This window comes from Camellia sinensis, chromosome 5 (assembly GCF_055761805.1).
Source record: "Camellia sinensis isolate YWXY chromosome 5, ASM5576180v1, whole genome shotgun sequence".
Lineage (NCBI taxonomy): Eukaryota > Viridiplantae > Streptophyta > Magnoliopsida > Ericales > Theaceae > Camellia > Camellia sinensis.
The window spans coordinates 53,901,000-53,963,604 of NC_138965.1; the positions used below are offsets into that span (position 1 = coordinate 53,901,000).

Consider the following 62,605-nt stretch of genomic DNA (forward strand, 5'->3'; position numbering starts at 1 on the left):
AAAACATTATGCATTCTTATTCTGGTTATTAGCCTAGATTTACTATGTGATGCGCATAGAATACAAGTATAGACTGGATCGCTTGAATTGGAACAAAACGTTTCATGTTTGTTTTTTAAAGCGGTTTGCTACTCGCAAGTAGGCTAAAAAATGCATTTTTTGCCACTCTCGGGTGGGCTTAGAAAACATGGTTTTGCCACTATCTAGTGGGCTTAAAACTCACAGTCAATGCATTATTCCAACTCAGATAATCCAACCTTCACCCACAGGCATTCAGGCAGATATATCACATAAGCACATAGCCTCATGGTAAGCATGCTATCATGGCAGTCACTCACACACATGCAAGGATGATAAAACATAAACACTTACCGAGTACTCCAAGCCAAAACAAAAGCTATGTTAGAAATCCATGCATGATCCTAACTATCTAGAAATGTCTAATGCAACACATGCAAAAATGCAACTACGGTAGGCTCGGCTATTCTAAACATGGCATATGATGATGCTACAGCTAACACGTATTCAATTTGGAATTGAAATACAAATGCAGTTAGTATGATGCGCCGAGCCCGATGCATGCAAGACAGATGAATGAATACAAACATGCTATCATACTGTATGCTAATTGAAACATGCCCTAATCTAACCATCATAAGCTGGTAAATAAAAGGGAGAAAGACGTGGGGTTGGAAAACATACATCACACACACGCACACTTATTACAATTGTACCATCGCTCGGACGGTTCGAATAAATAATACAGTTCGAAATGAATAACGAATTACAACTAATTATTACACATCCACTAACTAACAAACAAATTAGCTAAGTAAGCTATAAACTGGCATTCAAATGGACTGCCCCGGCTCTGTTTTGGATGACAATGAATGCATGCATGCTCGATGCACTTTGTCGGTAAATTCCATCGCGATGCCTTGTCCCGCCATTGTTTGCAGCTGATTTCAGAAACTTACACAAAGCTCCAGGAGGCTGAAACTCCACCTGGGGAAGGCTGCCGACTAGCTCTTGGCTTGGGAAACACCTACCGATCACCCCTCATGGTGAAAACCAAAAAAGGTGGTCGGCCTACCAGAAAACCTGGTCGGCCGACCACTTTCTGCCCCTGGACTCTGGTTTTTCTGCAACAAAGGCAAGAAAGAGAGAAAGCAATTTATTTTCAACATATGTGTGCGCGACCACTCCTCCCCGTCCTTGCACAAGCTCTAGGGAGTGTGGCCCTCGGTTCTCGAGCCACCAATCACGCATCTCGATGCATGATGGCCGAGAGACCGAATTGCACGTTTTAATATGACATGAATGCAGGTATGAACATATGAAGCCAACAATTCTATCATAGATAATCAATAACGTCGGGGACCGGGAATCGAGGCACGTTTCGTCACTTGGAGTACGAAACGCCCCTCGTTTCCCGTGCTTGGACTAAACCCTATTCCAAGCACCATGCAAATGGAATGGCATGCACAATGCGACTAACATGCAACCTAGCATACGCAATGCTCTATACTAAAATGGCATACACAATGCGCGTGATGTAACATGGCATACACAATGCTCTAAGATGCAACCTATCATACGCAATGCTATGGATTGAAATGGCATACACAATGCACGATGGACTTACACCAACATGAGTGGACCTCAGCCACACTCACATCAGTGGCCATATGATGGAAAAGAGACAACCGAAATGCGTGCACACGTGCACGTATACCAAGGACCGAACCTAAGGCATCAAATGCCACTCTACCAAAACATGGCAAGGGATGAAAGATGGCCTATGAACATGTAATTTTCAGCACTAAAACATGATGCTAAATGGTCCCGAAACATGGAAATATGGCACCCGATGCATGGAATAAGCCCCGAAACTCAAAACTAGGCACATGTATTGAACCACAAGTATACAAAGCAAGCATTATTTGATCATGAAGTCAAAATACAAAGCCAAGGCAGTCCCAAAACATGCACATTTCTTGTTTAGAGCATGGCCAAAAGATGCTAACATGATGGACTAAAATAGCATGCAACATTGGCTAGCAAGCATGGTTTACATGGCATGTATATGAAGCAAAAGAGAACTCATCAAACCAGTCAAAAACAGTGAATAAAGCATGCCAAAATATGCCTAAATAATCACTGAAATGCAGCCAATGCATGCAAAAATGAGGGGCTTCTTTGGAGGGCCTTGCAAGGGATTGTTAAGCACATACAAGATAGACACTTAGCATGGAAAAACCAACTCCGGAAATCAAATATAAAAGCCCTAAAACTCACCAAATTGGCTCTGAAATGGGTCTAGGAAACATGCAAAGAAAGGCTCCTTTGAAAGGCCTTGGATGGGATTGCTCTACACATGCATTGTAGACATAAAATATGGCCAAAAGGGCCTTGGACAGAGCCAAGGAAGACCTTAAAACTCACAGAATGAGGCCTGAAACAAGACTTCAATGCATGCAAAATAGGGTCCCTTTGGAAGACCCAAAAGACCACCAAACAAGACAAGGAGAGAGGGGGTCACCCCCCCTCTAATTTTGGCCCTAAAAATACATCTAAGCCACTGAAAATCCACTGGATTTCAATGGTTAAGAGGCCAAACCATGGCCAATGCAAGTGCTCTAATGCATAGCCTTAATCATGAAGAGATGAAGCATGCATAGGGGAAAGATGACCCCAAACAGAAATGGGACCTTAACCAAACTTGAAGAGGATGTCAAAACAACACTTTTTCCAGAATAGAAATTAAGTAAATAATTAAATAATAATATTACAATCTCAAATATTTTGGTGGTGAATTCTAAGGTGCAAATTAAATATTATTGGAGGATCTTTTAATTAATTTTTAAACCTAAAATAAATTTATGGTGAAAGTCTTTAATTTAGAGACAAGGTTTATTATAAATAAAAAATAAAAAAATAAAAATAGAGAGAGAGGAATGTGTGACTTGAACTCTAGACCACAAGGTTAATATATAAGACTCCTACCGTTTGAGTTGCATATAACTTATACATATGTTTTGTATATTTATCTATTTATTTGACCTATGTGTGCCCACCACTAGTATAAAAAAAAAAAAATAAACACAAACCCTACTCTATTATTTGTTCACCACATAGGGCAACAACAGCAGCCATGGGAGAGGGTTAGAGAGAAGGAAAAAAAGAAGAAGAAGATGTTGCAATCAAAGAACTTTTGGGTGTGTTGTGTTGTGTGTGATCATCAAAGGTTAGCCCTCCTAGGTTTTCTTCTCTTCTTTCTTTGTTCTTCATCCTTATTCTATAATTATTTTATTCATTCATGGAGAGGTTGTAGGTTTATGTATTGTGTATATAGATATCCTATTAAGAAACTTGAGGAGCTCAATTTATGTGTAAAGATTGGGTGTAATTTTCAGTCTAAAAATTCTGTACAAAGTCACAAATTTTAAAAATCAAGAAACCATATCAAACGGATGAATTTTAATCTGACATTTTTACAGTAGATCAATTACATATTGAATTGAATATCTGAATTTTTCATAATTTTTGAGAGTCAAAATCCATATAAATTGAGGTATTCAAATCTGTACAGGAAACCAGTCCGAAACAGTAAATTCGGGAGTGTTGTTCTCTTTGGGTATAAATCCAAAAATTATCAAATTAGTGTCATTAGAACCGGTTACGAGTCTAGTTTCGTACGTTTTTGGCCTTGCATTGATTGCTCATGTATATTAAGAGAACCGTAAATTTCTTTAAAGTGCTGCAGAAAACAACCTGTTTGGATATAATAAATTGTAGATAATTATTTTGATAAGCAAATCAAGTGAAACCAATTGGGTTTGAAACTTAGGATATATTAAATCATATCTGGAGGTTATTGGAATTTTTCGAATAGCGTGGAGTGGGTTTTGTAATTTTCAAAGTTGGCGAATAGGTTGGGAAGGCTTGTTTGAAATTCTGTTTTATCTTAAAGTCACAATTAATTAAGTTTTGACCGGAACCCAGGTCTTGGGTGATTTTAAACCCTGAAGAACAAAACTTAGGTAATATTTAAGAGTAACGGTGAGTTGGGTTGAGCCGTGTTAGTGCGCTTTAGTTGAGGTTACTTAGTTCCTATTTTGTTAGTATTTTTAAATTAGTTGTGACGTGTAGTTTTTATACTTCGTTCAGGGCATTAGTTGGACTTTTACACTCTATTTGAGGATTATATTATTTTGTTTCCAGGTGAGTAGTTTCATGCTACGTATTTTTATAAATGTTCCCCTACCCTAAACTGTTGGAAAATTAAATTGTTGTTTCAAGACTAAACTGTTTTGATAAATTATTATATTATCAATTGAATCAAATTATTTCTGAAACATGTGTGAACTTGGCATACTGTAAACTATTTGTTTTGGTCTCATGTTTATAATGATGAACCACCATGTTTTGCGAAAACTGATGTGTATTGATTATTGGGACCATGTGTGTATTTAGTCCAGGGAAATTATTCCACTGTGTGTGGTGACTCTGGCCACTAGGGAACAGATCCGGGTTGGGCCGTGATGACTCTAGTGCTCAACGATTGTAAGGAAAAGACCTTTAAAAACAACTAGGTGACCTTCAATCGGATCGTCTTTGAGAAAAGGCCCAGGTGCCACCCTGAGGATGACTCTTAGTTCGATATTGGATCCAACGGGGCTTATAGCCTTGAGAACTGTGTGGCACATTATTTGTTTTTCTTGGTACCCAGAAAATTATTGGTGTTCATGTTATAATCTGTTTTAAGTGGAAAATGTCGTTTATCATGTTCTTGCGAGACATGAGTATTTTAAGTGTTGAACTGTGGAACCTTCTTTTTGAAACAGATTGTATTTACCAAACTGTATGCCAATCTAGTTTCTGTGATATATAGCTTATTTTGGAATTGAGCCATGTTTTCAAAACTGTATTTACTATCCATGTTGCTACTCACTGAGCTATCAGCTGACTTAGTTGTTTACCATTTCCAGGTGTTAGAAGGACTTAGAGTGGACTCATGGCGTAGCGGGGACTCAATTGCATGGACCTCTAGGGCATTCCTTTAGTTTAGAGTGTTCTTTCAAGTTTGTGCATATTTAAATTTATTCTTATCGAAGTTCATTTAGGATTATTTTTGATATGTGGGTTGTTTATATCCCATAAGTTTGGATGGTTTTTGATTACGGTTGATTTTGCCGTTTATAATTGTGACATGTCTGGATTGAGTTTTGGTTATTTATTATTGGACTATTGTTCAGTTGTTCAATGTGATTGGATTCGTGTTAGGCTTACGTGTGCCTTGGGCTAAGTCCCTGTGGGCCACGGCCGGTCATGCCCGGATTTGGGGTGTGACATATCCAAACAACGGATTAATAGGATGGGTACCAAATTGTGACACCCTGCACCATCTCATTCGGAGTAAAGAGATGTTAGAAAGGTCCGCTAAGGTTCATTTGATGCTCTGTGTGTGTGTGTGTGTGTGTGTGTGCGCGCGCACGCGCATGTCGTCTAATTTTTTGTGCATGTTTCTGGTATATAGATCACCTTAAATCTAGAGCACAAACATATGCTTAATTTTGCTAAAGATTATGACCATTTGCCACTTATAGCTAAAGTGGAGGTGTTTGAGTATGCTCTGCAAAATAGTGAAGGAAATGACCTGGCAAGGGTATGTTTTCTTCAAGAAATATGCTGCATCTTTGGCTCTCTCCTAGGAATTCTTTTCTCAAGTTAGTTACATTGCCTCTTGATAGGTGTTTTAGTTAAAAAGTTGCACTTTTGAGAATTGGCTGGACAGGAGGACAAATTATGCTAGAAGCTTGGCTGTCATGAGCATGGTATCATTTTTCTTCTCGTATTATTTAGATCTTTTTCTTAAGACCAGCAAGATCCGGCTATATATGTTTCCACAAAATCAACACAATATGGCTCCCGTGTATGATCTTATTTGTCAACCTTTTATGCTTTAGAAATGTTTAGATAAGAGAATGTTTCGAAGTAAATGTATGTTATTTGATTATACTTTTCTTTCTTTCGTTAGAATGATATACTAAGAAGGAACCCTGCAAATCACTAACTTAATTTGTGAATATATACCCAATACAATTGTGTTATTAGGTGTCTAAAGTATTTGAATGCTTGTGTACATATCTTTCATTTTGTAGATATATGATTTTTTGGGTACTGATATTCTTTCCGTTGTATACAGGGATTCTTTGTTATTCTTTCATGGATGCCTATATATTTTAAAACAGTGAGGCCATAGCTAGCCTAAAAGTTGTAGTTTATCAGCAATTTATCACATACTCAACAAGTGTACTGATTTTATGAGAAAGATGAAATACATGTCTCTTTGTGATAGATATATCATGTCCACCTCAGACAAGCATCTTGGTCTTTCAAAAAAGTAAAAACATAACCAAAGACAACTTCTATTAATTTTGTTTCCAAAATGTATTTACTAGTAGTCATGGTCCACACAATGGACTCATGAACATCATGTATGGTTGTCCAATTTTTTATTTTTTAAAATTTCTTTCTAATTTTGATTCAAACAGGCAATAAACAATCATTGATGCTGGTTTCACAAAATTGCATGTAACCTGGAAAACTAGAAGTTTGAATTGAAATATTTTTGTCTACATTTGTTTCTCTTGTTTTACTTTTGGATTTTCCTACTAATCATGTGATACAGTAAGCATCAGGTATATCCTTACTTGCAGTCAATTGGTTTTGTTGGTCCTGGGATTGCGCTCAATGGTCTAACCATGGCAAAGCACACATCAATAGCATCTGCTTGGCTTACTTTAGCTGTTGGGCTAAAATCATTTAGTCATTGTGGGTTCCTTGTAATCTTCAGGTTAGTGTACTCAGAAAAATATCACTTGAAATTAAGTACAGCATAAATTTTGTTTTCACCCACGTCTGACCTTATTTTCATTCTTTTCTACGAAGCAAGGTTTCTTAAGAAGCAAGGTTTCAAAGGACAATTTAAAGGAGCAGGTATCCCATGAACTCGTAGATCGCCGTTTTGGTAAGTTCCACTTGTTTTATGTTTTTATTTTTCTAATGTTGGTTAGTTTATACTAGTTAAAGCACAACAATTTCACTAATTATTAACTAAGATTTAACAAGTTTGAAGATGTATTTAATGAAAATAGATTCATTAGTTACTTCTTACTTAGCATGACCCTTATTAAAATACACATTAACCAAAATAGAGACAAAACTACGTGTATATTTTTTTGTGTATTTTTGCTAGGTAGTGCTGGAGTTGCTCTAATTTAGTGATGTGGTTAATAGGAGCTTGTCATGTATAAAGGAACTTTTGGTTGTTAAGTTAGACTCATTGTGTACACAATTTGTATTGACATGGATAAAGAGGTCTATACAATGTAATTGATAATATTTTAATATTTTTTTTTGTTTATTTGCTTTGCAGATTGGTTTTTGATGACGTTTGGAAGCATACTTGCAAATCAAGATCAAGTGTTAAATTTTTTTTTCTTGAGCTGATACTTGGTTCTAGTTGCAAATCAAGATTGAATGCTAATTTTTTTCGTGAACTCCATGTTAGTTCATTTTTTGATTTGCTTTGATGGTTTTTTTGTTATACTTAATGGATTATTATTAAATTTGTTTGATGGATATATTTTGATTTATAATATTAATTTTTTGGTGAATTTTTTTATGGAGTGGTATATAATAGCTAGTGGATTTCTTAGTACATTTAAAAGGTTATTGGGATATGAATAGGGATATTTGTAAAATAATAATTTAAATTGAAATACAAAATATGGGACAAGTTTAGTGACAAATTGTTTTCGTCATTTGTATTTGTTATTATGACAAAGTGACTATTTGTCGCTAATAAATATTTTTTGTGACAAAATTTACTATAGTTTATATATGAAGGTTTTCATTAATTTTGTTGTTTGGTGATTAAAAATTTCGTCATGTATATATATTTTTGTTACGAAATTTATTTCGTCACCCATGTATGATATTTGGAGACGAAAAATTTTGTCAACTTTACATCTTACTGTGATGAAATTATTTCCTCATCAATGATCAATATGCGTGACAAATTTATTCGTCAACTAAAGTTATAAATGTGGTACTGAATAACTATTTGGTGACGAAAATGAGGATTTTTGGTGACAAAATGTTGTTTTATTGGTGACAAAAAGTTTCGTCACTAAAGTAATTTCATTGGTGACGAAATTATTTTTCGTCACGATACTTTTTAGTGACAAACATTCAATGACGAATCAGGTGACGAAAATATTTTTTCACAAATATCTATAGTAACGAAATTAGCTCTTTGGAGACGAAAAAAATTCGTTATCCAAGACCCAACTTGTTGTATGTAGGTCGTTGTGTTTTTTTTGGGTATGTTGCACACAAAAGGATATCGTTGTTACAATCGTATCACCAAGCGCACCTACGTTACTATGGACGTTACTTTCTTAGAATTTGAGATTTTTTTTTCCTTCCATCGTTATCCACTTATTCTCTTGAGGGGGAGACACGTGATGAAGAGTAAAATTGGTGGGATTGTATTGGATTTGAAGACAATCTAGGAGAAGTGAGTGAAAGTGAAGAATATGAGGTGATAGTTAGTGGGGAAAAGAGAACTAATGCTAAGCAGACAGAATGGAATGGTACTGATATTATTCAGGGGGTTGAGCATGATTCATCCGGTACTAAACAAGAATCATCCGACCTTGAAAACGAATCTCTCCACTCCTTACTACTTAAAGACCCATCTCTTGAGAAAATTCCTGAGATAAGCCCTCCTACTACACCATATCCTACTAATGACTTGAATACTTCTGCTGGTTATAATTTATCTTTCAGACACAATTGTGGCAAGCCACCAAATCGGTACTTCCCAGATGTTGAGGAAAAAAGATCAAGATACCCAATTGCCAATTATATATGTGTCCACTCAAAGATTATCAGAACCCCTCAAAGCATTTGTGCATAAGTTGTCCTCATGCCAAGTTCCCAGCAGAATAGAAGAAGCCTTAACAAATCCAAAGTGGGTTCAAGCTATAAAAGAAGAAATTGAGTCTCTGGAGAAGAATAAAACATGGCTTCTTGTTTCAATATTGAAGGGAAATAAGACAGTAAGTTGCAAATGGGTTTTCTCCATTAAACAAAGGCAAATAGATCCATCGAAAAATACAAAGCGAGGCTTGTGGCAAAGGGATATACTCAGATGTATGGTATAGATTATCAAGATCACTAGTGGCAAAACTGAACACGGTCATAGTCTAGTTGTCACTTGTAGCAAACTTAGAATGGTTGTTGTATCAGTTTGATGTGAAAAATGCCTTTATTCATAATGACCTCGATGAGAAGGATTAAATGGATACTTCACCAAGGTACACTACATCTTCAAATATTGAGGTTGTGTGTAAGTTGCAACGAGCAATGTATGGGCTAAAACAATCACCCCGTGCATGGTTTGGTCGATTTAGCTTGGCTATGAGAAAATATGGCTTCCAACAAAGCAACTTGGATCATACTCTATTCTTGAAACATTATCTGGAAAAGATAACTACTCTAATAATCTATGTATATGAGATGATTATTATAGGGGATGACATGGAAATGACCTCCAGACTACAGGAGCAATTGGCAATCAAATTTGAAATGAAAAATCTCAGAGGACTCAAATATTTTTTTGGAATTGAGGTAGCTATATCAAAACAAAGTATATTTCTTTTTCAAAGGATATATATAGTAGATTTGTGATAGAAGTGAGATTACTGGACTACAAGCCAGCTGATACTACAATTGTTTAGAATCATAAACTTGGAGAGTATGTAGATCAAGTACCAACTAATAAAGAGAGCTATCAAAGATTGGTTTGTAAGCTAATTTATTTATCCCATACGCGCCCAGATATTGCTTATGCTAAGATCATATAGATATAGTAATTCAAATTCTTCGCTATTTGAAGTCATCTCCTAAAAAAGGGCTTTTGTTCTCTAAGAATAACCATCAAAAGATGGTTATACAAATACAAATTGGGAAGGGAATATTTCTGACAGGAAGTCCACATCAGGCTATTTTACCTTCCTAGAAGGCAATCTCATCACATGGAGGAGCAAGTTGCAAAAGGTAGTGGCATTATCTATTGCTGAAGCTGAGTTTAGAGGAATGGCCAAAGGTCTTTGTGAACTTTGGCTAAAAGGTTACTAATCGAGAATGGCTTTGCTCCTAACTTTGAAATGAACTTGTTCTGTGACAAAAAGGCAGCCATTGATATTTCTCATAACCCAGTCTAGCATTTTTTTTTTTATCAGCAAAATAAAATAAACTTTATTGATGAAAACAAAATGCAATACACATAAATACATCAATAAAGCAAGGCAAGAGCAATAAGCATCATAGTGAACCTCTTAATCCCAACTAGGTTGGCACTAAGAGGACCACCCAATCATGTGCAAGTTCAAGCCACAAAAGTTGGAGAGATACCAACACATATTACTACCTCAACAAATTTCAAAAAAACAACTAGGCAAATAAACCACCCAAACACATTGCCATAATAACCACCCAAATCCTAGTAGATCACACAGCAATATCAACAGCAACAGAATTATCAATGATAAACTCCACAAAGATTCAACTTCATTAGCCCATCCAGCCATTGAAGATCACACTGCATAGGCCCCCACTGAACATGATGGATTATACCAACAACAGGACACCCCAAAACCAAGCATCCTTAAAGCACTTCCCTCGTACCACCACCCAAACAAAATCTAATATGCTTCAACTTGAAAATAAAATCATGCACTGTGAATTTATGATCTTTAAACACTTCCTTGAACCACACATCCATTCTAAACTTTATCAGATCACACACACCTTCCACATTTGGGACAACATCCCTAAACAAGCATTCATTACGATGTTTCCACAAGGATCATAGTACTGTTATAGGAATAACTTCCTATATCATCCTCTTCTTTTTGCTGAGCATAACCCCTGCCCACCAGTTAAGAATAGCCTCCACTATATCTGGCAATGCACATTGTACATCCCACCAATTTAGTATTTCTGACCACACTCTCCAAGCCACATGATTAAGTGACTCATCCACAAATTTGCACAGAATGCAGAGGGTTGATGCATTTGCATTAAGAACACTACTCCGGAGAAGAAAGTCTGATGTTTTAAGTCTATCTTTCCAAGCAAGCCACCAAAAAAATTGAACTCTAGGAGAAATGTACTTCACCCACACCCTTTTGCTAGTTACACTATAGCTGCCAAAACCACATGCCATAAATTTATACACTGATTCAACTGTAAACCTTCCTATTTTTGAAGCCTCCCAAACCATTGTATATTCGGAGAATGACCTGATAGCAGGATCTGCCTCTAGATATCCTATCAATCTGGTAACCTCCGTACTTTCCCAATCATATAGCTCCCTTCTGAATTGGAGTGACCACTCACATGTATCCTTCTTCCTTTCCAACATTGCAGATAAAGACGCTCCCTTATTTACTACCAATCTATATAAAAGTGGGAACTCATCTTTAAAACTTAAATTTACACACCATTTATCAATCCAAAACTTCACTCTATGGCCATTATCCACTTTTAACCTACAATTTTCCAGAAAAAAACTTCATAAGGCTATTATTCTGTTCAATGCCTTTCACTGTATCCTTCCAAATTTTTGAACACCTGTTGTTAGAGCTGAATGGAGGCCGCCAATTCCTCTTATCTACCATGTATTTGCTGCATATGACTCTTTTCCATAGTGCTTTGCTCTCAACTCCAAACCTCTAATACCATTTCAATAAAAGGCAAACATTGACATCATTAACTCTCCTAACCCCCTATCCTCATTGCTCAACAAGTTTGGAGACTTCCTTCCATTTTATACTAGGTGAACTTTTTTTCTTAATTCAGACCCACCCCAGAGGAATGAGGCCTGAAGCTTGTCCAGCTCTTTTACAACCCCTTGTGGCATTTTATACAATGACAGATAATACATGGGCATAGAAGAGAGTACAAATTTTATCAAAGTCAACCTCCTTACAAATAAGAGTAATCTCATTTTTCCAACCTACCAGTTTACTTCTGACTTTGTCTAAAACAGGTCTCCAAGTTGCTTTTCTACTTGGGTTAACACCCAATGGTAATCCAAGGCACTTAATTGGCAAACTTTTCACTTTGCAATTTAGCACTAATACAAACTCATTCATAGATTCAACTGGAACTCCCGCTCCACTCACTACACTTTTGTGATAGTTTATCTTCAGACCTGACAGTATTTCAAAGCACCTCAATATTCTCTTCAAATTTATAACTTCTAAAACATTAGCTTCACACAATAATATGGAGTCATCTGCAAAATGTAAGTGAGTCAGAACTACCCCACTTGAGCCAATCTTTATCCCTTTTATCAACTCTATATCCAAAGCTCTTGACAGTAATATGCTTAATCCCTCTGCTACTATATTGAACAGAAAAGGGGATAGCGAACCCCTTGTTTGAGCCCTCTTTGTGGACTAAATTCTCCAGTTGGTGCTCCATTAACAAGTACATATAATCTAGAAGAGGTAATACACTCCTTAATCCATTCCACCCACTTTCCTCCAAACCCAAAATTTGTCATCATTGGCAACAAAAAAATCCCAATTCAATAAGTCATAGGCTTTCTCAAAACCTAGCTCTATGATCAAACCTCTTTTCCTAAATTTCTTCCAACCTTCCACAACCTCATTTGCCACCAAAACACCATCTAATGTGTTCCTACCTCCTAGGAATGCTGATTGATTTTCACTTATAATTTGAGGTAGCACTGCCTTCAACCTAGAAGATAGTACCTTAGAGAGAATTTTATACAATGAGCCAACCAAACTAATTGGTCTATAATCAACTAAACCCACCGGATTCTCCTTCTTAAGGACCAAAGTGATAAAAGAACTATTGATCCCTTTAACCAACTTACTATTTTTATGAAATTCACTCAAAAAATTGACCACATCACTCTTCATTACCTTCTACATCTTTTGGATACATGCCAAGTTAAACCCATCTAGGCCTGGAGCCTTATTGCCATCACAATCCTTGACAGCACACCTTATCTCTGCCTCAACAAAATGGGTTGTTCCTTACTGACTTGAATGATCCCTCCAAAACAGGTCTCGATCTCCACTCTTCTGTGAATTGTCTTTGAAAATATACTTGAACCTCTTGCTTTATTTTATTTGGATCTTCAAAAACCTCATCTCCTATAGATAATGAGTTTATCTCATTTCTCCCCTATCTACAATTGACTACCACATGGAAATGTCTTGAATTTTTGTTTTCCTTTAAGCCCCAATTCAGTCTTGATTTTTGAAGCCACATCCACCCCACCATTCTATACAGTCTGCAAATTTCATCACTAACCTCTCTTCTTCTAGCTTTTTCTGCCTCTTCAAGCTCTCTTTCCTCTACTACCAGATCAATCTTATGCAACTCATCCTTTGCTTGCTTCAGTTTAGTATTTACATTTCCAAATACTTCACTATTCCACTATTTCAGAAATAGCTTGAACTTTGTCATCTTCTTAAATAATCTGAATCCAGCCCATCCCTCAACATCATGCTCCTTCCACAACTTTTCCACAAAAGGTAAGAAATTTGGATGTAGTGTCCATGCATTTAAAAACCTAAAGGGCCTGGGGCCCCAATCTCTCTCATCCTCTATCAATAATAAAGGGCTATGATCAGACAATGCTCTAAGTAACCCCTACAACTTTCGATTAAATGATTCCAACCATTTTGGTTCCACTAATACCCTGTCAATTCTGCTCCATTTTTCCCCATTCCCTTGAGTTGCACCATGTATATCTTCTACCTAACTGGGGTAGATCATTCACCTCACTTTTATCAATGAATTCATTCAGCTCCTTTATACCCTTATCCCTTCTAGAACACCCTTTTTCTCTCACCAATGTTTCTGATTTCATTGAAGTCAATCCCCAAGCACCAAGGATTAGGGAACTCCTCCTTTAACTTCAACAGACTCTCCCATAATTTCCCTCTTTGTCCCACTGCATTGGGTGCATATAAATTTACTATAACACAATCAAAAGAAAAGAATAAAGTACCTGATAAAAGAATGAATCTTCTACTGCAGCAACATCTTGAGACCAGGAGCACTCCTAGATCCCATATACATAATAAACCACCTGCAGTTCCTTCAACATCCATTGTCATGAAATCCATCCTCTCCCTATCCCATAATTCCCTCACCTCCTTTTCTGACATAGATGCTTTCTTTGTCTCCTGAAACAATGCAATGTCAGCTCCTCTAGCTTTCATCATGCTTTTAATTTTATTCATTTTTTCCTTCCTACCCAATTCTGTCACATTCCATGATAGTATCTTTATCATTGAACATTGACACTTAACCCAGCCCCCCAATATCTACATTTTAACTTGCAGCATCAGTGTCCCTCCCATTCTTTCTTTATCCTTTGCCTCTAGATCCAATTTTTTTATAACACCCCATCTTCATTACCTTTGCATTTTACTCCCAATAATTTCCCAATTTGTAAAGTTGCATAAGCCTCTTTAAGTACATTTTTGGTGCAACTGTTGTTCTCCATAGTGCCCCTTTTGGACCTATTTAACTTGATGTGGCTCCTTTGTAGCCATATCTTTTTGCCAGGTAAACCGTCTTCGTCTCATTTATCTTTTTTCCATTTGATTTCCCTATTTTTTTTTTTTCCTATTTCTCCAGTCTTCAACATACTCCACCTTCATGGGTCTGTGACATATCCGAACTAAATATCATAGGCCCTAATACACTTTGAGGACCACATTGTACATCAAACTTCAAACCCAAGTCTTGCACCACCACCCATTTTATCATGTTGTCCAACCCACCTGTAAGGCCCACCTCATTACTACGGCCCAACTCCACTTTTAATTCCACCCCAGGTTTTAGTAAACTTGAACCACATAGGCTTCTTACAAAACCTGGCGTGACAACCTGATCATCACACTTCTGGCATTCCATCACAGAGCTATTGTTTATGTTCCCAACTACCTTCATAATACCTTCTGTCCTCCCTCGAGCTCATTACCAATAGACTCTACCACCACCATTTCAGTTCTCCCAGGTAACTCCTTATCCACCTCATCACTATTCCTTTTTCCACATGTCACATCCCCTATTGACACCTCCTCAATCTGGTCCATCTTACGTGTTGACTCTTCATCCTAGTCATTATTATCTTGATCCTCATCTCTGACATTTTTCCCATCTGCAATCTTCTCACCTATGTTTGAACTGCAATTCTCTTCCCCACCATACTTCTTATTACACTTGCAACTCCCTACCATGATTTTTATTACCCCTGAATGTTGTTCCCACACTCTCACAGAATGAAAAGTACCGTTACATTCTAAATTAATGGCTTTATTGATTGGCTCCATATAGCTAGTTACTATTTAAATTTTTGTATACTCGAATTATACTGGGTTGCAAAAATCTCCTTCAATACAGATCACTTCCCCCCAAAGATTACCAATTCTATTCAATATGGTTTTATTCCATAGATTCCAAGGTAATCCATAGCAACATAACCATACCTTACGTTCTTTCACTATAACCAGCTCAGGTTCTCACTCCACTATTTCCTCACACCAGTCCTCTACCCACACCTTTATGTTCTCCAATTTTGCTTTCCTTTCCTCTTTGGATTTAAAAGTTTTCAATACATCCCTACCCCCACCATCCCTCACCAATACATTCTTCATGTCCCTCTCCTAAATTTCTTCTTTATGTTTAATGTTGGCAAATGTTGGTTTAAGGTGCACCACAACACTGTCATATAACCACCTATTCCATATTTCCTCTGCCTTGATTGTAACAATTCCTCCTCCCATGTTGCTAGTGCTCTTAGTAACCTCTGCATAAGATCTAAACCCTGTTACTAGTTTCCAAACACTACTTCCACTCATTCCATTAATGAAAGAATCTTTTGGTTTGGGTTGATGGTATCCATTCTCCTCAGGTTTCCCCTTAGCATAATCTATATGCTTTACTTTGAGTCTCTTGTCGACCACCCGTATCCCATTGGCCTTTTGCACTGCTACTTCGACTACCACTGCACAGTCAGATGTGACGAAAGCAAATCTAGCATTCCTCACTTTCCTTCTCTTCTACGGAATGTAAACATCTTTCACTACTCCAAACTTCCTGAATATGTCAAACAACCTCTTCAGATTCATTGAGCTTGGTAGTTCATCCACAAATATTGTGAAAACTCTTGTATTTGCTTCCTTTCTCCACCCTCTCTGTCTTCCTCTCTGTTTCAACACATGGATCAATCAACCTTGCCTTTCTTCATCTGTTTCCTGTCTGCAATCCTAAGGTACATAACAAAAAGTATATCGGTTTGATATCCTTTATACATATATAACTCCCCAATCTAGCATGATCATACTAAACACGTTAAAGTCGGTTGACATTTCATCAAACAGAATCTTGAAGCCAAGATAATTCAATTACCATTTGTTAAATCTAAAGACCAACTGGCACATATACTTACAAAGGCTCTATCTAGCAAAACTTTTTACAACTCACTTGACAAGTTGGGCATTGGAGATATTTATGCACCAACTTGAGGGGAATGTTGGCATGAGTTGTCAATGAAGAGATAATTGGAGAAATTATAGGATTAGTTTATTTTGGAATCCCTTATTTCAAGGGTCAACCAAGATATTAGCCTTAGAAAGTGCACAGTCTAGAATAGCTTCCATAACTCTCTCTTTGTACTACTATATATGCACGTATTTGTTCCTATAAAGATATAGAAAATAATTCTCTTCTTTTTATTAGGGGGTCCTAAGAAGAAAGGTATGGACATTTAGCAATTCCCATTATATATACAATTTTACACACAATTCTACATATACAAATCATGTAGAAGGAAAAATCTAAATCAAACCAAGAAAGAAAGCTCCATTAGATTCAAGTCTCTAAAGCTCTGAAGGTCTTTTCGCCAAAGCCTGTCAATCTCCATAAAGCATAAAGCTCGGAGGATCAAATCAAAGTTTATCGTGAAACTAACAAATTTAGTGTCTTCTATTAAATTGACAAAGATTTTGGAAATCTGGTTTGAGAATAAAGTGATCAAGCCCTCAAGTCAAAAATCTACAAATTTGTCATCTTCTTCACAATACTTGGAGAAGATATCACCATTTGATTCGGGAACAAGATGTCAAGCACTCGAATCAATTTTTTTAAGAGAAGAATCAGATGATTATTTTCTTTTATTAGAAAAATCATCAGAGATTGTACTCGCATTATTTAAATTAATAAATTTATATTTGTTACTTTATTTTTTGTCTTTATTTTGCGGATAATAAATTTGAGTGTACATCATCTATCCTATGTAATCTTTAATTGGCCTTTGAATTTTGGCATTTAGTATACATTATTGTTCCAATTTCTTTCATAAGTTGTTTGTGTCCCACATAACATATTTTTTAAGTTGGTTAGGATTAGTTTTTCCAATTTTACATTTTGGAATGTCACTAGATTGAGCGTTGGTTTATTTGTCACATTAGACTGTAAACCATTGTGTCGGTCGTCCTTGTTATTTTATTAAATAGGTTATCCGTTCACTTGTATATATACCAAGTTATTTGGTTTAGGTGTATCTTGAGCTAAAGGTTGTAGCCCAATCATACCTGGTTTGGGTTGTGATCATTAATTTTACAAGTAGATTGAACATAGTATATTAAATATGTATGAGTATGTAACAGAGAAGAGAGGAGGGGGAAGGGGGGTGTATTTGACTTGGAAAATGTTAAAATACAACTTTTTATACAATTCATAGAGAACAATATTGTAGTGATATTTTTACCAATATGAAACACAATGATGCACTTACTATTTCTTCAACAAATTGATCTAAATAAATTTACACCATTCTTATTCAAGATTTTTGTACATAAATTTTGTTTGGATGTCACCCATTTGGCTCATTGTCTCCTTTCCATTTGGTTGTGTTGTTACCAAGTCTATTAGACAAAGAACACAAGCAGTGAACTTTTGTAATATAAATGAAATAAAATGGCTTGAACTACGCAACAAATAATATTAGTAATGTGCTAAAACATACAGAATTCTTAGAAAAAGGAAAGAAAAGAAAAACGCTTATAGAATGATGTGGCAGTGATTGATTTTGCAATTATTAACTACAGTGGTGGGTATTTTTATTTTCTATGAGTGGATATGAATGGGCTATATCATTTGGTATAATATTTTTATATATAAATTTTGTTGAATGATGATTGTGAACTAGTTTTATGTGATTAGAGCCATCAGGCATGGATATGCTATGGAAACTACTACTCTAGTCCATTATATTCTAGAAAGCACGGTCAATACTACTTTCCATAACCCCAAAAATCCATCTCTCCACGCAATGGTAGTTGTTGATTCATTTGGTGGTGCATTGATGATGATGATGATGCATTTGCATCCTCAAACCTCACACCTTTGGATGAGCCTTCGTCATGACCAAGATGAGGAGTAGTAGTTACAAGTCTATCGAGCATTAATCCCCATTCATTCAAATTATCATCTCTTCCAGGCCCAGCAACAGCAATCATATTTTGAGATGAACCTTCACATGTCCCAACCTCTAACCCTGGCTCGCTAGCTTGGTACTGAAGGTTCTCACTCCCACCACTTTCACAATCTCTAGGGTTTGACATTAGTTGTTTTAGCATTATTGGTGAATCTGAAGGAAGAGTTGAGTAATCAACGTAGCCCATCGACTTATGGGTTGGAGGGGGGATAAAATTCTGGGCTTGAAGATGGTGATGGGAAGGATAAGGTACCGAAATAGGGATGTGGATGGGGTTGTGAGAATAGTTAAGGGCAAGCTCAGACTTGTATAGATCAAAGGTTTGTTGGCTTCCATGTACATGTGTGTGCTGCTGTTGCTGCTGCTGTTGGTGTAGTAGATACAAATCGTCTCTGCTGTGCCTATGTGTAAAGAAGGTACGGGGCTGAATCTGATTCGGCGCATTTGAGTCATTGTTGAGCTGATCTGGGGCTATACTAATACTATTAGCTCCTCCTCCTCCTTCATTTCCAATCTTGAATAAGTTCTTCTTCTTGAACACTCTACAAACCACCCACCCATCCTCCTGCAAATAAAATGCATGCATGATCATGAGAAGCGTACTCCATTTAAAACCATCTTGTGATGCTTATTGTTAATTGGAGAGAGAGGGTGCGAGTTTATATAAATTGGTATAGTAATTGCCTAGTATGTTAATTAGCCTCGTCATCATCCTATATTTGGCCCATTTATGTACTCAAATAATTTCTCACTTTTCACATTATGAGATGTCAATGCTTACCTTTATTTTGTGGCAGCATTTCATGCTTTCCTTTTGTTGGTTCCTCACCAACTAGCGCTGAGAGCTTTGTCTTAACTCCAAACTCCTCTTTATTAATATATCTTATCATACCTTGTATGTTTTCATCAATAAAGATTTTTTTACCGATAAAAAAAAAATGCTTACCTTTATTTTTTGATTAGCAAAAAAAGTTTTATTGATGAAAAAACAAACGACTTGCAAAGATACATTAACAAAATTGGGAAGTGCATTAAGCATCATAGCTCCATAATCCCAACTAGGTTGGGTGCGTATTATTTGATGTCAATGCTTACCCTTTATTTGATGATCATATTATTCATATATAGATATATATATATATATATATATATATATGGCTCTGAACCATTTACGTTTTTACAAGGTTGGGTGCGTAAACCGGTAGTCTTTATTGCCCAAGTCTAACTCTTCGCTCCATGCTTATTTATATATAAAGATTGAATGGGTATGCTTTGCATCTGGGTTCATGCATTGAAAGCTTTTGCAGGTCAACATTATAAGAGCAATCACATTTTAATTATCATTTGATATGTATTCAATATGACTGGACATTAAGAAAATTTATGAAAGACATTGTATCAATGATGGTGGATGTTCTGCCACATAAATAAAATTTAATTAGAAAAACATGATCATTCTAAAATTATTGCATGCATACTTGGTGTTTGTTGTTCTAAAGTTGAAAAAAAAATTACACACATGTAGTCAAATAAAAAGAAGAGAAAAATTGGAGGCACCAACTTTTAAAATTTTCCCTTAGTCGTTAGTCAGAAAATCATACCTCTATTCATAACGAGCGCTCTCATTGCAGTCAAAATCATGATATCCCACGATACTACTCTAATATTTTGAGGTCGCCCAAAGGGATTGGGCAATAAGATTGTTAGTCCCAAACTTAGAATATCAAAATGCACTAAAATATTTATCTTTTTAACCCGTTAAAGTTCAAGGGGTTGTAGATCAATTGCCTCTTAAAGAGCATAGATCCAGTTATTTAGTTTGTCGATTTTGGGTTGACTTTCAAACTAGCTTGTATGTTGAGATAATCTTACTATATCAATGCTATCCATTAGGAAAGTTTATCTAATAGGAAAATCTAAACCAATCAAAAAAGAGAACCGCAAGACAAATCTTGTCTTGAGATGGGGTCTTATTCTTACTAGAAGAGAACACTTTTTTTTTATCAACAACAAAGAACCTTTATTGATGATGGAAAACCTTACATAAAGGAATAGAACATCAACAAAAAAAGAGGGACGATGCAAGCCATCACATGGCAGCACCAAACCAGCAAGACCCTGTTGGTGAGAAACCAACAGAGACAGCAACCTAGTCAAGACAGCAACCTAGAAGAGAACACTTATCACTATATATAAGCCATAATGGCAATCAATTCATAAGAGAGAGAGAGAGAGAATTGGATTTCTTACACTAGGGCTGTCTTGGCTGTCATCACCATCTTCAAGCCGGTACTCATGCATGATCCAATCAGTCTTCTGGCCATGGGGAGCTCTTCCTCGATAGAAAACGAGGGTTTTCCTCATACCAATCTTCTTGAAGCTATTCCTTATGCATTTATCCCTCCCAGTTGCCTTCCAAAACCCGACATTTGTTGCCCTATTTGTCCTTGAACCTGTCGGGTACTTTCTATCCTTGTGGCTAAAGAAGTACCACTCATTCTGTGGTGTCGAACCTATTTTACATCTCTCTGTATATACATGTATAAAGAGCATAAAATAATAATTAAGACCAATATTTAAACTTACGTAAGTAGCATATTAAATGTTTTCAAAAAGATTGAGAAGAAATGAAGGATATTAAATGTTTTCAAAAAGATTGAGAAGAAATGAAGGATCCAGTAGAGTGCATTATAATCAGAAGTTGCAAAATGCAAACTTGCAAGGGAGAAGATTGTATTGTTTCAAAACCTTTCCGATTGGATAGAAGTGTATGATATATATATATATATATATTGCTTTTTTGGGTTAAGATATGTTACTTTGTGTCTACTTCTCTTTTGTTGAGAGATGGTACTCTCTTCCCTTTTTTTTTTTTTTTTGGTATTATTTTAAGTTCTTTAATGAAATTGTAATTTTGTAGTAAATCTTCATCAAAAGTATTTTAAAATGAATCTAAGGTTATTTTAAGTAATCTATACTATATATTAAGCAAAAGAGATTTTTAACCCCAAGGTCTGTGAGAGTTTCAATATCTCAATTTGAATTTTCTAAATTTTTTATTTTTTAAAAAAAAAAACTCAGCATTTATTGATTTAGTCAAAATCTCCTGATCAGCATTTATTAACTTTTTTCAATCCACATGTCTTTCCACATGCCTGCATTTATTGATTTGGTCAAAATTTTCTGATCAGCATTTAAAATCCCCTCATACAAATAATTATAGATACAATCCGTGTATAGTTACTGCAGTACCCTTTTCAACTTGTCTCATACACTATGGTTAGTGATGAGATTGTTAAATTATTTTTATAAAAAATCTTAAAAAACATAATTTATATATTAAAAAAAAAATCTAAAACAAATATAAATATCTATAATTATCCCGTACATAGTACGGGTGATAGGCTGTGATAGGCTAGTAATATTATTATATGAAAGGCATCCATAGAGTGTAAAAATAAATCAATTAAGCATAACTTCTGGCCCACAAAAACAAAATCAAAAAAGTGGGGTTTTCAAGTAACGACATGCGTTATTTTCCAATGGTGTACTTTATGAATTACAAATTTTGAATTCTATAGCATGCATGTATCCTCTAAATTGGAGGCTCCAATAAAAATGGAGCCATTAAAAAATAAAGGACTGAAAGTTAAATACGTATAATTCAATTCTAATTATGATGTTACATATAATTAAAATGAATAGGCTTATCCAATAATAATTAAACACAGTAAGATACTACGGGTTGTCACATCTGTGGGACATCAACTTTATAATGTGTTTGTGTTTCAATAATATATATGAGACTGAGACATGTTTTACATGATGCATAGTGCAACTTGTGTATAACTACACCATGAATGATGTGCATGATGAAATAGAAAGATTTCCTTTGCATATGCAAATTTTAATTCATGATAAATTTGTTCTTGAAGTAAAAGGGCAAAAAGGGATAGTTGTTTAAGCCCCAAAACGCAGTCAATTAGGTGGTTTAAGGGTTTCTTAAACCATTATTAAAAAATTATTACAAACAATCTTAATTCATAGATATTTGCCTCTTTTTCTCTCTCTCTCTCTCTCTCTCTCTCTCTCTCTCTCTCTCTTTTTTTTTTTTTTTTTTTTGATATTTGCCTAATTACTAAGTGATATTTACAACAAAAAATAAAATAAAATAAAATAAAAATTAGCACCTTACCAACTTATTTAAAAATTTAAGCATCCTCACGTGTAGTCAGAATTTTCTTTATAGCAAGCCAAGCACATACAAACATATTTATTTATCGAATAAGCAGTGAGATTTGAACACAAGATCTATTGCATGGTCTAACACTATATTGAATTTTTGACACCGATTTATCTAAAAACTTAAACTGTTAAAAGAAGAGTTACTTTATTATTTATCTTATGTTCTCTACATGTGTTTGGATGCTAGAAAAGAAAATTATGATAATTTATGGATATAGAAATATATATAAACATATCAATACCACTTTTTTTAACTGAAAAATCAAACATTATTGTAGTAATACTATATGTTTAGAATTTTTTTTTTTTTTAAATGTGTAAAGTAAATTGATTCCTGTATGGTCCACTGTACTATATATTTTATTTTCAAATCACTTTTATACCAGATGTATATATTTCTTTTTTTGATCGACAGATATATATATATTTCAAAGTAGAGAGTTTTTCTCATATTATTGTGTTAATAATAAAGAAAGAGATAGTGCAAAAAAAAACTGAAAGTAATAAAGTTGTGACTACTACAAGTTTATCTACGTTTGTTTATACTTTTCAGATAAGAACTATGTTATGTAAATTTATTCAAAAACGAAATCCTTTTTAAATCAGAATAAAATTTGAATTTTTTTTCTATTTTATTTGATCATTACTTTTTTAATTGAATCAAATTCTATTTGAAAATAAAGAGAAAAGTTAGGAATCATGAAAATTTTGTCATGAAAATGATCATGAAAAATTTATGATCCTTAGATTACCTTGATTAGTGTGTGGTGCTTTATTCTAAGTGTAATCCAAAAGTTACAAAGCTTTCATGATTATTTTCATGACAAAATTTTCATGATACCTAGCATTGCTGGAAAATAAATAGTAACTTTATAAGAATTGAACCAAAGAATTCGCCAATTATAACAACTATCTATAATTTTTTTTCTAGTGTAATTAGGGTTTAAATTAGCAGGTGAGGTGAGTAAATTAGTAGTAGTAAGTAAGTAAGTTTACCTTGGAGGTCCCATGGCTCAATCTTATTCAAATCAACCTCTCTGATGACCTCCATGTCAAACTTTTGAAATGTAACCTTCTTCTTCAAGTAGTAGTGAAGAAGCTCTTCGTCGGTCGGGTGGAACCTGAAACCCGGGGGAACACCACCACTTGATGAAGCCATCGCCTTCGCCTTCACCTTCACCTTCACCTTGGATCAAGTTATAGTAGTCTCGTCTCTATCTCTTTCTCTTTCTCTTTCTCTCTGGAGATGTTGTTGAAAATAGGTAAGGTATATTGATAATATGGAAGGAACAAAGGGTTGGGAAATCATTAGATGCTGTGAAAAGGCTTATATATCTCATCTCATGAGTCATGATGGCCTATGATAGGCCTATGCAGTGGAAGTCAAGGGCCGAGAGAGGAGGAGGAGGGTGTTGAAATGTGAGAAAGTTGACGGCCGGTGACTACGCCGCCGGAGAAGCTTAAAGCTATCGTAAAAAGCACGTCCAAGGAATGAACATGAATGAATGATATATATATATATATATATTTATATATTAAACAAGGAGGATGGAGAAGAATTTTTAGTGCTTTACTTTTTCAGCTCCATGTATGTAACGCCGACATCTCTACGCGCACTTCTGACAGCGTGACCTTCACTGCAACTGCCTCTATCATTTCAGGGAAACACTTTTCGTTACGTATTTTTGTATTAAATGTTATAATTTTTTTATTTTTTATTTTTTATTTTTTTATAAAAGTTATAATAATTTGTAATTTAAAAATTAAGCTACGCACATATTTTTGTAATAATGTACATATTTTTTTTTGGATGAAGTATCAATATCTCCCAAAATGTGATATTGTAAACAGTTTAGTCCTTTCTTTTTTTTTTTCTATGAATCTAAAAGTCTCATTAAAATAGAAATGACACAAAAAAGTAGTCACTTATAGGTTTGGATATAATTTTTTAGGAATAAAAGTGGATTGTTTTTTCAAATGTAAAATTACATATTTGGTTAATCTGTATTATAGAGGCTTTAGATTTTTTCTCTTTTTAGAACAAATCTCACATTATAAACAAAAACATAACAACTCAATGTAACACTCCAATAACATAACACTTTAATGTAACACACTAAAAAACTTCTTGGTTTACTTTTTCCAAACGTAACAACGTAACATTTCAAAAAAAAACTCGTTAATGTACTTTTCCTAAACGTAGCATTCTAATGTAACATACAAAAAAAATTTCTTAGTATACTTTTTTCAAACATAACATTCCAATTAATGTAATCTCAAACTAACAATCTAATGTAACACACTAAAAAAAATTTTAATGTATTTTTTCCAAACATAACACTCACAGTTTAAAATTATACATTTGCCCAAAACTTATTAATAAATTTTTGTACACATTTTAGAATAGTTCGAAGAATCACACATTCTTTTCTAGTAGTTTAAAGAATCTCACATCTTTTTTTTTTATTGTTACATTGAAGTGTTACACTAAAGAGTTTTTTTTTTTAGTGTTACGTTTAGAAAAAAAAAATACACTAAGAATTTTTTTTTTAGTGTTACATTTGAGTGTTATAATTTAAAATTATATATTTGTCCAAACCTTATTAAGGAGTTTTTGTATTCCTTTTTGAAATGTTTGAAAATCTCACATCCTTTTGGAATATTTAAAAATTTCATATTTCAAGTCATTTTTGTACTTCTTTCGAAATGTTTTATAAAAAAGATTCTCATATAAGAATTCATCCCAAATTTGATTCATATAGATTGTATATCTTTTCTTTCTAGCACGAAAGAAAAAATAAATAAATAAAATAAAACTAAACAAAAAGGAAACATAATAGAAATAAGAGTATAACTGTAAATTCAATTTTCAAATAACATATGAAATCTATCTTTCCAAAATCAATGAGACTAATTGGTCTATAAGAAAATTATTAGAACTAAATGGAGGGTGCCTCTATTTACACACCACATTTGGTCTTAAGGCATACCACTACTCAGTTCACACTTTTAATAATTTGAAATAACATAATTTTCTCAACACACACCACAACGTTCCATTTTTGCCCTTAGTCCCACACCACTTAGTACACATCTCAGAAAACCTATCTATATATATTTATTTATTTATTTCTGCCATCCCATACTTAACATCACAACACTGTACTACACTACACAACCTTTCACACAAACCAAACCAACCATTCAAAAAACAGAAAATACTACTAGTTGTATTATCACAACTTAGAACAAGAAGATGATGAGCCTTGGCACTAATAGTTATGTTTCATCGGCGGCAAGGAAGATGGTCGGAGCAAGCTACGATGTAGCGGAGGGCGTCAACATAAGGGGACGATACAACGAAGAGTTTGTGAGGATTTTGACAAAGGATGCTTTGTGATTCGTCGCTGAATTGCAAAGGGAGCTTAGGAACCATGTTAAGTATGCAATGGAGTGTAGGAAGGACGCCAAGATGAGGTATAATGCTGGGGCGCTGCCAGGGTTTGATTCGACTACGAGGTGTGTGAGGGATGGGGATTGGACGTGTGCGCCTATGTCGCGATCTGTACTCTCGCCATCTATGAGGTGGTAGGGTTGAGGAAGGGTTAACAGCGGCTAGGGTTTGTAGTGATGGGGATTCGTTAGAGCTGGAGAGGGGCGACGAGGCAGTGGCGGTGAAATGGCGGCGACTGCAGCAATGGTGGCTAGGGTTAGGGTTTGGATGTGTATTCAACTAAGGTGTGTATTCAGTTGTCGTCATTTTGGTCATTTTAGATAAGGTTATTATTGTAATAAAAAATAACTAATTAATGGTGTGTCTTGAGATCGAATGTGGTGTGTAAATAGAGGCATCCCTAAATGGATCACCATTCCTCAAGATGGGATTTGTAGGAAAAAATTTCATTTTTTTTATTCAAATATCTTCTAATCACAAAATGTGTAACAATATTACAAAATATGTAATACTATCATAGAAATGCGTTAAATCATTTCTGAATCATAAATTATCGTAATTCTTATAAAAAAATACCTAATTTTTAATCAAAAAATATATAACATACCATAAAAATATATAATAAAATACATATAAAGAGTGTGTACTATGAAATTTCCATCTTTTCACTTCACGCGTTGTTGGTTGAAGTAATTCCTGGAGTATCCACTAACCTTAACTTTGGTTATATTTTTTTTTTTTGATCGGCAAAGAAAACTTTATTGATAGAGCACGTACAAAGTACAATGGGAGACATCAATAAATAGGAGCTTGGAGCTAGAATAAGCTCTAACCTCCTAGTTGGTGAGAAACCAACAAACAAAGAAAAAAAAAACAACAGAACGAAACCAGAAGCCAAGACTATGCAGCCCCGAAGACAGCTATGGAGCTGGAACAACCTTCCAGCATCACCTTTGTTCAAACAGCAGTATGAATACTGCAGGTATTAACATTATCAATCAGCATCATCTCTGATCATTCACACAGCAATGACACAGCAATCACAGATCAAACCAGATTAGGTAGCCCAAAAACCTTTGAGGGCAGAGAAGCCATAGAACAATAAAAAACAAGACATCCAGATAGCAACCAAACCACTGAATACATTCTCATGTTCTACATGGGACTTGAATATACCAGCTTCTACCAGAATGAACAAGACAGAATGACAGAGCAGCTAATAGAGTAGACTAAGATTAACAGACCAGATGAAGCAGACTAACAGAGCAGCTCAGATGAAGTAGATTAACATACAGAATAATAGTTGAAGCACAATAACCTCCAGCTCAGATGAATTAGAATAACAGATCAGTTGAAGTAGATTAGTCAGATCAACTTAGATGAAGCAGATTAATAGCATAGCAGCAGATTAATAGCATAGCATCAAAGCGGACTCCACAAAAATATCAACCAACCCACGCTCACTAAGTGACATCATGAAACACCCCTGGCTCCATCTCCCAAGCAAAATCTAATGTGCTCAAGATTAAAAATGAAATCATGCACAGAGAACCTACAATCCTTAAATACCTCCTTAAACCAGACAGCCATTCTAACCTTAATCAGATCAGAAATACCCTCCCCACATAGGGCAACATCTCGAAATAAGCATTCATTGCGATGGTTCCATAGAGACCACATAACAACCATAGGAGGAGCTTTCCACATCAACCTCACATTTTTCCGAAACCTCACCCCTGCCCACCAGTCAAGAATAGCCTCCACTGAATCTGGCAAAGCACCTTGGACATCCCACCATTTTAGTATTACAGACCACACACTCCAAGCCACTTGGCATGACAATAACACATGGTTAATTGACTCAACCCCAAATTTGCACATGCAGCATACTGAGGATGCATTAGCATGCAGTACACCAATCCTGGTAAGAAATTTTGTAGTCTTTAATTTTCCTTTCCAAGCAAGCCATCCAAAAAATTGAACTCTAAGTGGAATGTGTTTTACCCAAATCCTTTTACTGATTGGACTGAAGTTACCAAGACCATCTGCTATAAATCTGTACACTGATTCAATCGAAAAACTCCTGTTTTTGAAGCCATCCAAAGTAATGTATCTTCTTCAGAGTTCCTAATAACTGAGCCTGCCTGGAGCTGGTTTTTCAATCTGGTTGCCTCCAAACTTTTCCAATCATACAATTCCCTTCTAAACTGGAACACCCACTCACCAGTATCCCCTTTCCTCTCCAACATAGCAGCTAGAGTCTCGCCTCTTTCACTTACCAACCTATACAAGAGTGGGAATTCATCTTTGAGACATAAGTTGTTACACCTTTTATCCACCCAAAACTTAACTCTATAGCCATTCCCCACTTTCACCTTACAGTTATTCAGAAAAAACTCCAGCAGATTGCCACTCTGATTAGATCCTGATAATATATCTTTCCACATTTTAGAAAACCTGCTAATGGGGCTAGCAGGAGGGCTCCAACTCCCCTCCTTTAACCGATATTTGCTACAAATGACTCTCCTCCACAAAGCTTTGTTCTCAACCCCAAACCTCCACCTCCATTTCAACAAAAGGCAATCATTAACCTCCTTAACTCTCCTTACCCCCCAAACCCCCTTGCTCAACTGGTTTAGCTACTTCCTTCTATTTTACCAAGTGAACCTTCCTCTTCAATTCAGATCCACCCCAGAGGAAAGAAGCCTGAATCTTATCCAGGTCTCTAGCTACCCCTTGAGGCAACTTATACAATGACAAATAGTAAATGGGCAGAGAGGACAGAACAGATTTAATTAACGTAAGTCTCCCAGCAAATGAAAGTAATTTCCTTTTCCAGCCTGTTAATTTGCTTCTAAACTTGTCCAATACAAGTCTCCATGTTGCTTTCCTACTTGGGTTAGCACCCAATGAGAGTCTAAGGTACTGAAATGGCAAAGTTCTTACTTTAGTAATGAGGAGGGTGAAAATAATAGTAGTAATGAGGAGGGTGAGATCTCGTTTGGAAAGAATATATTTTAGTTAAGGAGGAGGATTTCGTTCGGTTTAGAATTTAGATTGGAAGGCGTTGTTTCAGTTTGTGGAGTCCACTAAAGATCTCGTTTTAATGATTCAAATCGTGCATTTTGTCGGATACTTCATGTATTTCATCTAAAAAAAAAAAATTTAAGTTGATCCTATAACTGTAACTAATTCAATTTATTGCATTCATCATCAAAAAAATCTATGGTTTATTTTTTTTGTCGTCCATTTTTTTTTTTTTTTTTGGTGAAAAATGCAATAAATTGAAGTAGTTACAGTTATCGGATCGACCTCTTTTTTTTGTGATAAAATACACGAAGTACCCGACAATCAAGTCAGTCAACTTATCTCTCAAAGATAACAACTCAATCACAGTACTCACAAAGTAAAACATATTTAAACCCATGGGGTACCTTACTTTTATAGTCAATAGTTCCCTCGTCCTCTAGAAGTCTTACTTCATAGGACTCTAACCTTTACAGAGATTACGTCTATCACAACTCACATTATTTAGATTAAGATAAACCTTCTCAGGAGTCTCATATCTATCCAAACAGGTAGCTTGATATCATCTAGGAATCTTTATTCTCTGTTCGAATATCTCGGATTCTGATATGATAGCATCATATCTCGGCATCTCGGTCCCTTCACGTGGCATCTCGACTACAACCTCAGTTGTAACATTCAACACAATTCGAATTTCAATATTTCTCTTTCTCATTGAACTATAAATTTCAAAACACAAAAGTACATATTATAGTTCATAGTTCACTAAGTTAGAGAAAAAAAAACCATTGTCCATTAGGTTTATTCATTACAATATGACAATTTAATACAAGAAGACCCAATTCCCATAATAAGGATATAGATGTTCAACAGTTAAATTACAATTTCAAAGTTCACAAAATCATTAAAGTCAAAAATGGAAAGTCATTCACTTCTTCATTGGCAAGGTGGTGGCGCATCATGTCTTGAAAAATGATTAGATAGGAATGAGTGATTGCCCAGTAGAAAATAATTTTAACCAAGTATATAAATATTTGATTTAAAATATGTGTGATTACTACCAATCCTCATGAGTTCAATGTCTTCAATTTTATCATACAACATACGCCTCTATATTTAATTCCACGTTTTTTCGTCCTCACACGGATGGCTAGTGGACACCTCAATCCTTTAACATTTGTCGTGCTCACACGACTGGACAAGTGGACACCTCAATGCATTCCCACATTTGTTGTCCTCACATGACCAAGCAAGTGGGCACCTCAATTCTTCTCGTACAGGTAAACCATAAAACACAACAAACCACATTCCAAAAATAACACTTTTATCATATTTTGAGGAATCTCAAAGGCCCTTCAATTCTACTCATCAATTTCATTTCCTTTAAGTTATAATCCATGAACAACTTGTAGGGTTACACAATAAAATTTAGGATTTTTCCTCTTATGTGTTAATTTTCATTGTTAAGTGTCTTTTTACACCATCTTCCATAGATAGATACTCAATCCTTCATCAATTTCAAACAAGACTCACTATCATCACAAAATCCATATACATTTACATATACATATATAATCACCCATCTCAATATCCACCCACACCTTAAGATTTTCACACTCTTAAACCAAATTATAGATATACAAGGGGAAAGATATCCCTACCTCAAAGATTGTGAGTAAAAGATGAAGACCCAAGTGATGAACTTCTGAAATAGCACGATCTATTCGGTTCAAAATGTAGCTTTCGGCGATATTAACAACTATGATGAAGGCACAAGGATGGATTCTTGCTATAATGGATGAAATCTAGTGTTTTGATGCTAGGGTTTTCGAAAAAGGTTGATAGAGAGATAAAGAGTATGAAAAAGTGAGCCAAAAATGTGTTTAGATTGCGTTTTAACTTTGCTATTCTGAATAGACCACTCGAGCGAATTTTACATCGCTCAAGCGATCTTTCCACTGTTCGAGCGGTAAATAGAAGGTCTCAAAATTTTTGCAGAACTACAGTAAAAATACTGGGAACCTCACATCTTCACTCGAGTGACCATTTCACTGCTCTCACTGTTACATCAGCCACGTGGACAATCCTAAAATATGTCCCTACAATATATATATACACACACATATAAACAATAACAAATAACAAACAAAAAGAAATAAAGTTTATATTTAAAATGTATGTATAATAAATATAAATATATACATTTTTTGTGTTTGAAAGATGTTTGGATATTATTTTCAATTATTTTGGTGTAGTTTCGCATTATTTGAAAAAAGTAAGTTCGAAACTCTTTTAGTTCTGATTTATCGAACAAATTGAGATTGTTCGGGCTTCAATAACCGAATAATTCAAGTTTTTCATGATCATACATGGCTAATTAATCAATATTTGGCCCATTTGGTGGGATTAGTTCGGCTTTAGTTCACCAAACAAAGCACATACATGGGGGGGGGGGGAAATTAAGGTCTCATAATGTAATTTTTCATTCCAATGGACATGCTAGAAAGGTGTTGCGGTGGTCGGAGAATGAATAGGGGCAGCGGAGAGGATAAGGAAGGGGTTAGGGTGGTTGGAAATAATAGTGAATGTGGGTTAGGATTTACAAAATTAAGAGGGTAAAGAGAAGAGAAAGATTAAGGATGAAATTATTTTTGGAATTATAAAAGGTCTTAAGAGATAAAATAATATTTTCAAATTTTTTAATGAGTGTGCAAGGAAAATGATGTAAGGAGGAAATTATGTTGTGTAAATAAAATTCCAGTTATCAATTAAAAGTTGAGTAGGTATTGATAGAACTTGATGGGCACACCTCATGTCTATCTCAAAATTAGGTTGTTGGGTAAATCATTTATGAGACTATCAGATTGATCGGTTGAACATTGATAGTTGTATGATCAAATCATACTTATCTTAAAAACTAATGATTTATGCTCAAAATCATAATTTTCATATATTTTTATTAAAAACAAATTAGAGAAAATTATTTATAAGTCCTATTAGGGAGACTTATGCTACATATGGTTCTACTAAAAAAATTTATGTTCTCATAAGTCTTGTGAGAAGTTTGTTGACATATTTGCCCTCAATATTAGTTGTTAATATCATAAATAATAGTAAAATCATATATAAGAAATTGAATGTTATCATAAATCATATCTATATAAACGTAACGTAACGTGACACCTACATAAATGTAACGTGACACCTATGATCTATGGTAACATGCAATTTCCTAATAGGAAATTGCATGTTACCATAGATCATATCTACATAAACGTAACGTAACGTAACGTGACACCTATGATCTATGGCAACATTCAATTTCCTAAATTGAATGTTGCCATAGATCATATTTATATGAAACGTAACGTGATACTAACATAAACCAGCAACATTTTCACATTCAATTTAAAAAAATAAAAACCCATTAAGTTTGTGAAACGTAACGTGACACGTGACGTTACGTTTATGTAGGTGTCACGTTACGTTACGTTTATGTAAATGTCACGCCACGTTACGTTACGTTTATGTAGGATCTTGTGGAATACATTCCTATCTAAATAGGACTTAAGACTCTATAAGAAATTACACAGGACTTAACCTACCATAAATGTCTAAAAAATGACTTATAAATAAGTCTCCCAAAAATTATGATAATTTGATTATTGATATCTAATCAACTCAATTGGAATTTTAATATGATTTACTTGATACTCGATACCAACTAAACAATTTGAAACTGTTCAAAAAAAAAAAAAAAAACCTAAATAATTTAAATTATCAAGATAGACTCGAGTGAACCACTAAACCCATCACTATCACTACAAGAAAATACATTTTTGCCGACCATTTTTGGCTACCAAAACAAATTTAGTCGCCAAAAGTGTGGGAATTGGCTACCAAAATTAATTTTAGTCGGCAAAAGTCAACATTTTAGCTACTAATTTTTTTTAGTAGGGGAATGTTGATTATTGGCGACTAAAAAAATTTAGTAGCTAAAAAAAATACAATTGGCGACTAAAAAATTTTTTAGTAGCTAAACATATCACAATTGGCGACTAAAAGAATTTTTAGTCGCCAAAGACCTACTTTTGGCTACTAAATAGTTTGGTAGCCGAATGAAAATAAAAAAATTATAAAATACCTTTGGCGACCAAAATTTTGGTCGCCAAAAACAGGGGATTCACCGACTAAATTACGTTTTAGTCGCCAAAGGACTACTTTTGGCTACTAAATAGTTTGGTAGGCGAATGAAAATAAAAAAATTATAAAATACCTTTGGCGACCAAAATTTTAGTCGCCAAAAATAGGGGATTCACACTAAATTACTTTTTAGTCGCCAAAGACCTACTTTTGGCTACTAAATAGTTTGGTAGCCGAATGAAAATAAAAAAATTATAAAATACCTTTGGCGACCAAAATTTTGGTCGCCAAAAACAGGGGATTCACCGACTAAATTACTTTTTAGTCGCCAAAGACCTACTTTTGGCTACTAAATATTTTGGTAGCCGATTGTTTAATAATGGTAAAGTGTTCCTTTAGGTAATGGTAATTTCTGTAGGGTTGTAATGAAAAATTAATATTATTAAAATGTAATATTATTAAAATGTAATGAATATTTTTTAAATGTAATAATTTATCATTTAAATAAATTTTTCAATTTTTCAATATCATTATCAAAATGAGGGCTAAGTGTGTAAAAAAAATTCACTCATGACTTATAAGTAAATAAATCTGATTTGTAAGACTTATTGATATTATTTCAGATTTTGAAATTTTTCTTAATTTTTTTAATAATTAATTTTTTCAACTTTTTTAAATATTTTAAGCAAATTTGTTTATTTTTTAGATTCGCTTAATTTAGATATATTTAAAAAAGAAAATATTTGTGATTTTTTTAAAATACAAAATAAGTACTCACTTAATTCACTTAATTTAGATATATTTTTTTTAAATTTGAGGGATCTATAAACGTAATTGGAAGATTATTTTTTGGGAAAATTGCAAATAAGTGGTGTCTTCACAAAATATTTACAAATTCATCAAAAAGTTTATAACTTTAATTATTGAAGTTGATAAAGTTACCACCGATTTGTATTTTTTTTAGAACATGCGCTGAAGTGCAATTTTCCCATTTTTTTCATCAAAAACAAGACTTGATTTTATGTTAAATATGTGTGAATATGTGAATTGTTGCTGAATGAAATTCATTCCCCATCATTTGTGAAAACCATGAATTGACACTCAAATGCTTTCATGTTGGAGCTCTTTCATTTGGTCAAATAAAAGAAAACTACAAAAGCCCTTTGGCTTATATATTGCTATTGTTTCTAAATTAAATTGAATTTTGATTGCTTTCTAAAGAGTTGTATAATCTTTTATAACAATATTTGCATCTGTTTTTGTTTTCATTCAGGTCATTGACAGGTCATTTGGCTTTGATACTGCTGTTGAGGAAGCTCAGCGAGCCATCAATGCTACGCATGTTGAAGCTGAAAGTGTTGAGAATGGTGTTGGTGTAGTGAAGCTAATGGGCCGCTACAGTGGTAAGGTTGACTCCCATATGTTTCAGTGGTCATAACTGCATGGCTAAATTACAGATAATTAGATATCTAACTATGCAGTTTGGCCTGATGGTCACTCCGGGACCGTTGACCATCTTCTTTGCATGCTCCGATGCCAACTGGGCTGCTATGCAAACTTTCATTTAGTGTTTTGTTGTCTACATTTCCTTCAAAGCATCATTTAATTCAGGTTTGTGCATCTTGCTATTGCAAAACAAGCTTTAGAGTTACAAATCAAGATGAATATAGCTCTTGGTGCTACAACATATGAACATGCTTTTGCTTGCTTAATAAAATTTTCTCATAGCTTGGAAGCAGTCAAAATAAATGAACCAAATAAAAACTTCCAGAGATTTTGAATGTATGATTTTCCGTAGTTTTAAACTTTAACTCAATCTAATAATTTCATCAATGCTTTTCCTTTTTAGATTAGCTTCACTGGCATTATCCAGACTTTCCTTCATTTTTCTCAGATTTACTGGTGCAGGCTTCATTGCAATGTATGCTACACTTGCCAGCCGAGATGTGGACTGTTGTTTGATTCCAGAATCACCCTTCTTTCTGGAAGTGGTAGTGGATGTAATAGATATTGGTGAACATGTTCTAAAACTCGTTAATTTTGTTGTTGGGGTAAGCTAGCTTCATTTGGTACTGTTAATTCTGTTGAATTGCATGCATTTAAATTCATGAATGTAATGAAACATTAGTGAATTTTTATCAGAAATGTTGGAAAAGGCAATAGCAACTCCTCCAACTGTTTCACCAATATGGTGTTCCCCATTACTTGAGGTATGTGTAGAATTAAAATTATGTCATAAAATTCTCTACTCAACTTTTTTAATGATCCCGTTGAATGAAATTTCTAACTACGCTAGTTTTACTATATTTGAAGTCCTGTATAGCAGTAATTTGGGTATGTATAACTGTGTCATATATATGTGTGAAAAAATATATATATATATATATATGTATATAACTGAATTTCTTTGCTTCTCTTCTATAGCCATTGATATGAGCTTGTTAAGTTGAAAGGTATTGCCAAAACTGACGCTTCATGCTCCATTGTCTTTGAAGCCAGATGAACATGGCATTAGTGAATTGTCTTCACAGTTGCTGATAATATATTAGTGAATCGTCTTCACGCATCATGCTCCATTGTCTACTCACTTATCTGTGCCGAGCTTCTTTATTTTTGAAAAACCTTGTTCTATGTTTTTCTTTGAAGGTACTGCTCATTTCCTTATTAGAAGAATAAAGAAGCATGTCCTAGACAAAACTACTCCTATACAGGACTTCATTTCCTTACTGCTCATTTTCTTTGAGTTCACTTTGTCATAAATAAATCAATAAATAAATATATATATATATATATATATTATCATTTTTAACTATACAAAACAAGAGGTGAGGTTGGGTTGGTGTCCATATTGCCAGTGAAGTCAAAAAGGAGACAAAACTACAAGCATGAGAGTTAGCTACCATTTACATCATTATCAGTCCTAATGTGACGTAAATCCAAATACACTTGGTTTCAATTACAAAATTTCTTGAAGCTTGTTCAATGCTTTTAATTTGATTCTGTCTTACCTTAGGAAGCAAACTGCATATGCTAAATTGTTTGCCTTCTGAATAGAATATTTTTGGCCTTTACTATGTTCATCATTACCAGCTTGAATATTATGGGAGTGCAAATGTCGCTTGTTTCTCCATTTTTATTTATGATTTTTGTGGGTTGTTGTTGTTGTAATGCTCTTCATTCATTAAACCCCTCAAACTGGGGTAAGTTGACTTTATCAGACTAATTTAGTGGAACTAGCTTCACTTTATCAGACTAATTTAGTGGATGTTGAACCTGTTTACTATTTTTATGCATAGAGATAGGCTTTGTTAATTTCATTATCCTCTGCTGCAATCTAGGCTTTCAGAACAAAGGAGAAAGAAACTCCAAGCAAAGGAGGCTGAATTGAGGAGGAGGGAGCAGGTACTTGTTTATACTAATTAAAATTGTAGCTTCCAAATATGTTTTACCTAGAATTGAATGGCTATTTTTTTAATTTTATTTTCATGGACACTTGGTATTAATCTTATTATTTTTTCATTTTATTTATATTATGCAGGATGTTTACATGTACTTCTGTGGCAGTGGCAAAGTAGCAGAGATGAAGCGTGAGGCTGCAAAACGGACAATGATGGTTGCGCTGCCATGATTCAGAAAGATTCTTTGGTTTGATAATGCTGAGAGAAATCGAAACATTCACTATTTTTTTGCACTTGTGCCTAGTCTAGTATTTATAAGCCTTCATATAATCTTCTTAAAATATTTATGTAAAAGACCGATTCTGACAAACAAGTTTAAGTTAGGACATGTTGTGGTACATATGTCCTTTTTGGAAATTAATTTGGTTAGTCCTGTATTATGTATGAAATGAAATTATTGACGTTGGATTAGACTTGGTTCGTATGAAATTTGTATTATATATAGAATTGGACGTTTATTTTTAATGTTTTGGATGGTTGGAACTAGAATATGTGCACGTTGTTGAATGCTTGATAATATATTTAGCGTTGATGGGTTATATTGGGTTATATTGAATCCTGTGTTATGTACGTACAGGTTGTATTAAACATGGATGTAGGTTGCTTAGAATTTTTTTAGAAAAAAAAAAAAAAAAAAAAAAAAAAAACATAAAATATTTGGCCACCAAATATTTTGGTAGCCAAATACATAGTTGGAATTATTTGGCTACTAATAATGTAGTAGCAAAAACATTTGGCGACTAAAACGTTTGGTAGCAAAAAGTAATGAATAGTTGGTTAAAATTTTCATGTAAAACTTTTAGTGACTAAAAAATTAGTAGCCGAAATGTCACTATTGCCGACTAATTATGGATTCGTAGCCAAATGTTAACTTTCGGTGACTAATTCTTTCATAGCAAAAGGTAACACATTCGCCGACCAAATGAATGTTAGTAGGCAAAAGTCACATTCAGCGACTAATACTTTAGTGGCAGAAACATACCTTTTCCCGACTAAACTAAGATTAGTAGCCAAATGTGTACACTTTCGGCGACCAAATAAATTTTAGTCGCCAATACTATCGACGACAGGGTAAAGGCGACGAGCTTAGCGACAAAAAATTTTGGTCGCTAAATGGTTTCGGCGACCAAATTTTGGACTTTTGGCGACTAATATTTTGGTAGCCAAAAGTGACATTTCTTGTAGTGTATCTCTCTATAACCAACCGGAAAGAAATCATTTTTCAATTATACTCTCCATTAATGGAAGTCATTGTAAATCAAAAAAAAAAAAAAAAAAGTAAATAAATTGAAAACTTTAGAAATGGCAAAAACTCGTTACGTTATGGAACACAAAATTGCGTGGCAGACATGACAAGACCAAATCTACATCTTCGCGTTTCACTGCGGCAAGATTATTATTTGCCTAGTGTTTTGTAGCATTTGCTCAGCAAAGGCACAGCAAAAGTGAGATTTTTTGGTTGTTTGCTTGTTTTATTATTGTATGTATAAATTTGAAAATATGGTCCATTTACACTACTTTTTTTTTGGGTAAGTCCATTTACACTACTTAATAGAAGCAAATGGAGTTTTTCTTTGTAGAACTTTTAGGAGTTCGTCAACCACGTACAACAATAATAAACTAGTTGGTGTGTGTCACTCAATGAATGTAATGTTAAATTTGTAAAATATAAATATAAATTTTGATTTAAAAATATATATATGTATATATATATATATATATATATTGTGTTGCTTAAATGATAAAGTCAGAAAAATGTTGGAAATTTCAAAAGATTTATCAAAATTTATACCAAATGTAGGTGTGAGATCTACACCATGCGAGTCCCACACATGTGAGATATTTAGTAGAAATTTTGATAAATCTTTTGAGGTTTCTAATATTATTCATAAAGTTACTATGTCCTTAATGAAGGTCTTGGATTCACCAAATCTCCACTTTGTAATAGTATAGATAGATACATACTTTTAAATTTCTTAACTGTCACACAAAAGGAAAATTTGAAGGTATTTAAAACAAGTTAACATTGTAAATGAAAAAAATAATTTAACTTGTATTTTCATTTAATCTAATAAAATATATATATATATATATATATAAACCCCCAATAATGAATGAAATTTTACACATCAAACCCGACTTCATTTAACTTTTTTTTTTTTTTTTGAACGGGACTTCATGTAACTTTGAAAGTGTTTTTTAAGCTTATTAATTTTGGATAGGAAAAGAATAAGCTCTTTTTGCTATTAAAAAAAATGATTAGCATTTATATGACCTAATTTTCATATCAAATTATTTTTTATCTAGAAATTTACTTTTTTTAATCTTTTATTCTAAAAAAAAAATAACCATTGAGCTCGTTGAATTAAAGTAAGAAATAAATTTGTATAGTAAAAGAAATTAAAAATTAAAGGGTCGGCTCATATTCCAATTAATTTTCTTTACAAAATGTAAAGGTTAAAAGAGTCATTAAAAATATATCATAAACATTTAGGGTAAGAGTGGTGCTATTAGCACGCCATGAATTATTTTGGACCCCCCATCTATTTTATTTTTTTTAATTCCAATTTTATCCAAATATAAAGTTACATTTTTACCCTTATCCTTAATATTCTTACCCTAATTTTTCAAACCCTAACCCTAATTTCCCAAACCCTAACCCACCAACATTTTCACTACCATCTCCACCGGCGATCACCACTGCTACTGCCGCCGGCGACCTCTGTCTCTCTCACATCACTCCTTCATTCGTCGCGAATCGGCTCCTCATTTATCTAGGGCTAGGGTTTTGCAGGTCTCATAATCTCTCCAACAATAGTAGTTCCTTCGGTTAAGTTCGTCCAGTGCTTCAACCGAAAGAAGACCACCATCTCCATCGGTAATGAGAATCCATAGATTTGATCATATGAACTAAAAACAATCAAAAAATACACTGCACGATTCGTTTTTAGCCCGACTTGTAACAAGTAATCCCTATCATGCTGCACAGATGGAATTAAGGGGCAATTGAGAGGGTAATTTATATGTAAATTGGGTCAAGCTGGGTAATGGGCCGTTCTGTGGGCCACAGTAAGAAAATCCTTCATGTTAGCCCGGTCCAAAGGAGCTTTACAATTAGCTCGGTCACCACGGTCAGAGTGGCAACAGTTAGCTTAGTCATATCATGCTTGTAGACACCCCATTTTTGACCGACCTTAAGACTCAGACGTCACCAATTGAGCGCTCGGTGATGTTGCATATTGTGCTCGTTCTGAGGTTGCGGAGTCTCGGCTGCGAGCATTGCCTCCGGACTTCGGGACTTTTTTGTACTTTGCCTTGGTTTGCGAACCGGGTCCTTTTTTCTTTATTTTATCTTCCCGAAGGGAGGGAGAGGTCTCGTAGACCATCTCTCAGTGGCCGTAGGCTACGCTTCGTGGTCGTAGGCTATTTTTCCCGTTTAGAGCCCGATTTCTAGTTTTTCGGAGCCGTCGGCCGTGTGCCTCGGTTCGGGACCGCTTAACTACTTCCGTTTGCTCCGGTTTTTGGTACACCCCTTATTTCCTCCCTTTAGAGGGACACTGTGGCCTGGCAGACCACCTTCGTGGTCATACGCCACTTCCGGTGCCTAACAGCCTGTTTTCGGGGCCTCGGACTGCGCGTTCTGGCCCCCGAACCCTCGTTTTGCATCCGTCTTGGTCCATTTTTGGTAGGGACCCTATTTTCATTGCTAGGGAGGTGGCAAGATGGTGGGAGGCCACCTTTTCCCCTGAAAAACCAGTTTTCTCTTTTTCTCTCTCTAAAAGCCGATTTTTCTGACAGAAAGCTGGTTTTTCTCACTTTTGAGCCACAATTTCTGGCTTTTCATACCACCATTGTGTTGTGCTCATCTGGAAGGCCACCAATATGGGTAGGCTGACCAGTAATTCATCTTGACCCTTTTGAACCTTACTAAAAAGCTGATTTTTCTCTCTCCTGAGTCACATTTTCTGGTTTTTCACTATACAACTGTATTGCACTCATCTGGGAGGCCACCTTTTTGGGGTGGCCGGCCAGAAATTCTTCTTGAACCTTTTGACCCCTGGTCGGCCGACCAGGGGGAGTGGCCGGCCGGCCACTTGAACTGGCCGGCCTACTTCTTGCTTTTTGCCCTCTCTAAATGCATCACAGCTGTGCCAGCTGTGAGGCAATTGGACCATCCGCCATAAACATATATGGAGGATATGTGAAGCCCTTTTGTGATATTTTAGAGCCTCTCCTCTATAAAGGGGAGGCTGATCTTCTTTGGCAAGGGTTGAACCCCTTTGAAGGCTTACAACACACTCCCTCTCTATATCTCTACACTTGAGCTTCCAAACCCTAGTTTTCTTGGACCATTTGCACTACAACCCTTAGCACTACACCTCCTCCATCCATTCTAGCACTTTGGAACTGATTTTCAAGGGTTGAAGGTTCACCAACTTGGTCCAAAAGCTCCATCTTTGTTGCTCTTCAAGGGTAAGCACCTATTTCCCTTGAACTTGCATTTTTTTACTCCATTGATTAGCCTTACTTGCAAGTATTTCTGGACTTTTTCATAAACTAAAAAGTGTCATATTTTGAGCTCCTCTTGAATATTGGTTAAGGACACTTTTCTGTTTGAGGCCTCCTACATCCTTTTATGCTTTATCCCTCTTTGTAGGCCTATTTTGCATCATATCTTGGTTCTACTTGTGAGCATTTTCGAGATTTGTCATAAACTAGAAAAAGTTTCCTTTTGAGCTTATAAACATGTTTACTTAAGGTTACTTCTTTGTTTGGGGTCATCTCCCCCCTTTCATGCTTTATTTCTTCATGTTTTGAGTTATGCATGTGAGTATTTGCATTGGCCTTGGTTTCGCCTCTTAGCCACTGAAATCTAGTGGATTTTCAATGGCTTGGATGCATTTTTGAGATCCAAAATCAGAGGGGAGTTTCTCTCCTTGTCTTGTTTGGTGGTCTTGTTGGCCTTCCAAAGGGACCCCTTTTTGCATGCTTTGAAGTCATGTTCCAGGCCTCATTCTGAGGGTTTTGAGATCTGTCTTAGTTCTGTCCAAGGCCCTTTTGGTCATATTTTATGTCCCTCATGCATGTGTGGAACAACCCTCCTCAAGGCCTTTCAAGAGGACCTTTCATTGTATGATTTATTGATCAATTTCAGGCCATTTTTAGTGAGCTTTAGGGCTGTCATATTTGATTTCCAGAGTTGGTTTTGCTATGCTAAGTGTCCATCATATATGTGTTGAGTAACCCCTTGCATGCCCTTTCAAAGGAGCTCATCATTTTCGCACATGTTGGCTGCATTTCAGTGGTTATTTGGGCATATTTTGTCATATTTTATTCATTGTTTTTGGCTGGTTTGATGAGTTCTCATACGCTTCATATACATGCCATGTAAACCATGCTTGCTAGCCAAATTTGCATGCTATTTTAGTCCATCATGTTAGAACTTTTTGGCCATGCTTTAAACTAGAAATGTGCATGTTTTGGGACTACCTTGGCTCTGTCTTTGTACTTCATGGCCAAATAATTCTTGCTTTGCATAGTTATAATTCAATACATGTGCCTAGCTTTGAGTTTCGGGACTTATTTCATGCATCGGGTGCCATATTTCCACGTTTCGGGACCATTTAGCATCATGTTTCAGTGCTGGAAATTACATGTTTGTATGCCATCTTTCATCCCTTGCCATGCTTTTGTAGAGTGGCATTTTATGCCTTAGGTTCAGTCCTCAGTATGCGTACACGTGTGCACGCATTTCGGTTGTCTCTTTTCCATCTCATGGCCACTGATGTGAGTGTGGCTGAGGTCCATTCATGTTGGTGTAAGTCCATCGTGCATTGTGTATGTCATTTCGGTCCATAGCATTGCGTATGCTAGATTGCATGTTAGAGCATCGTGTATGCCATATCACATCGTGCATTGTGTATGTCATTTCGGTCCATAGCATTGCGTATGCTAGATTGCATGTTAGAGCATCGTGTATGCCATGTCACATCGAGCATTGTGTATGCCATTTCATAGCATTGCGTATGCTAGGTTGTATGTTAATCGCATTGTGTATGCCATCTCATTTGCATGGTGTTTGGGATAGGAGTTAGCCCAAGCACGGGAAACGAGGTACGTTTCATACTCTGAGTGACGGAACGTGTCTCAATTCCCTATAGCTGACACTCCGGATTACCCATGATGGAGTTTAGGTCTTGTTGTGTTTTCATGTGCATTCATTTCATATTGAGTCGTGCAATTCGACTCCTCAGCCATCATGCATCGATATGCGTGATTGATGGCACGAGGATCGAGGACTACACTCCCTGAAGAGTAGTCATGCATACATATGTGAAAATACTTTGCCATGCCCCTTTGTTGCTCTCTGTTGCAGTAAATTAAAAATCAGCAACCTTCTGGAGTGTTGCGCAATATTCCAAGAACAATTGCAAACAGAGGCAAACTGGGGCATCGTAATGGATTTCTGCGCAAAGCAACTCAAGCATGTATCATTCATCATTTGGAACAGAGCTGAGGCGGTCCATGGATTTGCGTGCTAATTTACCTGCTTCCTAGATTAATTTGTTAATTAATTAGGATTTTGTATTTATTCGGACTGTATATTATTTATTCGGACCCTACGAGCGAGGGCACAACTGTAATAAGTATGCGTGTGTGTGATGCATGTCTTCCAACCCCACGTCTTTCTCCCTTTTATTTACCAGCTTATGATAGTTAGATTAGGACATGTTTCAATTAGCATACTTATGCTTGCATGTTTGCATCATTCATCTGTCTTGCATGCACCCGGGCTCGGCGCATCATACTAACTGCATTTGTATCTCAATTCCAAGTTGAATACGTGTTAGCTGTAGCATCTCATATGTCATTCTTAGAATAATCGAGCCTGTTGTAGTTGCATTTTTGCATGTGTTGCATTAGACATTTCTGTATAGTTAGGATCATGTATGGATTTCTAACATAGTTTCTATTTTGGATTGGAGTACCCGGTAAGTGTTTATGCTTTAGCATCCTTGCATGTGTGTGAGTGATTGCCATGATAGCATGCTTACCATGAGGCTAATTGCTTATGTGATATACCTGTCTGAATGCCTGTGGGTGAAGGTTGGGTTATTTGGATTGGAACAACTCATCGACAGCGAGTTTTAAGCCCACTAGATAGTGGCAAAACCATGTTTTCTAAGCCCACCTGAGGGTGGCAAATCCACATTTCAGCCTACTTGCGAGTAGCAAACCGTTTTCAAAACAAACATGAGATGTTTCGTTCCAATTCAGGCGATCCAGTCTATACTTGTATGCTGTGCGCATCACATAATAAATCTAGGCTAATAACCGGAATAAGAACACATAATGTTTTCAAAACTAGATATCATGGTTAGTAGAGGCCGATCTTTGATCGGGCGAACGGGGGTGCTCACGAAGTGACCTTCCCCAATCGTACCCAAGTTTCCGAGCCGAGGCAACTTTGGTGATGATGGACACGTGGCCTTAGGCAATGAGTCAGGGTTTCCTAAATTTCCCCAAAAATAAAATATTTAGGTGGCGACTCTGTATCTGGCAAAACAGTCCATGTTTGGCACTTCTTTCAAAAAATCTGTTTTCAAAAATGATTTGCCAGATTTGGACTCTTTGATGATTCATCGGTCTTGCATTGCACTCTGCGAGATTAGATACAGGACCGTGACATTTGAGTCCTGAACTGTAGTGAGCCCAAATGAACAAAACGGGGGATCTTCCTCCCGGGACGTTCGAGGGCGCGTCTACAATGCTGAGCCGAGGTATTTTTGGCTTTCCTGAGGACCTTGCTCATTGATTAGCTCAGTCCAAGCTTGCCATAGGATAGCACGGTTTCTACGGAAAAAACCAAGGTAAAAGCAGTAAAGGAAGAGCCGAGTTATTTGTAGCTCGGATAATTCTGCCAGTTTAGCATGGCTGTGTTATCTCAGTCGTTTTGTCATACCATCGAGGTAAAACCATCTCACTTGGTTTAAGCAGTGAGAGGGGTGTTGAAGGATAAGCATTATCTTTCAGGAGTGTGACTCCTAGTAGGACTCTACATGGAGGAATGAGAGTCCTACAAGGATTGTGCCATGCGGAACCTATAAGAGCTCACAACATAACCTTTGGAAGAGGTAACACAACTTTGATTCTCGAATACACAGAGCTTTTGTCTATTTGTCTAATTTGTTGACTTAGGCATCAGAGAGGTATCCAGCACACACTCGCCGACTAGCTCACGTTTGTGTTTTCAAGGAGTAAAGCGACGACGTTTGGAGGAGCGCAGACTTGATCAACAGGATTATACGAGAAGATTATTTCTTGCTCGTACAATTGGCGCCGTCTGTGGAAATCACAAAAGAACAAAACCTCTTGATCAAAGTTTTTTCTCGCTAGACTAGACGCAATGACGCACAATAAAGATTTGCCACAGTCCGTCATTGACGGAAAAACCCCAGAGGGAGGTGGGAGGTACGAAGGTTTGCCTTCCATCCCTCCCATGGCAGATTTAGAGCCCCGGCGACAGAACTCCCGAAGGGATGCAAGGCGAAGGAGGGGTAACAGGCCCCGTCGCTCATCAAGTCCTGATAGGCAGAGGTGGAGGATCGACCCTCAAGTTTTGGAGGATCTGGTAAAGGAGCAGGACGAGTTAATAAGAAAGATGGCGTCAGACATGGAGGCGATGAAATGCCAGATCAAAGGAAAAGGGTGGCGACAGGAGAGGGGCACAAAAGCAACACGCCCCCTCGCCACTCAGAAGATCGTGGCAGGCATACCACGCCATCGCAAGCAGAGAGTAGGAGCCTCAGAACAGGCAACACTCAATCAAGGACTTCCAGGACTCGTTACTCCAAGTTTGAGAGAACGAGAACATTGAGGTCTTACACTGAGGGAAGCACCTATCGGCCCTCACGTACGCACCAGACATCATCCAAGCAAACGGAGTTGCCTAGATCGTCCGACTTACAGACTGTGCTTGAAGAAAGGGCACGACGAAAGGAGGATACCAGGGCACGCGACCCGCGCAGAGTTTCAGCCCTTCAGCGGTTGGCTCCTCGGACGCATGGAAGCGTCGAGGTAGGAATGCCAATACCGCACCTTGCCTATGAACCAACAGATAAAGCATTGGCAAGGCTACATAGCTCGCCGTTCGTCCCGGTTATTGAGAACGCACCATTACCTTCAGGCTTCTTCCAGCCTAAATTTTTGACTTACGAGGGGAAGACAAACCCCTACATGCAGATTTGACTCACAAAAGAGGTCTTCCAGTCGGAAACAGGCTGAGAGACTCAATTACCATAACGCCCCCCTCACAATGGAAGCCTTAATGGAGAGGATACACCAGCACATTCAGGTGGAAGAGGATGGCGCCCGTGCTAAAACAAAGTCTGGTACAACTGCAATACCAGATAAAAAGACTTCGACAAAAGTCAACGCGGTAGAACGTCCAAGCAGAAACGGGCGAGGCAGGGGGGACAACGGAGAGGATCACGATAAAAGGTGGTTGAGAGTCTGCACTGCCATTACCACGGTGTTCAAAAAATTGATCTATCGGATTCTCAGTGAGATACGCGATGAACCTTTCGTCAGATGGCCAGCTAAATTGGGAGAGGCACAGAAGGACTATGACGAAAGATCCCGGTGCACCTTCCATAAGGAAAAAGGACACCGCACTGAGAATTGCATGCCGTTGAGACAACATCTGGAAGAGTTAGTGGCAGCTAGGCACTTGGACCAGTACATAGAAGGAGGGACACAGCCAGCCTCCCAAAACCATGATCACCCAGACGGAACGCTGATCAACGCCCCACCTCAAGGCGTGATAAACGTAATACATGGGGTATTCGAACCTGAGCGAGTATGTGAGCTCAGGGGAATGATCAAGAAGGCTGAGCTCTTAAGGGAGGTATTAAGTGCGTAACCTACCATGAAAAAGGGGAGAACAGAGGCCACGAACGTCATGTCTTTCTCAGACAGAAACTTGGCAAGGATGTATTGCCCTCACAACGATGCACTGGTCGTCACTCTCCGCGTCAAGGATTACGACGTCAAGCGAATTTTAATTGACCAAGGGAGCTCATGTGAGATAATGTATTACGAAACCTTCAAACAACTGAAACTGGAGGACAAAGACTTGACACCTGCCGTATCTCCCCTGATCAGATTCAACTCAATGCCAGAGTGGCCAGTTGGCAAGATTATCCTGCTAGTCAGAGCAGGAAGCATGACGAAACAAGTGGAATTCTGGATATTGAAAGTCCCTTCCACTTACAACATAATCTTGGGAAGGACATGGTTGCATGCCATGCGATCGGTAGCGTCAACCTACCATCAAGTAATGCGGCTCCCCAACGAAGCCGGAGTAATTGAAGAAGTCTTTGGAGACCAAATTATGTCCAAGCAGTGCTTCGTCACAGTAAATGGAAACCGAGCTGCCAAAGGGTTTGTTCAGATGGTGGAAGAACCTGTGAGCAATAAATTGTTTGCGGATGTTGGCAAAGCCGCTGAACAGAAGGCAGTAGAAGACTTGGTACAGGTAAGAATAGATGAGAAGGACCCGAAAAAGTTCTTTTTGCTTGGCTCATCTATGTCCAACACCGAGAGAATAGAGGTCATGGAATTCTTGACCTCTAACATTGAAGTGTTTGCCTGGACACCGTATGACATGCCTGGCATTGACCCAAACTTCATCTGTCACCAATTGAATGTCCACCCAACTGCAAGACCAATCATACAGCGCACTCGCAGATCAGCACTCCACCACGCTGAGATAGTGGCGAAAGAAGTGGGAAACTTTCTAGAAGCAGGAGCTATCAGGGAAGTGCACTATCCCAAGTGGATATCCAATATAGTAGTGGTGCCAAAAAAGAATGGAAAATGGTGTGTCTGCGTGGACTACAAAACAGTCAACAAGGCGTGCCCAAAAGACAGCTTTCCCCTACCACGGATAGACCAACTGGTAGACCTAACGGCAGGACATAATCAACTTAGCTTTCTTGATGCGTACAGAGGTTACCATCAGATTGCTATGTATGAACCAGACTAGGAAGTCACATCCTTTACAACGCCAAGAGGACTATATTGCTACAAGGTCATGCCCTTTGGCCTAAAGAACGCAGGGGCAACATTCCAACGGATGGTCACCAAGATGTTTGAGCCATTGTTAGGCAAAACAATGGAGGCTTACATAGATGACATGGTGGTCAAGAGCAAGGATGAAAAGGACCATCTCAGGGACCTAGGTGAAATGTTCCAAATCCTAAAGAAGAACAAGTTGTGCCTTAATGCTTCCAAGTGTGCATTTAGCGTAGGATCAGGCAACTTCCTAGGCTTCCTCGTGACCAACCGTGGTATAGAGGCAGACCCCTCTCAGATCAAAGCAATCCAGGATCTAGAGAAGCCCAACACAGTAAAAGAAGTACAACATCTCACCGGTATGGCAGCCGCGCTCAACCGGTTCATAAGTCGGTCGTCAAACAGATGTCGACCATTTTTTCAAGCATTAAAAACAAAGTTTGAGTGGGATGAAGAATGCGACCGCGCCCTAGAAAGTTTGAAAGAATATATGTCTTCTCCACCGTTGCTAGTGACCCCAATACCTGGAGAAGAATTATTATTGTACCTGGCCGTTTCACAGTACGCAGTCAGCGCGGTGTTAGTTAGAGCAGAGGGAATCCAACACCTGCCCATCTTTTATGTCAGCAAGACATTGCTAGGCGCAGAAACCAGGTACTTACCAATGGAAAAACTAGCCTTAACTTTGATGATGGCATCAAGGAAGTTGTCACATTACTTTCACATCCACGCCATAATCGTCCTCACAACCTTTCCATTAAAAGCTCTGTTTGAGCGGGCGAACTTTTCTGGGCGGTGGAACTAGGACAGTACGATATCAAGTTTCAACCCAGAATCGCAATAAAAGCCTAAGCATTAGCAGACTTTGTGGCAGAATTCACCCCAGGAAGCCATCACATTTGCCCAGTTGACTTGACTGGTGCCACCGAAATGGGGATGGAAAGCGCCACAGGAAGCGCGCAACACCTGAATTGGGATGCCCAGCCACACCCCAAAACAGATCAGAGTAATGACAAGCTGGAAGAGGCGAACCATGCTACACCAAGCAAAGACCCATCAACAAATAAAGACTTGGTATAATCAGATAGCGATGGGCAAACAGTAAGTGTGGACTTTGAAGAAAACACCAGCAACACTCAGGATCCCAAGGCATCATCCGATCCCTTTACCTGCTGGAAGCTATTCGTTAGACAGATGTGGAAGCTCTTTGTGGATGGAGCATCCAACAGGCACGGAGCAGGACTCGGCATAGTCCTCATCTTACCAGTTGGCCTAGTAGTGGAACAGGCAGTCAACCCTGGCTTCCTAGCATTAAACAACGAAGAGGAGTATGAAGCGCTTCTGGCAGGACTAAAATCAGCACTCTACATGAAGGCCACCAAGCTAATGGTTTACAGTGACTCACAGCTGGTGGTAAACCAAATTTCAGGCGACTACAAAACAAACGATGAAATGATGGCTAAGTACCAAGAGTTAGTCAGAAAAGAGATCATGAAATTCGAAGTAGTGCGGATAGAGCAGATTGGCAGAGAAAAAAATAGCAGAGCAGACGAACTAGCAGACTTTGCTTCAATGGCAGATACATCCATCCCACACCCACTACTGATTGACTTCCTACCCAAACCAAGCATTGAAGAACCTGAAGTAGAAGAAGTATGTTGCGCAACTAGGCCCTTCATGGATGGATCCCATCATAGTGTTCCTAAAAAATGGCATTTTACCCGAAGAGAAGAAGGAGGCCAACAAGATAAGAGCAAAGTCACAGCAATTTTGGCTCTCTCCATCAATGGCCTTGTACAAGAAATGCTTCATAGGACCTTACCTGAAGTGTGTCCATCCCAGCAAGGTCGAAGCATTCCTGTTCGAGATTTATGAAGGCGTATGCGGAAGCCACCAAGGGGGGAGATCATTGGCTTACAGAGCAATTTCGCAGGGATATTGGTGGCCTTACATGCAAGCAGATTCGGAGAAGTATGTCAAGAAGTGCGAGAAATGTCAGAAGTTCGCACACCAAATACATCAGCCAGCCAGAGAGCTTCTACCTTTAACTAGCCCATGGCCCTTCGCAATATGGGGCTTGGACATAGTAGGACCACTTCTAACAGCACCCGGCAACAGAAAGTTCTTCTTTGTAGCAACAGACTACTTCACAAAGTGGGTGGAAGCAGAAGCACTAGCATCAATAAAGGAGAAAGATGTGAAGAAGTTCTTCTGGCAGAATATAATCACTCGGTTCGGCATACCCAAGGCGCTGATATCAGACAACGGCACCTAGTTCGACGGCAAAATTTTTAGAGGCTTTTGTGAGGAGTACAAGATAGAATTCTACAACTCTACACCGGCATACCCCCAAGCAAACGGCCAGGCAAAAGCATCAAACAAAGTTGTCTTGGATGGATTGAAGAAAAGGTTAGAGAAACAAAAGGAAAGTGGACTGAGGAGCTTCCTTATGTTTTATAGGCTTACCATACCACACCTCGACGATCAACTGGAGAAACGCCATTCTCCTTAGCCTACGGCATGGAAGCAGTAATCTCATTGGAAATTGGTCTCTCCACCATCAGAAGCGAAAATTTTGACCCAAACTTAAATGGAGAAGCCATAGCATTGGAGCTCAATCTTGCAAAAGAAAGAAGAGAAAAAGCATTGGTTCACATCGCCTCATACCAGCAAGAGTTGTCCCGAAAATACAACAAGACAGTACATCCAAGGCAATTCAAAGTTGGAGATTGGGTACTACGCAAAGTAATAGGAAACACTTTGGTACCCAGAGACGGCAAGTTAGGGCCCAATTGGGAAGGACCTTACAAAGTGGTTGGGTTAGCAGGAAAAGGGGCATACCACTTGGAAGACGAGGACAACAAAGCCATTCCCAGGCCATAGAACACTGCCAATCTCAAACTATTTTATTTTTAGCTTTCTCTTTAGACATACTTGTAATTTTTCTTTTCCTCAATAAAACAAGTAGTTTTCTTTTCAGCATAATTGTTTTATTCTGTAAAAAGTTGTTTTAGTGAGCTAGGGGCAACAAAAGTAGAGTTGGCCTGAATAACCAACTTTGCACTCTCTTCAGCTCGGATTAGGATCTGGGCTGAAGAGGTTGGCTAGAAAAACCAACAAACACTTCTCCTAAGCCCAGGATAAGGATCCAGGCTGCAGGACGTTTGGCCAGAAAAACCAAACACTTTACTCTAGGTTAGCTGGAATAACCAACACCCCTCATAAGCCCAGGATAAGGATCCAGGCTGCAGGACGTTTGGCAGGAATAACCAATCACTTTACTCTAGGTTGGCAGGAATAACCAACTTAGAGGTTGGCTGGAATAACCAACACCCCTCCTAAGCCTAGGATAAGGATCCAGGCTACAGGACGTTTGGCAGGAATAACCAAACACTTCACTCAGGGTTGGCAGGAAAAACCAACTTTAAGCTCTCTTCAGCTAAGATTAGGATCTAGGCTGAAAAGGTTGGCTGGAAAAACCAATACTTATTATTCTTCAGCCGAGATAAGGATCTAGGCTGAAGAGGTTGGCTGGAAAAACCAATACTTATTATTCTTCAGCCGAGATAAGGATCTAGGCTGAAGAGGTTGGCTGGAAAAACCAACACTTATTGTTCTTCAGCCGAGATAAGGATCTAGGCTGAAGAGGTTGGCTGGAAAAACCAACACTTATTATTCTTCAGCCGAGATAAGGATCTAGGCTGAAAAGGTGGGCTGGAAAAACCAACACTTATTGTTCTTCAGCCGAGATAAGGATCTAAGCTGAAGAGGTTGGCAGGTATGGCCAGTTATATTGCAAAGTTAAGACCAGGATAAATATCCCTGCCAGAGAATTTACTTCATTCAGATTACATTTGGAAGGTAAATACAAGCATGGAAAGAAACCGAACAAACAGTCGGAACAAAAGAAGATTTCATTGATAAGCGCAAATCAGAATTACAAAAGGTAAGGCCTTAGCCCGGTTACAAATTCTTTTGGTAGACAAAAAAGAAAAATCAGGAGAAAAGGTCGTCTAGGTTGGCGTCCAAAACAACCCAGTCTTCACTCAGAGGTAGCTTGGTTGTTACAAGCACCTCTTGGTTTAGCTCGGTTGGAGGCACCGCATCAGACACTGCAGGCAACGGTAGGATGGAGACCACTGGAGTTGGGGAGATAGACTGGCGACGGGGCTGGGTGTTGTCTTCTAGAGCAGCATCTTCGTTCTCCTCTTGCAGAAATTTTTGCTGAATGGCGGCAGCGTACTCCGCCATAGAGCTCGGTATGAAATACGGAGGAGGGTTGAAGACCTCGATCCCTGGGCTATAACCGAGCTACGCCACAACCGCCGTCCATCCACACTTGAAGAAAAGATCTTTTGCAGCTTCATATTGCTTGATGTAATGTAAGTGGCCTCCCTCTCCTTGTAACCGCGGTCTTCCGCGTCCTCAACTTTCTTCTCCAGCTCGATTATCTCGGCGTTCTTTTTTCCCTCGAGCTTGGCCAACTCGCACAAGTATTTATTTTTTACCATGGCCGGAGCCTTCCTCTTATCGGCTTCGGCTGAATCGACTAGGCCAATGAGCTGGGCTACTTCAGCCTGTAGCTCGGCCATCTTTTGCTAAGATTCTTTTAGTTCGGCCGTTTTTTCGTTGGCCTCTGTCATGGCCTGCCTTATAGTTTTTCGAAGTTCCAGCACGCGTTTGTGGGCAATGTGGTTCTTCTGTAAGGCCTGCAAGGGGAGGGAGACAGTATTGAGTAGGAACCGAGCTAAAAGATGTTGAAATTTGAAGAAAGAAAAAGAGAACTTACCAACACCATTGACTTTGAAGCCGAGCGAATCGCCTTCAGCTCGGTAAGGTGATCATGATGATCCACGTCGGCTGGAAGGCAGACGCTCTTAGCCAGATTGAAGGCCAGCAAATGATCTTTTTCCGCGACCACTGAATCGGAGTCAGTGATAGCGCGGTTCCTGAAGGTGACCTTTGGCACCCACTTGGAGGAGCTAGCTCGGTCTCAGCGCTCCGATTGTGGGCTTGGTGGAGTGGATTGTGGGAGAATGGTGTCTTCTTCATCAATAAGGCGTGGCTCGGTTGTGGAAATCTGAGCACGCTTGCTTGCCCGAGATGTTGAAGGCTGATGGGTTGGCAGGGCTACCACGGTCTCTTAAGGTTGGCTGGCTGGTGGTACCTCGACCTGGTTTGTTTCAGTTAGAAGGGCCCTTACTGCTCTTTTCTTAGCCATCTCTTGCTCCGCAGTCAATGGGATCAAGTTGATTTGTGGAAGGGAAGGATCAGGTTTTGGGGATGGCTCTAAGAGGAAATCGGTCACCCTGGTCTTCCTACGGCTACTATATCGGTAGGCCGGTTAAAAATTCAGTAGCTTGGCCCAACTCCTGTTTGGATATCAGAGTGCAGCGCGAAGTGTGTTCAGGTTGGAGTAGCTGTACTGGGACTTGAGAAAGTTCAAATCTGCATGAAAGAAGGAGACAACAGTTAGTACAGTTAAAAGTAAATACCGAAGTAAGAGAAAGAACATGAAATTGGGCCGAGGTAGTTATACCGGCGACTCCTTTATTCCAATTAATTCGGTCGCCCGGGATCTGGGCTTCATGGTCTTCGAAGTTCCTAGAAACCCAGAAGAAATCATCATCGTTTACATCCTTGTCCGGGGTATTCCTTATTATCTTTTCACGCCGGCGCCTTATTCTTAGATACTAAACCCAGCCATCTTCATTTGATCCTATGGAATATTGGTGAAAGAGTTCGGCTAAACCGAGATTAAGGCCAACCCGACGGTTTAGCTCGGCGATACCATTTATTATACGGTAAGAATTAGTGGAAAGCTGGGTAGGGCAAATGTTTGTTTGTCTGAGGAATTCACAGAGAAGGGGCTGTACAGGGAATCGCAGTCCGGTTTCTACAATCGAAAGAAGGGTAAAAGGAACAAAGCCAGGGTTTCCCCAAGGTATGGTATCTAGTTCGGCTAAGGTAAGATGGACATCATCAGGGATATGGTAGTCCCTTCGGAACTCGGCCATGGCCCCTGGTGTGTTTACTAAAAACCTATATTTACCCATTTGCTATTAAATTATGAATAAATTAGTATTAGTTCGGTCGAGAAATGACGCTGAATAGCTCGGTTAAGCGCTCAAAGGAATGCCTGGCCAACCTAAGTCTGCAAAGTAAAAGAGAAAGGTGTTAAGCACTGATCGTTGGACCGTGCTAAAAGTACAAAGGCAAGATAAATGAAGTCCTAGCACGGCTACGCGGGATACTATCCATTCTTAGCTCGGTTTGAGCAAAGGGCTTTAGACCAGTTGAGCCTTTGGGGCAGCATTCTTAGTTCGGTTTGGACTAAGGAAGCTATTGTAGCCCCAAGTCGTAGCTCGGTCAGTGGGTAAGGCTTTCTAGTGCGGTATTGCGCAAACCTAAGGCAGTTCGTTAGTCCGGCTAAAAGTATAGCGAAAGGTACTCAGGATTATTGTTACTATGAGTTCTAGTTTGGTTGTTTCAATTCGCTAAGCTTACACCTAATACAAACAGTATCCTAGTTCGGTTGAAGTGAGATTTTGGATCAAAGGGAAAATAGTTCAGATTGATCATATATACAGTGGTCACATTACAAGGTTTTTTCTTCAGAAAACACAAGGCTAAGCAAAAATGGAACATATGTTTTGAAAAACATATAACCAAGCATACTATGTAAACATGGACGATATCAGCAAACAGGAAACATATTTGAGTTACTTGCCAGTTCAAGATGGGGGGACTGAAGATGGGAGCAATCTTAGCAAAGAATACGAGCTTTTACAGAAGCAGTATTGAAGCAAAATAAAAACTCAGACGGGAGAGAGAGAAAGAGAAGATGAACAAGGGTATTGTGATCTGAAGAAAAGGGGTTTTTTGTATAAACCTTGGTGTTTGGCGGGACTATTCAAAAGTCACGAGGTACGGGGGCGATATGACAGCTGCATTGGGCCAATAAGAGTCTACCACGTGTGTAAGGAATGGAAATCGATTCAGTTATCGAGACTGAAGAGACATTTTGACTGGACAGATTGATAGCATGGTGTGAATCTAACTCGGTTGGAAGGTTAAAGTTTTTTAGCCCGGCTTGTAACAAGTAATCCCTATCATGCTGCGCAGATGGAATTAAGGGGCAATTGAGAGAGTAATTTATATGTAAATTGGACCGAGCTGGGTATTGGGGCGTTCTGTGGGCCACAGTAGGAAAAGCCTTGAAGTTAGCCTGGTCCAAAGGAGCTTTGCAGTTAGCTCGGTCACCACGGTCAGAGTAACAACAGTTAGCTCAGTCATATCATGCTGAGCCGAGGTATTTTTGGCTTTCCTGAGGACCTTGCTCATTGATTAGCTCGGTCCAAGCTTGCCATAGGATAGCACGGTCTCTACGGAAGAAACCGAGGTAAAAGCAGTAAAGGAAGAGCTGAGTTATTTGTAGCTCGGATAATTTTGCCAGTTTAGCATGGCCGTGTTATCTCAGTCGTTTTATCATACCACCGAGGTAAAACCATCTCACTTGGTTTAAGCAGTGAGGGGGATGTTGAAGGATAAGCATTATCTTTCAGGAGTGTGACTCCTAGTAGGACTCTATATGGAGGAATGAGAGTCCTACAAGGATTGTGCCATGCGGAACCTATAAGAGCTCACAACATAACCTTTGGAAGAGGTAACACAACTTTGATTCTCGAATACACAGAGCTTTTGTCTATTTGTCTATTTTGCTGACTTAGGCATCGGAGAGGTATCTGGCACACACCCGCCGGCTAGCTCACGTTTGTGCTTTCAGGGAGTAAAGCGACGACGTTTGGAGGAGCGCAGACTTGATCAACAGGATTATACGAGAAGATTATTTCTTGCTCGTACAATCGATTTGGCTCGATGAGCTCAAACTATGGGAAGATCTGTATCAGAGATCAAGTTCAGACAAAGAAGAAGAGTTCGAAATCAAACCTCGACGGCAGGATTGCCGCTGTTGTCGAAGATCTGTTGCGCATGGACAAACTGGATCGTTGTCATGGATCGTAGTTTAGATATGCTGAGAGAGAAAGAGAGAGAGAGAGAGAGAGAGAGAGAGAAACCAGATCTGGAATATATATATATATATATAAGAAAAGGGGTCGCGATGGTCGGAGGTTGTGGAAGGGTGGTCGCCGGTGGGGAAGGTACTGGAAGGTCGCCGAAGAAGTTGGGCTGCCGATGGTAAGAAAATTGCAGAAAAAAAGTTGGAAGTCAAAGAAGATGAGGGGTATAATTGGTATTAAGATGGGGGTTCAAAGAGAAAAGGGGGGGATTCATTTTGCTGGGTGGGGGTTCAAAGAAATTGGGGGGGCCAAAGTAAAGAAGGAGGTGCTAATAGCAGCACTCTTAGGCTAATGCTAGGATAATTGCAAACTCCATACTCATGTAAGACATTTAATCATTTGTTTGGTAGAAAATTTGGGACTTATAGCATTTTCCAAACATTATGATTAGTAATAAAATTGTAAATGAGTTTTGCTAAAAAATGCATTAAGTGATAGTAATTAATTTTAGATAATAAATATACCACACTATAATAAATACTTTCTCCTAGTAAGACCAAAATACCCTATTATTCATTTCTTTCTATTTTATTTTATCTTTTTTCCTTTTTTATTATTTCATAATTAACATATCGGATAATATTTAGCTAATAGTCGAATACACCAATAAGTTTTTTAAAACCGTATTTAATCAAATTTATCTCATAAAAAAGTGGTAGAAAATAAGGCACATAATAAAAACTTGAAGGGGAAAAATATAAATATTTCTTAAATAATGTTATATACACCAACTAATATACTAACTAGTGTACCAAATGATGATATGGCATAATTTAATAGATTTTTAGTATTTGTAATATGATTAATGAGTGGGGTCAATAATAATGTCATAACTACTGTTGGTATACTAATTAGTACATTAATTGATACATGTAACACTACCGATATTTCTTTTCATCATAAATAAATTTATTATTGAGAAATTTTCAAAAAACAAATTATGATTTTTTTCACCATAAATAAATTTATTATGGCAAAAAATTTATAAACATTATCATCATACTACTACATATCGTATCTCACCCATAAATATTTTGTCCCTTCAATTTTTTATTATGTGTCTCATTTTTTGCCACTTTTTATGGGGCAAATTTTATTAAATATGGTTTAAAAAGATTTATCGGCGTATTTGACTGTTAACTAAATATTATTTAATAATTTAATTCGTGAAAAAATACGAAAGGGATATGAAATAATAAAAAAAATAAAAAGATAAAATAAAAGAAATACATAAAAGGGTATTTTGGTCTCTTTAAGAAAAAAATAATTATCATAATGTTGCACATTTAAAACTTTTTATACATTTTTACCAAATGGCATTATTTATTATAAAAAATAATTATCATAACAGCATTTTCTTTTTTAATGCATTGTAAACATTTATGACTTTTATACTTTTTATGAATTCTTTCAATACATCTAACTGTATTACCCTTAATAAGGGGCCATAACCCATAACAAAAAAGGTTAATTGGTGAAAAATAAATTTCTTAAGGGGTCATATATTATTTAGTTTGTGATAAGAATATGCATTAAAAAGTGAAAACATCGTCGGTACCGAAAAAATTGTTGAAAGTTTGCCGAATGCTACTGGCAGTGAGATGAACAAATATGTGACATTGAACAAATAAGTAAATAGATAGGTATATAGATAAGTAATATTTGAACAGATAGACAAATAACTAAATTTTGAATAAATAGGTATCCTTTTAAATAAATAATATCTTTTTAATCTAAAAAAAAAATTAAATTTAAACTTATTGGTCTAACAATTTTGGAAATGGAATTATGAGGTGAGTACACTAATAAAAATTTTACTTTTATCCTATACGTCACTTTTACATACAGTTAGAGATGACAACAGGTAGAGTATGGGTCAGGGGCCTACCACTACAAAAAAATTTGTTTTTTGCGACGGTAAACGGCCGTCGCAAATGCTCCCGGAAGCCGTCGCTAATGCCTTTTGCGACGGTAATGTGGCTTTCCGCGACGGTAAGGGGGGGTCGCGACAGATGGGGTTGCAAAAGACCTTTCGCGACGGTAAGTACCGTCGCCATTAGTTTCTGCGACGGTAAGGTGTGTTTTTTGGGACGGCATTTTTACCGTCGCAAATAATGGGGGAAAAATCACTTTTCGCGACGGCACGTAATTCCCGTCGCTAAAAGTGAGTTTTTGAGACGGGAACATTACCGTCGTTAAAGGCTCTGGCATCTTATAAGTATTGGCGACGGCACGGTTTACCGTCGCTAAAGGTGTCCTGTACATTCAATAAGACAGCTTTTGCGACTGTGTTGGTACCGTCGCGAAAGCCTATTAATGGTTTTTGCGACGGGTTCTTCTCCCGTCTCAAAAAATTAAAAAAAAAAAAACCCTGCTGATAAATTATTAAAAAAATTAAAATAACCTGTATTAGATAAAAAATAAGTATAAAAAATTGAAAAATTACAGAATAATATAAATACGTACATAAACAAAAATTGACAAATAATGAAAATTAATAATATTGTTCCATTCATAGCAATACATAAATAAAAATTCATAACAATAAAAATTATGCCACTACATAACGTCGCATAATACATACATAATGTTGCTCCCAAATTTAAATAACATAAATCAAAATCAAAATCAAAAGTTTTCGTCTTCATTCGTTCGTGGGTTACAAAAACAAAAATTAGTCATAATCTTGATACGCCAGCATTCCAGAAAAAGCCAACTGCTACTCAGGAAATATCTGAAAAAAACAAGATAAAAATAATTAAAAACCATATAATGTGTTAATATTTTAATTATAGAAAAATATAAAAAAAAAATTGACAACTATATAATTAGAAAGATAGTTTAGTAAATAATTTTGACTGGACCGAAATCCGGCTCTAACTCCCAAACCGGGAACCCGATTCGAGCCCCGTCTTCTCCCACAAGTCTCTCGTTCCTAGGCGGTCATGTGTGCCAAGTTTCGTGCTAAACCGACGCCGTTTGGTGATTTTGGGGCGTTAACGCCTCGAATTCAAGTTTCTTAAAGAAGTAGTTTGCCTAAAGTGAAATCCGACTCTAACTCCCAAACCGGGAACCCGATTCGAGCCCCGTCTTCTCCCACAAGTCTCTCGTGCCTAGGCGGTCGTGTGTGCCAAGTTTCGTGCTAAACCGACGCCGTTTGGTGATTTTGGGGCGTTAACTCCTCAAATTCAAGTTTCTTAAGGAAGTAATTTGCCTAAAGTGAAATCCGGCTCTAACTCCCAAACCGGGAACCCGATTCGAGCCCCGTCTTCTCCCACAAGTCTCTCGTGCCTAGGCGGTCGTGTGTGCCAAGTTTCGTGCTAAACCGACGCCGTTTGGTGATTTTGGGGCGTTAACGCCTCGAAAAGAAGTTTCTTAAAGAAGTAGTTTGCCTAAAGTGAAATCCGACTCTAACTCCCAAACCGGGAACCCGATTCGAGCCCCGTCTTCTCCCACAAGTCTATCGTGCCTAGGCGGTCGTGTGTGCCAAGTTTCGTGCTAAACCGACGTCGTTTGGTGATTTTGGGGCGTTAACGCCTCGAATTCAAGTTTCTTAAAGAAGTAGTTTGCCTAAAGTGAAATCCCACTCTAACTCCCAAACCGGGAACCCGATTCGAGCCCCGTCTTCTCCCACAAGTATCTCGTGCCTAGGTGGTCGTGTGTGCCAAGTTTTGTGCTAAACCGACGCCGTTTGGTGATTTTGGGGCGTTAACGCCTCGAAAAGAAGTTTCTTAAGGAAGTAATTTGCCTAAAGTGAAATCCGACTCTAACTCCCAAACCGGGAACCCGATTCGAGCCCCGTCTTCTCCCACAAGTCTCTCGTGCCTAGGCGGTCGTGTGTGCCAAGTTTCATGCTAAACCGACGCCGTTTGGTAATTTTGGGGCGTTAACTCCTCAAATTCAAGTTTCTTAAGGAAGTAGTTTGCCTAAAGTGAAATCCGGCTCTAACTCCCAAACCGGGAACCCGATTCGAGCCCCGTCTTCTCCCACAAGTCTCTCGTGCCTAGGTGGTCGTGTGTGCCAAGTTTCGTGCTAAACCGACGCCGTTTGGTGATTTTGGGGCGTTAACGCCTCGAAAAGAAGTTTCTTGAGGAAGTAATTTGCCTAAAGTGAAATCCGACTCTAACTCCCAAACCGGGAACCCGATTCGAGCCCCGTCTTCTCCCACAAGTCTCTCGTGCCTAGGTGGTCGTGTGTGCCAAGTTTCATGCTAAACCGACGTCGTTTGGTGATTTTGGGGCGTTAACGCCTCGAAAAGAAGTTTCTTAAGGAAGTAATTTGCCTAAAATGAAATCCGACTCTAACTCCCAAACCGGGAACTCGATTCGAGCCCCGTCTTCTCCCACAAGTCTCTCGTGCCTAGGCGGTCGTGTGTGCCAAGTTTCGTGCTAAACCGACACCGTTTGGTGATTTTGGGGCGTTAACGCCTCGAAAAGAAGTTTCTTAAGGAAGTAATTTGCCTAAAGTGAAATCCGACTCTAACTCCTAAACCGGGAACCCGATTCGACCCCCGTCTTCTCCCACAAGTCTCTCGTGCCTAGACGGTCGTGTGTGCCAAGTTTCGTGCTAAACCGACGCCGTTTGGTAATTTTGGGGCGTTAACTCCTCAAATTCAAGTTTCTTAAGGAAGTAGTTTGCCTAAAGTGAAATCCGGCTCTAACTCCCAAACCGGGAACCCGATTCGAGCCCCGTCTTCTCCCACAAGTCTCTCGTGCCTAGGCGGTCGTGTGTGCCAAGTTTCGTGCTAAACCGACGCCGTTTGGTGATTTTGGGGCGTTAACGCCTCGAAAAGAAGTTTCTTAAAGAAGTAGTTTGCCTAAAGTGAAATCCGACTCTAACTCCCAAACCGGGAACCCGATTCGAGCCCCGTCTTCTCCCACAAGTCTCTCGTGCCTAGGCGGTCGTGTGTGCCAAGTTTCGTGCTAAACCGACGCCGTTTGGTAATTTTGGGGCGTTAACTCCTCAAATTCAAGTTTCTTAAGGAAGTAGTTTGCCTAAAGTGAAATCCGGCTCTAACTCCCAAACCGAGAACCCGATTCGAGCCCCGTCTTCTCCCACAAGTCTCTCGTGCCTAGGCGGTCGTGTGTGCCAAGTTTCGTGCTAAATCGACGCCGTTTGGTGATTTTGGGGCGTTAACGCCTCGAAAAGAAGTTTCTTAAAGAAGTAGTTTGTGCATCTTGAAGAAGTTTGAAATACTTTGCAGTCTCTGCATTTGGACCGAGCTGGGGTTCAGATGCACTGGGATCAGGCCCCTGTGGTTCATCACCCTCAACACTTGTACCGGCATGTGGATTTCCCATAGCCCCTTGTATCATTCCAATCATATCATCTCTAATGTCTAAATTAGCTAATGTTTCATTCTCTCGATTACTATGCAGAGATATGTAAGATTCCCCATGATTAATCCAATGTTTGTATTTTTTAAAAAAAAACCATTCAAAATCAGATGCTCCCGTACACCATCTCGTACAAAATAGTATCGATTCTGTCACGCCCTCAAAATTAATCTATTATACATCATTTACATGCATTATTTAAAGAAGACATTTTATTAATTCATTCATCAGAGTATTACTAAATAATCAAATAAAATGCCCTACAGGCTTACATCTTTCCAAGCCAACACTTGGTTACAAACATTCGAGTTCTAACTTAATACAAGAAAAGCCCTAGGCTTGAGTTTTTACATGTGCTAACAAATAAAAGCAAATAACAGAAAAATAGTCTTCTTCAATCCAGAAGCCAAACCCTCCCAAGCTAATTCCTTGGAGGTAGTTTATCACCTGAACCTGAAAATGATGTTCCCATAAAGGGTGAGCCACAGCCCAGTAGAAATATACTAAACCACATATAAGCAATGAATAAAGCAATAGCATTCAACAGATGGTTAACCAAGATAATCAATTACTTTATTTTACAGTCTCATGACACTATTGTCTAAGATACATTTTACTTTCCAATTTTATCAACATGGCCCAGAACCTGGCCAAACTTACAACTGTGAATCACATATATCATATTCACATCCTTCCAATATCAACTAACAAATGAGACTCAAGCTCAAATCAAACACTTCATACTTCCAGATTGATACACATTTTAGTGCTGTATCAATAAAACACTTCTATATAAATAAGCACACATAAAAGTGATGCTAATGGAGTCCATCCCCTATCTCCTCCCAAACAAAATCCGGTTTAGAGGTCCATCCCCTATCTTCCCCTAAACCGTGGAGTACATCCCCTATCTCCTCCCACACAAAACAATGTATGCAAATGCAATGCTCAATCAATACACGTATTTTCTGTATCAATGCAAGAATCAAAATTAATGACTTAACCAATGTGATTAGTTTCAGTTATTCCTAATCCACATGCAATGTCTACAACAATCACGACTATCCTCCACCGACAGTCCAACACAGTTATTTCTAGACTTGGAAACAAATATACCAACAATTCAATAGGTGAGTGATATAAATTATCCAACTACA

At 37.6% G+C, this 62,605-nt stretch overlaps 1 protein-coding gene and 1 long non-coding RNA gene across 2 annotated transcripts; one reads left to right on the plus strand and one right to left on the minus strand.

The window, feature by feature from the left end:
• Window positions 1-17,947: 17,947 nt before the first annotated feature.
• Window positions 17,948-24,175, minus strand: NAC070 (NAC domain containing protein 70). Its single transcript, XM_028219893.2, has 3 exons — window positions 23,870-24,175; window positions 20,879-21,156; window positions 17,948-19,193 (listed from the first exon to the last, which is right to left on the minus strand). Exons 1-3 carry the CDS (start codon window positions 24,030-24,032, stop codon window positions 18,426-18,428), a joined length of 1,209 nt encoding a protein of 402 aa, XP_028075694.2. The 5' UTR covers window positions 24,033-24,175; the 3' UTR covers window positions 17,948-18,425.
• A 10,752-nt stretch (window positions 24,176-34,927) lies between these two features.
• Window positions 34,928-37,029, plus strand: LOC114271212 (uncharacterized). Its single transcript, XR_014328747.1, has 4 exons — window positions 34,928-35,108; window positions 35,406-35,548; window positions 35,640-35,707; window positions 35,993-37,029. It is a non-coding gene; the product is annotated as an uncharacterized LOC114271212 (long non-coding RNA).
• The last annotated feature ends 25,576 nt before the right edge of the window (window positions 37,030-62,605 follow it).

Excerpts from the sequence above, each read along its gene's own strand:
- NAC070 (XM_028219893.2), bottom strand. The coding sequence starts at position 24,032 with ATGGCTTCATCAAGTGGTGGTGTTCCCCCGGGTTTCAGGTTCCACCCG. Across the intron at positions 21,157-23,869 it reads TGAGCCATGGGACCTCCAAG|AGAGATGTAAAATAGGTTCG; the intron begins GTAAACTTACTT and ends ATGTATATACAG. Across the intron at positions 19,194-20,878 it reads ACAGCCAAGACAGCCCTAGT|GAGGATGGGTGGGTGGTTTG; the intron begins GTAAGAAATCCA and ends TTTTATTTGCAG.